The sequence below is a fragment of the Glycine max genome, chromosome 18, assembly GCF_000004515.6.
Source record: "Glycine max cultivar Williams 82 chromosome 18, Glycine_max_v4.0, whole genome shotgun sequence".
Taxonomy (NCBI): domain Eukaryota; kingdom Viridiplantae; phylum Streptophyta; class Magnoliopsida; order Fabales; family Fabaceae; genus Glycine; species Glycine max.
This window is the reverse complement of record NC_038254.2, coordinates 35,231,943-35,304,031: the sequence shown is the minus strand read 5'-3', so window position 1 is coordinate 35,304,031 and position 72,089 is coordinate 35,231,943. Positions and strand designations below refer to the sequence as shown.

At 36.6% G+C, this 72,089-nt stretch overlaps 3 protein-coding genes, 1 non-coding gene and 1 pseudogene across 14 annotated transcripts; 2 read left to right on the top strand and 3 right to left on the bottom strand.

The window, feature by feature from the left end:
- Positions 1-22,351: 22,351 nt before the first annotated feature.
- LOC100781673 (probable glucan endo-1,3-beta-glucosidase A6) lies at positions 22,352-25,198 on the bottom strand. Its single transcript, XM_003552053.5, has 3 exons — positions 24,736-25,198; positions 23,305-24,609; positions 22,352-22,847 (listed from the first exon to the last, which is right to left on the bottom strand). The coding sequence occupies exons 1-3, from the start codon at positions 24,794-24,796 to the stop codon at positions 22,810-22,812; spliced, it is 1,404 nt and encodes a 467-aa protein (XP_003552101.2). The 5' UTR covers positions 24,797-25,198; the 3' UTR covers positions 22,352-22,809.
- A 3,378-nt stretch (positions 25,199-28,576) lies between these two features.
- Positions 28,577-40,450, bottom strand: LOC113000196 (uncharacterized; annotated as a pseudogene).
- Positions 36,801-36,907, top strand: LOC113000301 (small nucleolar RNA R71). Its single transcript, XR_003265591.1, has one exon. It is a non-coding gene; the product is annotated as a small nucleolar RNA R71 (small nucleolar RNA).
- A 6,169-nt stretch (positions 40,451-46,619) lies between the features above and the next one.
- On the top strand, positions 46,620-51,261 carry LOC100781128 (peptidyl-prolyl cis-trans isomerase FKBP62). Of its 2 annotated transcripts, none has more exons than XM_003552052.4 (13): positions 46,620-46,958; positions 47,061-47,147; positions 48,235-48,495; positions 48,589-48,663; positions 48,746-48,826; positions 48,943-49,137; positions 49,247-49,339; positions 49,433-49,608; positions 50,121-50,243; positions 50,323-50,469; positions 50,548-50,675; positions 50,811-50,929; positions 51,067-51,261. In XM_003552052.4, exons 1-12 carry the CDS (start codon positions 46,802-46,804, stop codon positions 50,920-50,922), a joined length of 1,635 nt encoding a protein of 544 aa, XP_003552100.1. In that variant the 5' UTR covers positions 46,620-46,801; the 3' UTR covers positions 50,923-50,929; positions 51,067-51,261. The 2 variants fall into 2 exon arrangements, with proteins under 2 accessions (XP_003552100.1, XP_014626421.1); XM_014770935.2 differs by having other exon boundaries at positions 46,672-46,958; positions 50,811-50,954.
- A 9,603-nt stretch (positions 51,262-60,864) lies between these two features.
- Positions 60,865-71,773, bottom strand: LOC102663267 (uncharacterized). Of its 10 annotated transcripts, XR_005889637.1 has the most exons (10): positions 70,545-71,773; positions 70,101-70,382; positions 69,841-69,908; positions 69,634-69,701; positions 62,808-62,914; positions 62,594-62,654; positions 62,016-62,355; positions 61,798-61,847; positions 61,513-61,703; positions 60,865-61,150 (listed from the first exon to the last, which is right to left on the bottom strand). XR_005889637.1 is itself a non-coding variant. In XM_014770348.3 (7 exons), exons 4-6 carry the CDS (start codon positions 69,699-69,701, stop codon positions 64,392-64,394), a joined length of 1,692 nt encoding a protein of 563 aa, XP_014625834.1. In that variant the 5' UTR covers positions 69,841-69,908; positions 70,101-70,380; positions 70,545-71,773; the 3' UTR covers positions 63,109-64,023; positions 64,126-64,391. The 10 variants fall into 10 exon arrangements, 2 of the variants coding, with proteins under 2 accessions (XP_014625834.1, XP_006602470.1); XR_005889636.1 differs by having other exon boundaries at positions 61,798-62,355; XR_005889638.1 differs by lacking the exon at positions 69,841-69,908 and having other exon boundaries at positions 61,798-62,355.
- Positions 71,774-72,089: the final 316 nt, after the last annotated feature.

The window sequence follows — 72,089 nt, the reverse complement described above, 5'->3', positions numbered from 1 at the left end:
GCCCTAATTCTGTGTAAGACAAGCTTTAAATAGGCTCTAAATCCACGACGTTGCACTTAGCGCCACCCTCGCGCTTAGCGCGAGTAAGTGGATTTGAGCATAGCGCCAGTCATGCGCTGAGCCTGGCTGAAGATAACTGCCGCACTTAGCGCGCGACCTTGATATTGATGCTCTGCCAGATTCTTCTATTGCGCTAAGCACGTTGAATCTGCGCTTAGCGATGGATGCACACTTAGCCCAACTGATGAGCTAAGCTCAACTGTCCCTTTTAGCACTTCATGACTTAGCCTCTTTTTAACCTGAAATTGCACAGATTTCATCATTAAATCCAATAGAAATATTCTAGAGACTGCTTTAACAATAAAACAAGATTTATTTACAAAATTACTACAAAATAACCATAAATTGGGGAACTTCACAAGTTTTGGAAAATGTTTTCTATACAAAATTTAGTCGTATAAGACGACTAACAGCTAGCCATAACAAGGAGGCCTTTTCTACAATTAGACAGAGAATGCAAAGAAATTGATGCTTACACAGGAAGGGGGATCCCTCCTCCTCTTCTTGGCACCTCACAATCACTCAAACACTCTTTAATCTTGCTCAAAGATGAACCCTAGGCTCCTTGTTGTGCTGCCTCTCCTCTGCTATCTTCAGTGCTCACTCTCCAAAGTCTGTGTGTAAAATTCTGTGCAAAAGCGTAATAATATTGTTACCCTAATTTTGACAATTCAGGCTTTAAATAGGCTCCAAAATCGTGTCGTCGCGCTTAGCGCCACTTTCACGCTTAGTGCGAGTAAGTGGATTTGGGCTTGGTGCCAATGCTGCACTGAGCCTGGCAAGAGATAGACGACTCGCTTAGCGAGCTGATCTCGCTCTTAGCGCTCTACTTCGATTCAGGTGCTCTTCCAAATTCCATCTTCACGCTAAGCGCGCTGAAGCCGTGCTTAGCGATGGATATGCGCTAAGCCCACTGAGTTCGCTTAGCACGACAGTCACTTTGGCACTTCAAGAAATTAGCTCCTTTTTACCTGAAATTGTATAGATTTTAACATTAATTCCAATAAAAGAGACCCTAATGACAGAGATCAAAACACATCAAAGTTTATTTACAATTCCTACAAAAGAACTATAAATTGGGGAAACTATACATATTTTGCAAAAGTTTTCTATACAAAAGTTAGTCATATATAACGAGGTAAGTTTGAGGTAAGGCCGACAAGTTGAAGGCCATCCTTGAAATGCCCAAGCCACACACCGAGAAGCAAGTCTGAGGTTTCTTGGGATGCCTGAATTATATAGCGAGGTTCATATCGCAGCTAACCGCTACTTATGAGCCTCTCTTCAAGCTTTTGCACAACAACTAGTCTGTCTAATGGAATGACGATTGCCAAGTGGCGTTCGGAAGGATCAAGTGATGCCTTATCAATCCTCCTGTGCTTGTGCCACCAGTGCCTGGATGACCCCTCATTCTATACATGACTGTGTTGGATGAGTCGATGGGGTGTATGCTGGGGTACCATGATGAGTCCGAGAGGAGGAAACAGGTTGTCTATTACTTAAGCAAGAAGTTCACAGCATGTGAAATGAACTACTCTTTGCTTGAAAGGACATGTTGTGCCTTGGTGTGGGCGGCACATCGTCTAATGCAGTACATGCTGAGCTACACCACTTTGTTGGTATCCAAGATGGACCCAGTCAAGTACATTTTCGAAAATCCCGCTCTCAATAGACGGATCGCTCGATGGCAGGTTCTGCTATCAGAGTTTGACATTGTTTATGTCACTCAAAAGGCGATAAAAGGAAGCGCCTTGGCAAATTATCTAGCTCAGCAGCCCATCAATGACTATCAACCTATGCAACTAGAATTCCCGGATGAGGACATCATGACCTTGTTCGAGGAGGAGGTGGAGGATGAGGATAGGGACAAATGGATAATATGACTCGATAGCGTATTCAACGCCCTAGGCCATGGAGTTGGAGCAGTTTTGGTTACCCCCGATGATCAATGCATACCCTTCATGGTTAGGTTGGGGTTTGACTGCACGAATAACATGGCTAAATATGAGGCATGCGCCCTTGGGATCCAAGCAGCAATTGACTTCAAGGTCAAATTGCTCAAAGTATATGGAGACTCAGTCTTGGTGATCCATCAATTGAGAGGAGACTGGGAGACTAGGGATCGCAAGTTGATACCCTACCAGGCTTACATCAAAAAACTAATAGGGTACTTCGATGATATCTCCTTTCATCACAATCCTAGAGAGGAGAATCAAAAGGCTGATGCGCTCACCACTCTAGCATCCATGTTTCAGCTAACCCCACATGGAGACTTGTCGTACATAAAATTCAGATGTCACAGCAAGCCCACACACTGCTGCTTGGTAGAAGAGGAGCAAGATGGTAAACCTTAGTACTTCGACATTAAGCGATACATCGAAGACAAGGAGTACCCACGGGAGGCTTCCGCCAACGACAAGAGAATGTTGCGAAGATTAGCAGCCGGTTTCTACCTGAGTGAAAATATCCTGTACAGGAGGAACCATGATATGGTTTTGCTCCGATGTGTGGATGCCAAGGAGACTGAGCAGGTGCTAGTGGAAGTTCACGAGGGGTCTTTTGGAACATATGCCAACGGGCATGCCATGGCCCAGAAGATTCTGAGGGTAGGGTATTACTGGCTCACCATGGAAAACGATTGTTGTATCCATGTGAGAAAGTGCCACAAGTGCTAGGCATTCGCCGACAATGTCAATGCTCCACCCATGCCTTTGAACGTCTTGGCAGCGCCTTGGTCATTCCCCATGTGGGGAATAGACGTGATTGGGGCTATTGAGCCCAAAGCTTCGAATGGGCATCACTTCATTTTGGTCGCCATTGACTACTTCACCAAATGGTTTGAAGTGGCTTCGTACGCCAGCGTGACAAGGAATGTGGTGCTTAGGTTCATAAAGAAAGAGATAATCTGCCGGTATGATCTGCCTAGGAAGATTATCACCGACAACGCCACCAATCTGAACAATAAAATGATGAAGGAAATGTGTGAGGATTTCAAGATCCAACATCATAACTCTACGCCTTATAGGCCCAAAATGAATGGGGCAGTTGAGGCTGCTAATAAAAACATCAAGAAGATAGTTCAGAAGATGACCGCGTCACATAAGGATTGGAATGAGATGCTCCCTTTCGCGCTGCATGGTTATCGAACCTCGGTGCACACATTAACTAGGGAAACTCCATTCTCTTGGGTTTATGGGATGGAGGTCGTGCTGCCGTTTGAAGTAGAGGTTCTCTCTTTGAGAATTCTAGCCGAGTCAGGATTAGAGGAGTCAGAATGGGCCCAAACTCGCTTTGATCAATTGAACCTTATAGAAGGTAAGAGGTTGGCCGCCATGAGCCATGGACGATTGTATCAAAGTCGGGTCAAGAACGCTTTTGACAAGAAGGTATGCCCATGCAAGTTCAGCGAAGGGGATATCGTCTTGAAGAAAGTATCCCAAGCGCAAAAGGACCACCGCGGGAAGTGGGCTCCAAATTATGAAGGGCCTTTTGTTGTGAAGAAAGCATTTTAGGGAGGAGCATTGTTACTTGCTAGCATGGACGATGAAGAATTGCCTTCCCCCATGAATTCTGATATCGTCAAGCGATATTATGCTTAGTACTTGGGGTTGTTCGAGGGTTCAATACATGATTGTTCTCCAAAGACTCATTGGGATCTTCAAAGTCTTCCAATCCTATGTAAACCATGATCGCAACATTAATAAACATTGGATTGATGATTTGTGTTTTAACTTCCTGTGTTGTGTCTTTTACTTTTTTAGAGTACACACTCTCAATCTTGAATCTGAAGCCATTTGGCTCAATCAATGGGGTGTCGTAAGTGTTTAAGTAAAATTGAACATAATAAAAATTGTTTAATTTTTGCACTTAAACTTCCTAATCATAAGCATGCATGCATTTGCATCATGTCATCCTACGAATCGGAGGATAAATGAAGGTTCATTTTGAGTAGTGATCAATAACACATCAAAATTGGAACAAGGGTGAGGGGAAGGTAATATCGGTATTTTGTGGTGTAGTTTCACATTTACTGCATGATGTCATTCCCTTTATTCAAAAGCTTAAGTTCAGGTACGAGCAGGTGCTAGGCCCATGATCAACAAATCATCATCCTGTGTCTGGCTCAAGACGTTAAAGAAGCGCTACTAGGAGGCAGCCTAGTATCTCTAATTCAGCTCTTTAAAATTCTTGCTTTTGTTTATTTGTCTGTTATTGAACTATATTTGAATTTTGCCTAGTTTTTTTATGACCAAAAGAATTGGAAAATAATAAGCATGACAGGGCATGATTGAAATTTTTTGCAAAGGGCTTTGCAAAAAAAAAAATGGTGGTTCAGCTCGCCTAGGCGAGCATGTCTGAACCAGAAACATAAAATAGGGAGGGGTGAAGCCATTCTTCACCCCCAAAATCTTCCCCGACATTCAAAGAGCACCAAAGCTATGACATTGCACGAATCCAGCAGCCCTAGGACCTCATTTGCACCTTTTTGCTTTCATTTGTTGTGTTTTTGTTCATCCCTACAAGTAAGTACACTCTCCCTTGAACTTTAGGCCCTCCATCGTGATGTTTTAGTGCTCTAATTGTCTATATTTTGCAAAATCCGTGAGACAATGTATGTGCAAATTCATAGTTGTTTGCTTGGGTTGGGGGGTTGTAGGGGATGGCCATAGGCCAATTTTGAGTTCTGAGATGAATGGGCATGTCGCATTGCCCCCGTTCCTCATTTTTTCATTTTTGAACATGCGCCCACCAAGTGTTCGGTGAAATGCCTCAATGGCATTTGCGTGTGGTTTTGTGAAATTTGGCTTGTAGGATGAATTTGTGCATATATGGCTTCCATTTTGAATGTGTGGACAGTTTATAGAAGCTAGAATAAGGTGCCAAAAATATGACTTAGGCTTAGGAATCTAAGTTTTGTTTTCATGAGTGCAAAAATACATTGAATTACATGAATATGAGGGCATGCTTGTGTGGATTTTACTAGCATTTGGACTTGCTGCGTCATGGTGAATGCCTTGCACCTATATGGCATGAAAATGCTTTTCAAAATGTATGAACATATATATATATATATATATGTGTGTGTGTGTGTGTGTGTGTGTGTGTGTGTGTGTGTGAATATATAGCATGAAAATGATTTTCAAAATGTATGTATATATATGTGAATATATAGCAAAAAAAAATGCCTTTCAAGATGTGTATATATGTTGGATAGGTAGCATAAAAAAATGCCTTTCGAAATGTGTATATATCTTGCATAGGTAGCATAGAAAAATGCCTTTCAAAATGTGTATATATGTTGGATAGGTAGCATAAAAATGCCTTTCAAAAATGTGTATATTTGTGAGTAGGTAGCATAAAAGGCCTTTCAAAAGAAATGTGCATATATGTGGATATGTAGCATGAAAATGCTTGTCAAAAACATATGTGGATGTGTCATAAAATGCCTTTCACAAAAAATGTATGTATATGCATGTATATGAATATATATATATATATATATATATATATATATATATATATATATATATATATATATAATAACCCATGCATCAGGGTGTGAATATACTTTTTTTCTAATTACACATTGACATTTGCGTTTGGTAGGAAGAAGTATGCACCATTTTAGTGTGTTTGACCTTTATTGTGATAATTGGTATTTCATGCAAACTGACTTTACAAATGTGTCCTCGCAGGAAATGGCTCCGAAGAAACTCCCGACCAAGAGGTCGAGGAAGGAGGATACAGGCTCTGAAGTGAGGAACACCAGCGATGATTTGAGGCCATTAAAGGCTGGTCATTCCTTAAGGAGAGGCGAGTCCAGCTGAGGGACAAAGAGTACGTTGAGTTTCAAGAGGAAATTGCCTGGAGGCAATGGACTCAGCTTATATCACCCATGGCTAAGTTTGATCCTAAGATAGTCATGGAGTTCTATGCCAACGCCTGGCCTACAGAAGAGGGAGTTAGAGATAAGTACTCCTGGGTGAGGGGCCAATGGATCCCCTTCGATGAGGATGCCATTAACCAGTTCCTGGGGTATCCACTGGTCTTGGAGGAAGGCCAGCATTGTGAGTTTAGCCAAAGGAGGAGTCAGGCCTCCGGTTTCGATGAGGAGGCTATCAGCCGGTTGTTGTTCCAGGGCAGGACTTTGCCCGAAGCGTAGCGGGGAGACGGGTACGGATCATACGCACCAGCATGACCACCCTCACGCAGATTTGGATGACGTTGTTGCTTAGCAACATTCTCCCCAGCGACCATAATTCATACCTTCCCCTGCTGAAGTGTCAGCTGGTCTACGCCATCCTGACTCAGGTGAGTGTCCATGTTGCCCAACTGATCTTAGATGCTATCTATCAGTTTGCAGGGATTACGCCTCTGAGACACCCAATGGACTCGGAGAAGTCCTACAAGGCCTTGGGGTTTTCTACTCTGATCATAGACCTTTGCCAGTTCTATGGAGTGCCGGTCACCCCCAACAAGCTTATCCGACCTCCCATCAGCAGAGCCTTCATAGAAAAGTACTGCATGCCCAGGCAGGCACAGGGTCAAGTGCCGTAGCAGCCAGCTGCAAATGCACCATTGCCGCCTCTACATGAGATACCATCCTTGGGGTCCATCTCCGATCACCTGAGGAGATTAGAGCTCCAAATGCATAGGTACATGCAGCATGTGTCTAGCCAGCAGGCGGCTAATCACAGGGGCCAGGTGCAACTAAACGAGTCCTTCTACCAGTACACCCAACACCAGCACAGCTAGGACCCCAGTCCTTTCCCTTGGCCTATCCCCGAACAGTTCGGGGCCATAGTTGCCTGGCCTGGAGATGAGACCGATTTTGAGACAAGGGCAAGATCCGCAGGAGCCCCTGGGGATGACGAGGGAGCTCAAGTGGATGACGACATGGCTGACATGCTGGATTTCTTCACTTAATGAGGCAAAGTTGCACAGCTAGGATCGCTGAAAATTGTGATTTCATCTTACTTTTTATGTTATTGTTTTCTGTTGTTATTTTGTTATTTCATTGTGATAAAACTGAACTTGATGTTATTGCTTTCAGTATTTGTGATAAAACTGAACTTGATATTATTGCTTTCAGTTATTTTGTTACCTCATTGTGATTAATTTTATCGCTTCTAGCATATTGTCGTATTTGCTTTGTGATGGTTTGCCTGAAACAAAAAAGGGGGGGGTCTTGTGTATTGGTTTATTGTCATTCACACGCCTTTTGTTCCTTTTGATAAAGTGTAATCTCGGATACCAACTTTACCCGGGTTAAAAACCTTTCCTAAAAATTTTGCTTGGAAGAAATTGATTGAAAGAAAAAGCTAAAAGAAAAAAAAAAGCTAAGAGGCAACATGCTTTTGAAAGAAAATAACCGCCAGTTTTCTTTGGAAAATTCACGGGTCAGGACATAAAATGATTTTTGAAAAAAGAAATTTGTGCGCCTGAAGGGTGAATGCAATGAAAGATTTTTCCAGAATGCCTAAATGGACTCAAATGTGTGCGTAACTTGATAAAAGAGCATTTTTTTTAAACACTGGGTTGATTGAATGGGGAAAAACAAACCCTAAGCCTTATTGTTTACATGGCCACAAAGCTTTATGTTTGAGTGCCCACATGGATGTGTGTTATGATCAGTTTTGCATGAATTTCTAATCATCATTATCATATGCATGTCATGGAAATGATTTGGGGCGTTCCCTTATTCCTGAGCCACTTGCTAAACAATTATCCCGACATACATCATGTCCCTCTATTTGTAGGCCTTTTGAGCCAAACATCAACTTTTAGGCTATAACCTAGACCTAGGACGGAAATTTCCAACCATACCTCTAGAAGAGAGAACAGAAGGATCTTCCAAAAGAAGCTTCATTTACCTTGGGTTATAAATATGCGTCAAAACAAGAGAAAAGAAAAGAATAAAATCTCTCAGTCAAAGATTGAAGAAAAGAAAAAGAAAATAGAAAGGAAAGAAAGAAAAGAAAAAGAAAGGTTCTTTGGACCAAACAATGTCTGAACAATATGCATAATTGTCAAAAGCAAAAAGAAAGAAAAGTAACAATGACTTGGTTAAAACCAGAGGGATGCGTGAAGCAATCACCTTCTTGGTTACCAACCGAATCTCTGTGTCCGCGCTTGTTTCATGCCGAACCAAAGCGAAAAGGAAACAAATGGGGAAAATTCTGAACAACCAAAGCCAAATTTCCCACCAAAAATCCAACTTCCTAAAAGCCCTAATGATCCACGATTGTGCATGTTATCTTTGATTTGATGGGAAATTATTTACAAAGTCAAATCATGACATATCTGTGGTTTAGAATTAGGATAAAACACTTTCCTATGTGAGGTTTTATACACTTTGAGTGGTTTCCTCTATTCAATTGGACCCAGTGCTTTCTTCTAATTCTCTTTTAGAAATGAAATGTGAATGTCCCAAATCTCATTTTGTGGTTATGAGAAATTCTATCAGCATGCCTTCATTCCCCAGTAGTCACATTATTTTTCTTCAAAAATATATGTTGTGCTGATCGGTTTGGCGATTTTGTTTCTTTGCTAAGCATGTTCGCATTTTAGTAAAAGAATTTCGATTAAGACTATTACAGTCTTCTTTGCCTTCCAGAGACAATCAAGTCCATTGGCATGCAGAGACAATCATGATCATTTGCTACTTTTTGAAGACTTCAATTTCTTTCAATCGAGACTATTACAATCTTCTTTTCCTTCCAGAGACAATCAAGTCAGTTGGCATGCGGAGACAATCATGGTCATCCACTTTCGTTGTTTTCAAGATTATTACAGTCTTCTTTGTCTTCTAGAGACAATCAAGTCTATTGGCATGCGAAGACAATCATGGTCATCCGCTTTCATTGTTTTCAAGACTATTACAGTCTTCTTTGCCTTCCAGAGACAATCAAGTCCATTGGCATGCGGAGACAATCATGGTCATCCGCTTTTGTTGTTTTCAAGATTATTTAAAAGCGCTTGTTTAATGTCTCAAGCCTAACGAATGAAAAAGGGAAGAAAATCAACCACCTTCGAACAAGGTGATTTTCCTTTTTTGCGCTGATCCTCCAGTATAATCATTCACTCCATAGCTAAGAGCTTGAATGGTGATGTTATCTTTTTTTCTTACTCCATCCAGGATCTTTTGGAATGATTTTCTTCCTTGAAGGGTCTTCCTTCCCCACACTTGGGTGAGGCTATGCCACAATAGTCTTCATCTTGTTGGTGGCTTGCACAAAATTACATGTAGGGGAGGAGGAGGAATTAATTATTGGATCAAACACTTTAAGCACTTCCTTCCTCATCACCTATCGTCCAAATTATTTTCCCTTGTCAGAGATCAATCAAAACCCCTGCTATGTAAAGGAAGGTTCATCCCAAAATAATTGGGATTTTTTCATTTTCCTTCATGTCCAAAATCAAATGCAAAAATGAATTTTCCAACTTCAACGAGCAGATTTTCCACTATTTCTCACGAATAAGTAAAAGTCTTGTTTGCGAGCAAAAGAGAAATGTTAGTGGGTTAGGTGATGTAGCTCTGTGTGGAGCTTGAAGGCCTTGGATCTTCTTCATCAATGGAGTCGTTTGCTTCTTGAAGATCAATGGCAACGGAATGGAGAAGGAAGAAAGAAAGATGATTAGAGACGCCACTTCAAGGAGAAGATGAGTCAAGAAGAAGCTCACCACCATAAGAAGCCATGGATAAGAGCTTAAAGGTAGGAGAAGATGAGTGGCGAGAGGAGAGAAGGAGCACTAAATTTTGTGCCTCAAATGAGGTCTTAACTTTGAAGTGTAATTTTCAAATGATCAAAGTTGAAAAAAATGCACACACATGACCTCTATTTATAGCTTAAGTGTCACACAAAATTGGAGGGAAATTTGAATTTCTATTCAAATTTCACTTGAATTTGAAATTGAATTTGTGGAGCCAAATTTTGGGGCAAAAATTTCACTAATTATGATTAGTGAATTTTAGCTATGGTTCAGCCCACTAATCCAAGATCAAGTACAAGATTCTCCATTAAGTGTGTTTAGGTGTCATGAGGCATGTAAAGCATGAAGGACATGCACAAAATGTGACTATATGATGTGGCAATGGGGTGTAGCAAGCAAATGCTCACCTTCCCCTCTAAAATTTAATTGGATAGGGCTTCTCCCAATTCAATTAAATTTATTTCCCAACACATGCATCAAATATTCACTTAATGCATGTGAAATTACAAAACTACCCCTAATACAAAAACTAGTCTAAGTGCCCTAAATTACAAGGGCTGAAAAATTCTACATTTTTAGGGTACCCTACCTACATTATGGAGCCCTAAATACAAGGCCCAAAAATAATGAAATCCTAATCTAATATGTACAAAGATAAGTGGGCTCATACTAGCCCATAGGCCCAAAATCTACCCTAAGGCTCATGAGAACCCTAGGGCCTTCTCTTGCATCTCTGGCCCAATCTTCTTGAAGTCTTCTATCCAATGCCCTTGGGGGGTAGGATTGCATAATTCCCTCCCCCTTGAAAAGGATTTGACCTTAAATCTAGAGGTTCTTGAAGCTCTAGGCTTCAAACCTCAACACCTGTAAAAAGAATAAAAACATATATATTAGTGGTATTTGGTATGTTGGAGTAGGGTAAGGTCTGAAAACCCCTTTCCTGGGCATCTTCCCATGAGGGAACATGGTTCCTCCAACTCAGTGAGTGGTGCTACAAGTATAGAAAAATATGGGACAAACCTTCTGTAAAAGTTTGTTAAGTCATGGAAGCCCCAAATTTTCCTTATACTTGGTGGAGTTGGCCATTCAGGAATGACCTTTAATCTCTTAGGGTCCGTGAGAACCCCTTGATCTTTATTTAAAAAATTAAGGAAAGTAATGCAATCAAACATACTTTTTTCTATATTTTCATGTTGATTATTCCTACCAAAAAGTACGGCAAACCTAAGGTGTCCCATATGAGCACCTAAGTTTGTATTGAAACTAAAAATAAGAACAAACCTACCTAATGAGTCTCTATGTATGTGAATCATGAAGATGTTGGATGCATGGGTAATTTTACAAAAGAGGGTTTCACCACTCAACACATTCATCATACCACCTATCATAGGGATTCGGTGCCTCATACTACCTATTTTGGGCACTAACAAAGCACAAGGAGTTAAGCTCTTACAAACCAAACCCTCATTCAACAACTCCTTTACTTAAGGAATAACCTCAAGCTCAAGAGGTGTGGTAGTGCTAAGGAATGTTTCCCTTGATAAGAGAAGGTAGAAATATTTTTTAAGAAGAAATGCTCTTTTGATATCACCTTTTGTTGCAAAATGATTTTCCTTCTTAACAATCTTCTTGGAGGAATTCTTTTCCTCTTTTTCCTTCCCCTTAGCCTTTGAAGACAAGGCCTTACTATCCTTCTTTTTCTTTTGTTTTTCTAGTTTTTCTTCATCATCCCTCTTATCTTTCATAGTTATTTGATCTTTGGTCACCTGTGAAGGTGTTTAAGGATGAAACACAAATTTAGTGCTAAGATAGGTAAGGGTAATCTCATTAGTTAGGCCATTGTAAATGATCTTCCTATCAAATTGGCACGGCCTTCCTAAAAGAATATGCCCTGCCTCCATGGGAACTATATCACAATTAACTTCATCCTTATATGTCCCAATGGAGAAAGGTACATTCACTTGTTGGTTAACTATCATTTCCCCTTGCTCATTGAGCCATTGAAGTTTATAAGGTTATGGTGGGGAATGATAGTGAGGTTCAACTTGGAAATTAATCTTGTGCTACAACACTTGCAACAAGATCCACTATCCACAATGAGAGAACAAGTTTTATCTAAAATTTTGCATCTTGTATGAAAGATGTTCTCTCTTTGGGATTGAGATAGATCACAAGATTGACCTCCAAGGAGCCTTCTAACCATTAGGAGGTCACCTTCTTCATGGGGGTAGACTTCCTCACTAGACTTTTCATCCCTTACTTCATCTTCACTTCCACTAGAGGAAGGGGAAGAAATAGTCTCCTCTTGACTACTATAAATATCTTGACCCCTCACGATCATGGTTTTCTTTGAGGGGCATTGAAAGGTAATGTGAGCTCTCCCAAGACATTTGAAGCATTTAATTTTGCTAGTCCTTTCTTGGGAACTAGTCTTAGGGGTGGATTTCTCTATGGTATTACCCTTATCTTCCTTGGGTTTTGAAGGTGCAGCCCCCAAAATTCCTTGGGCTTGGTCCTTCCTTGGATAAGAGTGAAAGCTATAAAATTTTGAAGAAGGCTTTATTTTAAGTTGTTGCTCCACTCTTATACAAAGTCAGACTAGCTCATCTAGGTCCCTATATGGAAGGAGTTCAACCTTATCCCTCACTTCCATATTAAGCCCACTAAGGAACCTAGCTATGCTTGTTCTTTCCGCCTCCCTAAGTCCAGCTCTTAAAAGGAGTAGTTCCATTTGTTGTCTATATTCTTCAACACTCATACTCCCTTGTATAAGCCTTTGGAGCTTGTCCGTAAGCTCCCTTTCATAGTAGGAGGGATTGTGCCTCTTCCTAAGGGCACTCTTAAGATCATTCCAATACTCTACTGGAGGATCCCCATGAATATTTCATTCCCTAACAAGGGAAGTCCACCAATAGAGGGCATACCCTTGGAAGCTAAGGGTAGCCAATGGAACTTTTCTCTCTTCGCTAATATGGTGGCAAGCAAAGAGTTGTTCAACCTTTATTTCCCAATCTAAGTAGGCCTCAACATTATATTTTCCATGGAAATATGGGAGGCTAATGTTAACCTTTTGAGGCCTTCTGTAATTTTCTCTTCTTTGGGAATGATGTTTAGTATGTGAACTATGGTGCCCTCTATATTAGTCGCTAAGTTCTTCACTTAAACTCTTGCAAGAGTCATGACTACTATAGGAGACATGTTTTTCTCTTTTCATTTCTTTCATTATTTTTCTTTTGTCTTCTTCTCTTATTTGTTCTCTCTCATCTTGATTTATTTCTACCCTCTCTTTTCCTTTTTCTTTTCTTTCTAGTTTTTCTTTCCATGACTTGAGGGAACTCAACTCATCTAAGATTCTTGATAGAGGATCCTTATGACTAGTACCCTCATCAATATCAAGGTTTCGCACTAAGATCGAGATCAGTGCACTAAGCACAACAGTTGTCCTCAGCCAGGCTCAGCGCACGACTTGCGCTAAGCTCAAATCCACTTACTCCCGCTAAGCGTGAGGGTGGCGCTAAGCGCAACGTCGTGAATTCAAAGCCTGATGCAATCATCCCTAGGAAGGTACCGGTCACTAGAGCCATGACTAAGAGGCTCCAAGATGATTGGGCTAGAGCTGCTAATGGAAGCTTGCTTGTGGGGCTTCTATGGAGGCTGGATCTTTGAGCTTCAATGAGGTCCTTTAATGGTGATTTTCCACCATGGAGATGCAGCAGAAGACAAAGGAGAAGAGGTGAGAAGAGGCGCCATCCACTAGGGAATAAGCCATGGAAGAAGGAGCTTCACCACCAAGATGAGCCTTGGATAAGAAGCTTGGAAGGATGCTTCAATGGAGGAAAAGAAAGAGGGAGAGAAAGAGAGAGGGGGGAGCACGAAATTGAAGGAATAAAAAAGGGAGAGAAGTTGAACTTTGAGTTGTGTCTCACAAGACTCTCATTCATCAAAGTTACAACAAGTGTTACACATGCTTCTATTTATAGACTAGGTAGCTTCCTTGAGAAGTTTTCTTGAGAAAACTTCCTTGAGAAGCTTCTTTGAGAAAACTTCCTTGAGAAGCTAGAGCTTAGCTACACACACCCCTCTCATAACTAAGCTCACCTCCTTGAGAAGCTTCCTTAAGAAGATTCCTAAAGAAGCTAGAGCTTAGCTACACATACCTCTCTAATAGCTAAGCTCAACTCCTTGAGATGAGAAGCTAGAACTTAGCTACACACCCCCTATAATAGCTAAGCTCACCCCCATGACAAAAAACATGAAAATACAAAAAAAAAAGTCCTTACTACAAAGACAACTCAAAATGCCCCGAAATACAAGGCTAAAACCCTATACTACTAGAATGGCCAAAATACAAGGCCCAAACGAAGGAAAAACCTATTCTAATATTTACAAAGATAAGCGGGCTCATACTTAGCCCATGGGCTCGAAATCTACCCTAAGGCTCATGAGAACCCTAGGGCCTACCCTTGGATCTCTAGCCCAATCTACTTGGAGTCTTCTACCCAATGCCCTTGCGGGATAGGATTGCATCAAGAAGATCATAGGCCTACAAGCTCCAATGGAGCTTACATCATGTGGTATCAGAGCATCTTCATCTATGTGATGTTCTTTTGCTTCCTCTATCTTTTTGTTTGGTGAATTCTCTTTAATTCCTTGTTCTTCATCTTATTTTCCATGTATATCCTCCATTGTCTTGTGGTTTGGTGTTGTTTAGAGTAGATTCAAAAAAATGAACCGATTAAATCTTAGATCTACACTTGTTCTTGCATTTCTATGGTTCAAATTTTGTAGATCTACTCTTGAATCATGTTTTTGTGTTGATTTTAGGTTCTATCATTTTTCATTCATAATATTATTGTGCTGAACCTTAGATCTAAATTTTCTTCCAAAATATTGATTAGAAAAAAAAAAAGCACAAAAATCTAAGTGTAAATCACTTAATCCATGTTGTCTTAGAGTCATGTTTAGTCATAGTAATGTCACATTATGTTCAAAGTTTGTGTTGAATTTTTATTTTGTTGATTGAATTCTAGATATATTTGTTCATGTATTCTTGTTATTTTTAGCCTATCTTTTGAATTTTGAGTCTAATTCATGCATGTTATTTAGTTCATAACATGTGTTGGACAAGTGGCCTCAGATATCTTAAGAAAGGGGGGTTGAATTAAGATATTACAAACTATTTCCCCAATTAAAAATTCTATTTAACTTTCTATTCAAGTTATAAATTCCCTTAATAATGAATTTCTTAAATAATGATTCAAATAGAACAATCTGAATATGAATATAAAACAATAATAAATAAAGGAGTTTAAGGGAAGAGAAAATGCAAACTCAGATTTATACTGGTTCGGCCACTCCCTTGTGCCTACGTCCAGTCCCCAAGCAACCCGCTTGAGAGTTCCACTATCTTGTAAATTCCTTTTACAAGTTCTAAACACACAAGGACAATCCTTCCTTTGTGTTTAGAATTCTTTCACAACAAGAGACCATCGGTCTCTTAATCCCTTTTCAGAATAAAGAAGAAGAAAAGAAGAAATCTCTCTTGAAAGAGATAGATTGAACAATTTGAGCACTCAAATAATTCCTTATTGAATCACAAGTAATTTGGCCAAGGAATTTGTAAGAGGATAAAATGATTTTGCTTTATAAGAGGATAAGACCTTTTTGTTCTGAAAAACTCTTCGCAAATTCGTGTCTCAAGTCACATATATATAGGCCTTTTATAGCCATTCAAGAACCACATAAAAAGATGTGACTGTTGAGAATATTTTCTGAAAATCTGCTCTGGTAATTGATTACAGTATATGTGTAATCGATTACAAGCTTTAAAATTTTGAATTAAAATGTTCAGAAACTGCTGGTAATCGATTACCATATATGTGTAATCGATTACACAGGGCAAATTTTGAATTCAAATTTTAATAGCTGTTGTAAATCAGTTTTGGCCACTGGTAATCGATTACATCCTCTGGTAATCGATTACCAGAGAGTAAATTTCTTGTAAAAGACTTTTTAACTTAATTTTCTTGGCCAAACCTTTTGCTACTTCAATTGGAATTCCCTTCCTATTTAATATACCCTTTCTAAGACTCTATAGACTGTCTTGATCATCCATCTTGGATATCTTTAATTGCTTTGTCTTGAATTGTCTTGAATAAAGCTTTGAGACGCATGTGATCTTTTGGCATCATCAAAACATCGGCTTGATCCTTTGTCTACAACATGTTCTAAATCAATTCCTAGAAATAGTCTTATTGTTGAACTCTTTTTTTTTTTTTTTGTTTTCTAAGTTTCCTACATGATGCCTATGATGAAGTTGAGTTGTGGTGCTGAGTTGTGGTTGGATTTGTGAATCAAATAAGTCTTAAGCTCTCTCGAATTGTGTTATTCAAGATAATTGACCATAAGAAAACACAAATTGTAACTATCCAAGCCTTAAGCAACATAAACACTACTCTTGATTTCTAGGTTGAAATCACTGGTGCTGACAGCTTGAACATACGAACTTGTATAAATTACTGGGAATTGGTCACTACGTGTTTTGAGCTGAAATTCTTATTGAATTTTCTAGACATCTGGACCAAAATTATAAAAAAGAACCAAGAAATTTGGATTAAAGGAAACAATAATAAAAATCACAAAAGTTGGCAGAAAAATCAGTGTCCAGGAAAAAAAAGTGAAAGGGAAGTGTGCTTGTTGTTTTGGCTCAAAATTTGTTCTATAATTGGTGCCTATTTTATACCAATCCTAGGTCTGAAATTTCAATTGAAAATTATTGTGAAAACAAGTGCCAAAACTAGAGGTTCCTTGAGTTTTTTTTTATAGTTTTTTTTTACTCTACTCTAGAGCCATTCTAAGTTTCTCTTTGAGTCCTGCCTTGCTTTTATATGCTTTTCATTGCTTTAATTGTTGAATCATCCTTGAAAATTTTTCTTGTAAAGACTCTTTTGGTTTAGCTTTCATCTCATTTTTTGGTCTTTGGTTATTGCTTGTCTCTTTGTTTCCTTGTTTGTGAGTTGCCATATAGGGATTTGGAAAGGAGGATTGGTGTCATCCCTTGAAGAATTTGAGTCAAGAAGCAAGGGGCCAACCACCTTAAGAGCTATTGGAATAAGAAGCACTCCAAATTGAGTGAAACACAAAAGAGAGAATAGCCACCAAAATTGAGGACTTTTTTTTTTGTAATTTGTAATTGGCAATTTTCTTCGCTTTCAAACTTTGTAACAAAAAGGCCTTTCATTGGAAGTAAGTTGGGAGTCTCCAATAGGTCACCCTACTTCCATTTTTGTGTAATAATTTTAGGCAATTTTTCCTTAGGATAGTGAGTGTTTTGTTGGGAACCTTAAATGAGGTCATTCAAACACTCTTAGGATCCGCCTAGTTTGCATTTCTTGCACTTTAATTTCTTGCTTACTTTCATAGCTTAATTCTTTTACTCTCCATTGTCAAACCGCCTAGATAACTTGCCTTTTACCAATTAGTTTTTACCTTATCTTTCACACCTCTTTTAGTGTTTATTTTGGCTAGTTTCAACCATAGTTTCTTTTACCTTTTTTTCAAATCCCAACAAGAAAGAACCATAACTTAGGAGCCAACATGAGTCTTCATTCTTCATCTAGTGTTAATGGTAAGGGTTCTACTCCTAAGGACCCCTTGTATAAGATATTAGATGAGTTGAGATCCCTTAAGTTGTGGAAAGAAAAACAAGAGAGAAAAGAAAAAGGTAAAAAAAAAGTGGAAGAAATAAGTCAAGATGAAAGAGAGAAAATAAGAGAGGAAGAAAGAAGAAAAATAATGAAAGAAATGAAAAGAAACCACAACATAGGAACCAGTATGAGTCATCATTCATCTAGTGCTAATGGTGAGGGTACTAGTCATAAGGATCCTCTATCAAGAATCTTAGATGAGTTGAGTTCCCTCAAGTTATGGAAAGAAAAAGGAAAAGAGAGGGTAGAAATAAATCAAGATGAGAGAGAACAAATAAGAGAAGAAGACAGAAGAAAAATAATGAAAGAAATGAAAAGAGAAAAACATGTCTCCTATAGTAGTCATGACTCTTGCAAGAGTTTAAGTGAAGAACTTAGCGACTAATATAGAGGGCACCATAGTTCACATACTAAACATCATTCCCAAAGAAGAGAAAATGACAGAAGGCCTCAAAAGGTTAATATTAGCCTCCCATATTTCCATGGAAAAGATAATGTTGAGGCCTACTTAGATTGGGAAATAAAGGTTGAACAACTCTTTGCTTGCCACAATATTAGCGAAGAGAGAAAAGTTCCATTGGCTACCCTTAGCTTTCAAGGGTATGCCCTCTATTGATGGACTTCCCTTGTTAGGGAATGAAGAATTCATGGGGATCCTTCAGTAGAGTATTGGAATGATCTTAAGACTGCCATTAGGAAGAGGCACATTCCTTCTTACTATGAAAGGGAGCTTGCGGACAAGCTCCAAAGGCTTAGACAAGGGAGTATAAGTGTTGAAAAATATAGACAACAAATGGGGCTACTCCTTTTAAGAGCTGGACTTAGGGAGGCGGAAAGAACAAGCATAGCTAGGTTCCTTAGTGGGCTTAAAATGGAAGTGAGGGACAAGGTTGAATTCCTTCCATATAGGAACCTAGATGAGCTAGTCTGACTTTGTATAAGAGTGGAGCAACAACTTAAAAGAAATCCTTCTTCAAAATATTATGGATTTCACTCTTATCCAAGGAAGGACCAAGCCCAAGGAATTTTGGGGGCTGCACTTTCAAAACCCAAGGAAGATAAGGGTAATACCATAGAGAAATCCACCCCTAAGACTAGTTCCCAAGAAAGGACTAGCAAAATTAAATGCTTCAAATGTCTTGGGAGAGGTCACATTGCCTCTTAATGCCCCACAAAGAAAACCATGATTGTGAAGGGTCAAGATATTTATAGTAGTCAAGAGGAGACTATTTCTTCCCCTTACTCTAGTGGAAGTGAAGATGAAGTAAAGGATGAAAAGTCTAGTAAGGAAGTCTACCCCCATGAAGAAGGTGACCTCCTAATGGTTAGAAGGCTCCTTGGAGGTCAATCTTGTGATCTATCTCAATCCCAAAGAGAGAACATCTTTCATACAAGATGCAAAATTTTAGATAAAACTTGTTCTCTCATTGTGGATAGTAGATCTTGTTGCAATTGTTGTAGCACAAGATTAATTTCCAAGTTGAACCTCACTATTATTCCCCACCATAACCTTATAAACTTCAATGGCTCAATGAGCAAGGGGAAATGATAGTTAACCAACAAGTGAATGTACCTTTCTCCATTGGGACATATAAGGATGAAGTTAATTGTGATATAGTTCCCATGGAGGCAGGGCATATTCTTTTAGGAAGGCCATGCCAATTTGATAGGAAGATCATTTATAATGGCCTAACTAATGAGATTACCCTCACCCATCTTAGCACTAAATTTGTGTTGCATCCTCAAACACCTTCACAGGTGGCCAAAGATCAACTAACTATGAAAGATAAGAATGATGAGGAAGAAAAACTAGAAAAACAAAAGAAAAAGAAGGATAATAAGGTCTTGTCTTCAAAGGCCAAGGGGAAGGAAAAAGAGGAAAAGGATTCCTCCAAGAAGATTGTTAAGAAGGAAAATCATTTTGCAACAAAAGGTGATATTAAAATAGCACTCCTTCTTAAACAATCTTTCTACCTTCTCCTGTCAAGGGAAACATCCCTTAGCACTGCCACAATTCCTACATTTGAGACCTTACCCCCAAAGGTCCAAGAACTCTTACATGAATTTGGTGATATATTTCCCAAAGAGATACCCCCTGGGCTACCTCCTTTAAGGGGAATAGAACACCAAATAGATTTAGTCCCAGGAGCAAGCCTTCCTAATAGGCCAGCCTATAGGACTAACCCTCAGGAGACTAAGGAGATAGAGTCTCAGGTTAAAGAATTGTTGGAGAAGGGCTGGGTCCAAGAGAGCCTAAGCCCATGTGATGTGCCAGTGTTGTTGGTGCCCAAAAAGTATGGTACGTGGAGAATGTGTACAGATTGCAAGGCCATCAACAACATCACTGTAAAGTATAGGCACCTCATTCCTAGACTTGATGATTTGCTTGATGAGTTGCATGGTGCCAATATCTTTTCAAAAATTGATCTTAAAAGTGGTTATCACCAAATCAGGATGAAAAAGGGTGATGAGTGGAAAACCGCTTTCAAGACCAAGTTTGGTTTGTATGAATGGCTAGTGATGCCTTTTGGGCTCACTAATGCACCAAGCACCTTTATGAGGCTTATGCATCATGTCTTAAGGGATTTCATAGGTAGATTTGTAGTTGTTTATTTTGATGATATTTTAGTGTACAGTAGAAGCCTAGATGATCACTTAGGACATCTCCGGCAAGTTCTTTCAGTCCTTAGGAAAAATACCCTCTATGCAAATATAGAGAAGTGTACCTTTTGTGTAGATAATATAGTTTTCTTAGATTTTGTAGTTGGTAGAAATGGGGTCCAAGTGGACCCTGAGAAAATCAAGGTCATCCAAGAATGGCCCACCCCAAAAAGTGTGGGAGATATTAGGAGCTTCCATGGGTTAGCAAGCTTCTATAGAAGGTTCGTTCCTAATTTCTTTACAATTGCATCACCTCTCAATGAGCTAGTGAAAAAGAATGTGGCATTTACCTGGGCTGAAAAACAAGAGCAAGCCTTTGCTTAGCTCAAAGAAAATCTTACTAAGGCACATGTTCTAGCTCTTCCTGACTTTTCTAAAACTTTTGAGATAGAATGTGATGCCTTTGGAGTGGGAGTTAGAGTTGTATTGTTATAAGGTGGGCACCTTATTGCTTATTTTAGTGAAAAACTTCATAGTGTCACCCTCAATTACCCCACCTATGATAAAGAGCTTTATGCCTTAATAAGAGCCCTCCAAACTTGGGAACATTACCTTGTTTCCAAGGAATTTGTCATTCATAGCGATCATCAATCACTTAAGTACATTAGAGGGCAAAGCAAGTTAAACAAGAGGCATGCAAAATGGGTAGAGTACCTAGAGCAATTTCCATATGTTATCAAATACAAAAAGGGAAAAAACAAATGTGGTAGATGATGCCCTCTCTAGGAGACACACATTGTTTTTCTCCCTAGGAGCTCCAATTTTAGGATTTGATAATATTAGGGACTTGTATGCTTTAGATGAACATTTCTCTCCCATTTACAAGAGTTGGGGGAAAAAGGACCAAGATGGATTCTATTTGGCTTAGGGGTATTTGTTCAAAGAGGGAAAGCTTTGCATACCCCAAGGATCCATTTGGAAATTACTTGTGAAAGAGAGCCATGAGGGTGGGCTCATGGGCCACTTTGGGATAGACAAGACCCTTGTCTTACTCAAAGAAAAGTTTTATTGACCCCATATGAAGAAAGATGTCCATAAGCATTACACTAGGTGTGTGGCTTGTTTACAAGCCAAGTCTAGGGTGATGCCTCATGGGCTATACACACCCTTACCCATCCCATCTGCACCTTGGGTAGACATTAGTATGGACTTTGTCCTTGGGCTTCCTAGAACCCAAAGAGGTGTAGACTCTATCTTTGTGGTGGTGGATAGGTTTAGCAAGATGGCACACTTTATACCCTGCCACAAGGTGGATGATGCTTTCCACATCTCAAAACTCTTTTTCAGGGAAGTTGTGAGATTCCATGGTTTGCCTAGGACCATTGTGTCAAATAGAGATGCTAAGTTCCTTAGCCATTTCTGGAAAACCTTATGGGCTAAGCTAGGAACTAAACTTCTTTTCTCTACCACATGTCATCCATAAACTGATGGGCAAACAGAGGTAGTGAATAGGTCTTTATCCACCCTTTTAAGGGCTCTTCTGAATGGCAACCATAAGTCTTGGGATGAGTATCTTCCTCATGTAGAATTTGCCTACAACAGGGGGGTTCATAGAACCACCAAGCAATCCCTTTTTGAGGTTGTTTATGGGTTCAATCCCCTAACACCGTTAGACCTCATTCCCCTTCCACTTGACACTTCTTTTATACATAAATAAGGGGAATCTAGGTCAGAGTTTGTAAAGAAGTTGCTTGAGAGGATTAAGAACCAAATAGATAACCAAACAAAGGTGTATTCAACTAATAGGCCAAACTGGTAGCCCATATCAATTATCTGTTGACAGTCTAATGAACTCACTTAAATATATCACTTTATATTGAATTCATTTAAATGTAAATAACTAATATAAATGTTATAATATAATATGTAGCCCATATTAATTAATTAGGAATTATAAAATTTTTAACAAATGGACCTACCTCCTAGGGCTGTCTTAGAGCCGTTACTGATCAACGTATATACACTTAAATTCCTAGAAAGAGGAAACATTTCAAAACAATTTCCATAAAAATGATCGTGCAAAAGATTATTATTCGCATAAAATGGTTATCGTTCTAGCAAATCGAAAAGAGTCCAAGTTGTACAAATAGAAACATTGCACTTCACTTATTCTAGTAGCATGAGGTCAAATAATGGCGATGTAGTTGTGGAAATGATAGTGCAAAAAACTATTACATTTAGTTTGCCTTACCAATCTAAAAGAACGAAAGTTGAGCAAATTGTAATGCACCTTATCACTTCTAGCAGTATGATATAGATAACATCAAAATAAGGGTGATCCGGGGTCAGTGAATTGACCGTGCAAAGAATTAGTGTTACATATAATGGCTATCCTACATGCCAATTGAAAAGAAGATAAGTTGTGCAAATAATAAGCAGAAAACATTGCACCTCATCACTTATTCTACCAACATGGTGTTAAATAATGGCGATCCGGTGGTTGGAGTATTCAAAATCATTCACCAATGTATGTTCCTTCTTAGTGGGTTCGGATGCTCTATCTATAGGAGGAACATACGTTCATGAAATGAAAGAAACACTATCCCCTACAGTAAAAACGATCCCCCTAATTCAAAATTCCCAATGTCGACATAGTGAAATTAAATAATCATTATATGATCGCGTAACGAAAGCTCTATTTTGCTTGGTTTGTTTGATTCCTCCTTCTTCAAAGTGTCACGCTAGGGAACTTGCAGGATCCATAACCTGCAAAATTCAAATTAAATTAAACTAACAGGAAGTAATTCCGCCAAAACCCAATTTAAAATAATACAGAATCACTTTCACTTCTTCAAGCAGTTAGCAAACCAAACACTTCACTTTAATAATTGCACATTGAAACAATTTCCAAACAACAAAACTTCCAATCATCCAATCAAAAGTTGATAGTAATAATTTTTTTAGGCTTTTGTAATAACTAATTTAAAAATTACACATAACAGAGTAAACATTATGTAATTTCTGATTAATGGAAAGAATAAAACTTTTTAACATTGATTGAATGAAGATTCATATTAAACTCAATCTCTAATAACTCTAAGCATAATTTTACCCATAAATTGCTAAAAAAAATAAGAAATCACAATAAGAAAATTAAACAAATATTATAATTTAATCGAAAAACTAACCATTTATTTTCTTTTGAAAAGGAAAAATCACTTACTTGGATCCTTTGCGGTTTGAGTTGCAAGCCCATTGAAGTAACAAGTTCCGCCAACCTTCCTAAACTGCGCCCAATAAGCACTAAACGCATAGCTCGCGTGCCAGAAAACCGAATCGGGTTTAAAACACTTCCCCTTCGATTGGATCGGGTCGCACGTGCCATTCCCCTGCGAGCACGCGTACGCAAGCGCCGCCGTCAGCGCCGTCGCGTTATCCCGGCGCGCCGCCACGCACCATATCCTCCCCTTAAACTTTTCATTATTCTCCGGCACCGGAAGCGGCCGGAACTCCGCCTCCGGCGTTTCCCCGGACAAATCCACGTCGTAAACCCTCGACCCGTTCGGGTGCAACAACCCGAAATGCCGCTCCGTACTCGGACCCGGTTTCTGATTCTCATTGAAGAGGGCGAATAAAAAAGACGGAAGAGCCGAACCCGGTCGAGCCGGTGTCCCCACCCGCGGTTTTTTAGTGACTTTCTTTATGAAGTTTCGGTTGTAAGTGGCAGCGTTGTAAGTATTTGCTCCAATCTGGTCCAAGTCGCCTCCATTGGGCCAACCCGTTTCCGCGATAAAGATCCGAACACCCGGAAAACCTAATCTCTTCATCGCAAAATAAACCGCGTCCACCATTTGGTCAAACAGGTTAGTGTAAACCAAACCCGAAACCGGATCCTTAACGGTTACAGTTTTGGATTCAAATAAAGCGTAATCAAGGTTTATATTCAAGGGGTCAGCGGACCAAGTGAAGAAAGGGTACACGTCTAAGAAGAAAAACGATTTGGTCCGGTTGAGGAATTTTAACATGGGTTTCATGACGGGGGCAGTTAGGTCTTTGCGAAACGCACCGTTTGAGGGAGGGAACGAGGTTTGAAGCACGTCCATAGCGGATGAGGTTCCGACTTTGATTTTGCGGATCCCGTGGGATTTCAGTGAGCGTTTGATGCGGCGCATGGCGGGGACCAGGTGGGGCCACGTGGCGGTGGCCGCGGTGGTGCTGGTGACTTCGTTGCCGACGAGGAGGTAGCGGATGAGGGTGCGGGGGTGGTAGGGTACGACGTTGTCGGAGACCCACTGGTCGGACAGGGTTTGGTTCGTGGAGATGTTCAAGATGAGGTCGTTGGGGACCATGATGGAAACTTGCAGGCGCGTGTCTTGAAGCGCGTGGAGGATGGATGGGTTCGCGTCGTAGAGCTTCACGCGCTTCGCATGGACGGAGGTTATGAGGGAGACAGATTCTCGCGGCGGTGGAAGGTTGTCTCCGAGCTGGCCGTAGCAGATTCCGGGTTGGGGTGAGAACGTTGTTGCGCCTGTAAAAGATAAATATATTTAGTGTCCGATCGTGCTTAACAAAAGATTGTTTTGAACAAGATTATCTTCTTAGAAAGAAGAAACATGTAAACAACAAAAGAAAAGAAAAAATAAAGGTGGCTTACTTGATATTGGGAATAGTAAAATGGATGATAGGAACAGTGGAATGAGAAGAAGCATAGCCATTTTGTTTAGGCTATTTTTGTTTGAGTGTAATTAGTAACTTCTTTGATGAGGCAAGAGAAGTTTTTTTTTTTCTGGGAAGGTTCTTGAGCGCTAAACCATGGACATTTGGCTGTTGTGTTGGCTAGTGTGTTTCTTCTACACCTGGCGCGACGCGTGTGTTTAATGAAAGCTAGAATAACAACAAAGGAACAATGTTGGTGAGGGAAAAAGCCAAGGGTTTTTTTGGGGGGGGAAGGTGAAATAGAAGCTGTATTGCACAGAGGGGGAACGAATGGAATGGATGCTTAAAAAATGAGAGAGGGTGTGTGGGAAGACGAGCTTTCGGGGGTTTAAGAAAGAGGGGAAACGATCATTAATGAGTTGAAGAGAATTGCAACGACCATTTGCAAATGGGGAATATTTTATCCTTTTCTCACTGGCTAGCTATTGTTCTCTGCGAAAGTGATGTTAGTTAAATTAATTAATAATAAAACTATGATAGTAGTATATAATTACTACAGAGAATCGAGTAAAAAGAGTGGGGGCCAGGTTGTTGTTTTGTTTTGGATAGTGAGAATGATTGTAATTTTTCTCTTAATTGTATTTGGGTTGAACAGTGAGGTGAGCGTTCGGTTTGATGAGTTTCTATGAAGGAGAGGAAAAGTGGGTGATAGTGAGTCTGAAAAAGGTATCACCGTACAGAAAGAGAAGTTAGCCGTTTGAGTGATACTACGTACAGCTATTCGGTGCATAGTTTTCGAGGGCCTCTGTGACGGAAAGAGGATTTTGCTAATCACTGTTAAATACTCCATCTATAAATAAAAAATTATAGTACTAAGTATACTATTAAAAAATAAAAATCACATTAATAATATAAAATATTTAAAATTAGAATAAAAATGAAGTAATACTGCTATTGATGCGCAGCAGACAGTAATTATAAACATTTGCAAAGAAAAACAAGCAAAAAGTTATGGATGTGCAAAAATAAGTACTGTAAAAAAGCTATTGATGCGCAGCAGACAGAGTATGCTTTAGCCTTTATTATGGTCGACGACAGACATACACACCGACACTGCTAATCTGAAAGGGAGAGCTTGGAGCAACTGAACAACTCTATACAGAGAAGTATAGGAAACAGGTTCTCTTTAACTTTTTTTCCATAATTTCTCTTTTGTTTATAATATTTTATTTCTTTCCAACATCCAAATAACTGAAATAAGGTATCAAAGAGAGAATATTTATATTTTTAATTAAGATTAAATAATTGTAAGATTTAATAACATTTTAAATTTGTTAACTATAATGAATGTATAGTTTGATCATTCAACAAAATTTTAAGTAAATTTAACCTTTGAATTTTTTAATTATTACTGTATAATTGTACTTTCATCCCTTTTATTTAAAATTATCAAATTATTATAATTTAGTAAATTTAACATTTTCATTTCAAGAAAGAAGGTAGCCTTCGACACATCGGACGAGTACAAAATTCGATAAAAACAAATATATGAAATTATTAATGGAACAAGTCCAAGGATCACTTAGAAATATTTTGAGTGCTCGATTAACTCAACAATTCACCATATTCAATGAAATTATCAAACTTCAACTATTTTAAGATATTGTCAGATCATAAAGTTTTCATTTATCAATACAAAATGACGACATCACAAAAAAAAATGTCAACAGTAAAGCTAACTAATTAATCTTTGCCTATGATGGGTTCAAAATGACTAGCAAGATCCTTCAAATGAACCTCTAGCACCTCGGCTTCATCTTGCTGGTTATCACCATCAAGCAACTTCGTGGCCTTTTCCTTAGTAATTGAAGAATTGATCCTTTTCCTTTCTTGTGTTCAAAGCTTTGAACTGATATCCTTTCTCTTCAAAGCACTCCTCATCTTGCCAACATAACCATCCAAAGAATTCATTGCTTTGGCCTTCCTAAGGAACTTCTTCTATTCAGCCTTGTACTTCTCAACTTCTTGAATCAATCTTCCAATCTCTTCCATTGACATATTTCCTTTGTTTTTTATTATGGTAATCTTGTTCTTAATGCAAGCAGTTTTTTTCTCGATAGAAACAAATAAGATATTATTCTTGTCACTACGATGTACCTTGAAGAAAAGAGACATAGTTCAAAAGCACTCAAGTGTCAAAGTGTAATATGTCTCGCTTTCTAGGTGTAATATGGGTTATATAATAACGTCGTATTTGGATCAGGTCATTTGACATCTGAGTCAATGGGTCTTAGGTCAGTCGACCCAATAAGAATCGAGAGGATACACGATCCCTCAACCTAAAGGTGATAATTGCATGCACATCTAGGACATATGGACAAAAATATAATATTTTTTTTAAAATTGAACATCAAATTCACTTGGCCACATTTACCCGAGATGTGTATGGTGATAATTTTTGTGTGTATGAAATCCTAATTCTTTTTGCAATGTTAAGTCCACTTTGTTGATGCAATCCTTCTCAATTGTACCTTCAGAAAAATCATTGTACTTACAAAATGGATTATCAATTCTTGAAGAAAGCATAAAGGTTCCCTCTCTGATATTATCAACTTGATCGTTGAAAACAAAGGCTCAAGATTCTCCCTATGTTTCTTAACCTTTTCCGGTGAAAACACAATTGAGATTAACTATAAGCTAACCAACAACGTGTTAAAAAAAATAAGTTTTTCTCAGCCTTCCATTTTGCAATTGAAGAAAACAAATTTAAACATGCAATGATAAAATAAACTCAGCAAAATCATGTTTTGCTGCAAAAAATAAAAACAAAAAAAAAGTTCAATCTACATGTGTTGAAGCAAAGAAACTACATATGGTTCATAAAAGATATTCGTGAACTCAAATGTCTTGTGATATTTGTACACATAGATATAAAGGAACTCAAATGTCTTGTGATATTTGTACACATAGATATAAAGGAACATAGAGTTGTTAAGTTTCATGCTTCAATATTTAATTAGATACAAAATAGTATACTATCATTAAAGTTTAAGTTCGAACTATCCTTACAATTCGACTTCAAAGAAATGAAATGAAAGGAAAAAAACATAGAACAAAATAAATATCTAAATGAAAGGAAATGAAGAGACTGAGAAAACAAAGGAGTGAGGAAGGAGAAACAAACTCAATGTTTGGAGGCACAGTTAGTTGCTTTGTTTGCCATGGATCCACAAAGATATTGAATTTATAAGAGAAAGTGGTGAGATAAGTGAATGGGAGAAGTGGCAAGGACTATGAATTGAACTAAAATCTATAACTATTATAATGACAATTATCTTATTTAGTGTACACATTTATTATTCTAAATTTACCTCCAATTGTTTTTTCCATTACTATTTATCCAGAAAAAAAAAAAATATTACCACTCAAAACGTGGACAACATACTTAACCGTTCTACTATCATATGAACCTTAATTGCTTTCTAAATGGTGAGGCACAAAGTGCCTCATTTGCCCCTTGTATTAAATAAGAATAACACTCTTTGATTAAAACTAAATGGGTTTTCCACCAACACTGCATAATTTTTTGTGTCGTTTCATGTGTGAGTTACCAATCCTTCCTAAATTTCTAAGTACCGCGTGAGGATCACTACTCTCAATGACAATGTTTTTTCATAATAATATTTGAGATTAATCTTTTATGTACAATATGTGTATGTAATATTTTTATATGGTGAGAAAATGCATTAGAAAACAAATGCATTAGAAGAAAAATTTTCATAATTACAAAGACTATGCGGCCAAAATCCAGCAATGAAGAAAAACAAAGAAAAGGCAACCTAAACATTGGCATCATCGTCTTGTTCCTTAGCATCCTGCTCCTCGCCAGCCTCCCCTTTAGCAACAATATCTTCCTTGTCAAGCAAAACATTGTCCTTCACGTCCTTGAAGAGTTAAAAAGGACCTAAGTCAATGTCCTAGGTGAAGAACCCGGCCTGCCTAATGGCCTTGTAAAAGCCATTTTTGTGTTACTCCACGACCTCCTTTCTGTAAAAGCTCCTTCTTGGCCTCCCTCTTCCTAGTCGCTCGCAACTCGAACTCCTCCAACCTGGACTCTAACTCTTTTAGCTTGGCCTCGAGGTCCCCCACCATCTTGGCAAGCTCGTTCTTCTCTGCCACAATGCCCTCCACCTTGCCAACCAAGTCCTTCTTCTTCTTCTTCTTCAAGTCTTTGCAGCATTCGAATAGTTCATCACTGTCCAAGCTGGCCAAAACACTGCCAACCTTGGAAAGCAGTTGGTGGTTCGACTTCACAGCTTCAGCGAAGGAAACAGTGGCATTAGCTACCTTAGGGCACTCCACTCTCCAAACCGTGCGAGCAGTAGCCCTCCATTTGGCGACCTCTGCCTCCAACGACGCCACTTTTCTTAGCGCCTCTTAGTGTCGTTGATCGAGGCCGTACCCGAATCAAATAAACATGAAAATGCAGTAACTAGGAAGTGATCCTAGGTCGTTTCCCAACGAGCAGTGACAAACCAAATGTTCATAATATACTTGCAGTAACAGTAACGATTGGGGGGGGTTTGTTTGTTTTGTGATTAAAGAGCAGAACAAGTAAACTGAAATACGAAACTACTAATATTAAAAACGGGTTGTTTCCTCTGATTCAGAAGCCATTCTCTTATCCTGGGTTGGAGAATTCGTCCCTAACAGTCAACCACTTAATCCAACCCTATTTCAATTTACTAAGCGAAAATCAACTTAGGGTTTTCAATACGTGATTAGGCACCACATACACCAGTTCGCCCTTCGTCCATTAAGCATGAACGCAAGTTAGGCTCAGAGGCAATTAATCGAACACGAAGCGTGCACTGATTAATATTCACGAATTTGGGATACTGGTGAAGGGAGAACTGCCAGGAAACCACATTACAAGCGAAACCTCAAAGAGAGTTGGGCTTCGTCCTCAAAAGGAAACAACACCAGAAAATCTAGCCTTCCATGGATTCAAACAGAAAACGCAATTGAAACATGAAGCAGAAACGTAAATGAACAGAAACGTAAACGAAAGTAGAAGAAGAAGCAAGAACGAAATTGTAATTAGAAGCAGAAAACGTAAAATTGCATTACGAACTCAGAAACGTCAAAACAGAAAAACGAAAACCCTAAAACAAAGCTCTGAATAATGAATAGCATAACAGAATGGAATGCCCTCACGAATCCCAAGGTAGCTATTTAAAAAGAGTCACTCAAAGTCACTGGGCCCTATTACAATACTCTGGCCCAAAACGAAATAAACACTGAACAACATAAAATAAAATTGCGAAATTTCCTAATTAGAAATTAACTAAGGTAAGCGCTGCTTTATTTGCCCTCTTCAAGTCCACAACCAAAATCCGGATTAAGCCCAATGTTTCATTAATTCCTGAAATTAGATTAAAAACATCAAATTAGCTAATTGAGCCCAAATAATAAAACTGCCTAATTAATTGACAATTAAGACCAATCAATAATTAAAATTGTGCAAAAAGGGTTTAGAAAATAGAAGAAAATGATGGCACATCAAAACCCCCCATACTTAACCTTTTGCACTCCTGGGCAAAATGAAACAAAGAACAAAATCCAAGGATATCAAAGGGAGACAAACAAAAACATTCACATATTTCTCAATGAACATCAAGGAATGAAAGGAATGGGTAACATCTAACATAAGGAGATCCAAAAAGTCAAGACATTCATGAAAATCATCCAAGCAACCCAATCATGGCAAAATAGTTAATCAGCTCAAGAATGAAAAGTGATAAAGCCTCACAAGATATACACTCTATCTCTCAAGTGTCTAGGCTACTATTTACCCTCAAAGCACCCATGAAAGCAAACACCACATAAACTTGGCAAGATTCTAAAATTGACAATCAACCCATAAACACAAGCACATGAGGATCAAAAGGTCTTTTAAGGTTGTAATGGGGCCAAGGACAAGGTATGGAGAAATATGGAATAAGTGGCTAAATCCCAAAGGAATAGAGGAGCAAAGGGGAATAAGTGCATATTAAGAAAAAAATAAGAAAATAAAAAGAAGTAAAGATAAAAATTAAACATGAAGAGTAGAACCAAGAGTTTCATCATTCTTGTGCCATTTAAGATCTTATTCACTCAACTTTATTGCTTTTCTTTTTCTTTTTTTTTCGAATTTTTTTTTTTTGAACTCTTTAGCCTTTGAGAAACAACATTTCATTCAGCATGTCCAACATTTAACCAATATACAATGTACATCAAGTATGGCCCAAAATACATCATGAAGCATGGCCAACAAAACAAGTTGTCCAATGAAACAAAAACCCCCCACACTTATTCCCAAAACAATTCCAAAGCTCCAAAATTCCTTAAGGATATGGTAATATCATGGTTTTTCACTTAAGGCTTGTAGTGAGCTTCAAAACAAGGAAAGGGAAACAAGGCTCAAAAGGACTATCAAAGGAATTAATTCAAGGTAAGTCCATTTGGCTAGAAGCTTATAAGAACAAAATTGCCTTAATCATTTCCAAATATGCATGTGAATTAGGACGCATCAACAAGAATCAAGCCAAGGCTATTGTGCAAGCAATCAATGGGGCAAAACATACCAAATGATTATAATGATGGATGGCTCAAATTCTCACAAAGGTAAAATCATCACTTTCAAATTGAGCTTTCAAAACTATCATGACATGTAGAGAAGAATCAAGGATTTCAAGTCACAAAATGTCAAGAACTTTTATTTTCAAAACAATTACCCATTTTTTGAACATATCCTATAATTCAAAGAAAAACATGCAAAGTCGTACGTGCACACGAAATTGACCCAAAATATTAAACTGAAAATCCGACGAAACTAACAACATTAACAAATTAACACAACTAACAAATTAACAAAACCAACAAAACTAGCAAAACCAAAGAACACTCCCCCCCCCCCCCCCATACCATACTTAAACAACACATTGTCCTCAATGTAGCACAATTAAAAGATTAAAAACAATTAAATCATCAAAGAGAATCGGACAAGTGTAATAAAAGCAAAGAAGGAGATAGGAAAAGAAAAACTCCCTAAGTCATGGTGGAGGAAGAGTAGGGTGGAGTAAGGAAGTCTCTTCCACCACTACGTCCACTAAAGAAGGGTTCGTGAGGAATGGCTTAAGTCGATGTCCGTTGACCTTGAAGCTCTTGTTTGTGGAGTCGCTTTTGATCTCAACTGTACCATAAGGAAAAACATTAGTAACAACAAAAGGACCAATCCACTTAGACCTCAACTTACCACTCATGAGTCCAAGCCTAGAATTATACAATAACACTTTTTGCCCAACCACAAAGTCTTTTTTAACTATCATGCTATCATGGAACTTCTTGGTCTTTTCTTTGTAGAACTTGGCATTCTCGTAGGCATCTAGGCGGATTTCATCTAACTCACTCAGTTGCAACTTCCTTTCCTCGCCAGCTTGATCCATAGAGAAGTTGCAAGTCTTCACTGCCCAGTATGCTTTGTGCTCAATTTCCACTGGAAGATGACATGCCTTTCCAAAGACAACCCGATAAGGAGACATTCCTATGGGTGCTTTGTAGGCAGTCCGATGTGCCCAGAGAGCATCATCAAGCCTGGTACTCCAATCTTTCCTGCTTGGCTGCACAATCTTCTCTAGAATTCTCTTGATTTCCCTGTTAGAAATTTCTGCCTGTCCATTAGTCTGGGGGTGGTATGGTGTGGATACCCTGTGTACCACCCCGTACTTTTTAAGCAGGGCATGCATTGTCCTGTTGCAAAAATGGGTTCCTTGATCACTAACAATTGCTTTAGGTACTCCAAACCTGCAAAACATATTAGACCTGAAAAAGTCTGCAACAACTTTAGCATCATTAGTTCTAGTGGGCTTGGCTTCCACCCATTTTGAAACATAGTCAACTGCAAGGAGAATGTAAACATAACCAAAAGAGACAGGAAAAGGACCCATGAAATCTATACCCCAGACATCAAACACCTCACAGAATAGCATAGGTTGCTGAGGCATTTGTTGTCGCCATGTAAGTGTATTTCCTGCTCTCTGACACTGCTCACAAGTGCTGCAGATCTTCCACGCATCTTTAAAGATGGTGGGCCAATAAAAACCACAATCAAGCACCTTGCGAGCTGTCCTTTAGACACCCAGATGACCTCCCGGTGCGGAAGAATGACAGAACTGCAAGACTGAGTCAGTCTCATGATCTGGAATGCACCGTCTAATGACCTGATCACTGCACAATTTCCACAAGTAGGGGTCATCCCAAATAAAATGCTTAGCATCACTTTTAATCTTATCTTTTTGGGCCTTAGATGCTAAGGGAGGAAAAACAGAGGCAACTAAATAATTGACAATGTTAGCAAACCAGGGAGTAGAAAGAGAGTCAGAAATACTATACAATATATACAAATGATCATCCGGGAAATCATCCTGAATAGGTGAATCTGTATCAGAGACACGTTCGATCCGACTCAAATGATCAGCAACTAGATTTTGTGCTCCGCTCCTATCACGGATCTCCAAGTCAAACTCTTGGAGCATGAGCATCCATCGGATCAACCTAGGCTTAGAATCAGCCTTCTTCAACAAGTACTTTAGAGCTGCATGGTCAGTATAAACAATAATGCGAGTACCAAGCAAATAAGATCGAAATTTTTCAAGAGCAAAAACTATGGCTAGAAGCTCTTTCTCAGTAGTAGTATAATTTGCTTGGGCAGCATCTAAAGTCCTAGAAGCATAATATATCACCCTGGGCAATTTATCAATTTTCTGAGCAAGGACAGCCCCTAATGCATAATTTGATGCATCACACATAAGCTCAAAAGGGGCTGTCCAATCGGGTGCCTGGATGATGGGGGTGGTAGTCAACGCTCTTTTGAGGCAATCAAAAGCCTCTTTGCATCTGTCATTAAAGTCAAACTCCACCTCCTTTTGCAACAAGTTGGACAGTGGAAGGGCTACTTTGCTAAAATCCCTTATAAAGCGCCTGTAGAATCCTGCATGACCAAGAAAAGATCGCACCTCTCGCACACAAGAGGGGTAAGGCAATTGTGAAATAACAGAAATTTTTGCAGGATCTACTTCAATACCCTTATTGGAAATAATGTGGCCTAAAACTATACCTTGCTCAACCATAAAATGACATTTTTCAAAATTTAGAACAAGGTTAGTTTCAATGCATCTATTCAAAACGTTTTCCAAACTATTCAAACAACCATCAAAGGAGGATCCATATACAGTGAAATCATCCATAAACACCTCTATGCAATTTTCTAAAAAATCACTGAAAATACTAATCATGCACCGCTAGAAGGTACCAGGGGCATTGCACAGGCCGAAAGGCATCCTCCTATAAGCAAAAGTGCCGAAGGGGCAGGTGAATGTGGTCTTTTCCTGATCCTCAGGAGCAATAGTAATTTGCATATAACCAGAAAAACCATCAAGGAAACAGTAGTGGGATTTACCTGCCAGGCGTTCAAGCATCTGGTCAATGAATGGCAGGGGAAAATGGTCCTTTTTGGTAACCTGGTTCAGCCTCCTATAGTCAATGCAGACTCTCCAACTGTTCTGCACCCGAGTAGCAATCAGCTCCTCCTTCTCATTTCTGATCACTGTGAGGCCAGCCTTTTTCGGGACTACCTGGACGGGACTCACCCATTGGCTGTCGGAGATAGGATAAATGATTCCAGCTTGCAAAAGCTTGGTTATCTCCTTCTTCACTACATCAAGAATCACCGGGTTGAGTCTTCTCTGTGGCTGTCTTACTGGTTTAGCTCCATCTTCTAAATTTATTCGATGCATACATGTGGATGGGCTAATACCAGGAATGTCTGCCAGGGTCCAGCCTATAGCCTTCTTATGCTTCTTGAGAACTGACAACAACTTCTCCTCTTGCTCATCAGCAAGGGAGGCAGATATAATCACTGGAAAACTCTTGCTATCATCCAAGTAAGCGTATTTTAAATTTGATGGCAGAGGCTTCAATTCTGGTGTGGTCGGCTGGACATTGGTAGAAGGAGATGGTTTCTCAGCCTTTACCTCATAAAGAAAGTCAGAGGTATGTGTACTTCCTGAAACATGGTTAGTCCTATCTGACTCTATAAAATCAATCTCAAAAGGTAAAACACCACCACCAGGCATGCAATCAATATCACTCTCAGATTCACTCTCAGCATCAAATTCAGACATATGATCAAGTACAATTTCAGACTCAATGCATGAAGAGTGAGAGGCATGCAGATTAGAATAAAGATCAGTCATGTATTCATCAACAACATGGTCAATTATTTCAGCACGAAATACAGAAAGATCTTCAGATGGGTATTTCATAGCATCCAGAATATTAAAATGAACAGTTATATCACCAAACTCCATGGACAGTGTGCCTGCATAAACATCTATCTTAGTTCTAGCAGTTTTCATAAAGGGTCTGCCTAGAATGATGGGAACTGATCCTTGAGAAAATCCATCTTCCATATTCAAGATATAAAAATCAACAGGGAAAATCAGTTCACCAACTCTAACTAAGACATCTTCTATGAAACCAACAGGATAGGCAACACTTCTGTTAGCTAAATGAATTACCACATCAGTTGACTGCAAGGGACCTAGAGATAGAGAATTAAAAATAGACAGAGGCATAACACTAACAGAAGCTCCTAAATCTAGCATGGCATTGTCAAACTTACTATTCCCTATGATACAAGGTATGCTGAATGTACCTGGATCTTTGCATTTTTCAGGAATTTGAGGAACAGATTTACCAATCAATGCGGAGACATTTCTGCCCATGCTAATCCGTTCACTTCCTTTAAGCTTCCGCTTATTAGTGCACAGCTCCTTCAAGAATTTGGCATATCTTGGAATTTGCTTTATTGCATCCAACAGAGGTGTGTTTACCTCTACCTTTCTAAACGTTTCCAAGATCTCTTTCTCTGCCTCTTCCATTTTTTTGTTGGAAACTGCTCTTGGAGGGAATGGAAGAGGGGGAATGTGCTGCTTCTGCAAATCAGAATTACTTGTGGAAGAAGATTCACCTGCACAGAAATTGTTAGTGTTAGGTAAATTTTTGTCATCACCTTTTTCTGGAATAGAGTGAAGTTTGGCAGGTTCATTTGCAGATGAGGAAGGTGCTACGGGTTGAGGTCCTTGACATTGTTTTCCCGACCTCAATGAAATGGCACTGACATTTTTGAGATTTTGGACAGCTTGAGAAGGCAGCTTGTCAGAATTCTGGGACTGTTGTTGATTCAATTGGGTAGCCAATTGTCCCATCTGATTGGTTAAGCTCTGAATGGAGGCTCTGGTCTCTTGCTGAAACTGCATGTTTTGCATAGTCATTTGCCTCACAAGTTCTTTGAGGGAAGGTTGTGGAGGGGCCTCAACTGTTGGCTGTTTCTGGGGTTGTTGCTGTTGTTGGATTGGTGGAGGAATGTATGGTCTGCTTGGGCCAGCAGCATTTTGGAAGGAAGGAGCAGGCTGCTGTTGTTGCTGAGGGCTGGACCATCTGAGGTTAGGGTGATTCCTCCATCCAGGGTTGTATCTGTTGCTGGAAAGGTCATAATTGTTCTGCTGTGGTTGATTTTGCTGCTGAGGTTGAGGAGGTCTATTGTAAATATTTGCAGCATAAGCTTCAGGCTGCTCAATTGCTCCAGGTTGCTGCATGGAAGGGCAAAGGTCTGTATGGTGGTCAACAGAGGAGCACAAACCACAAACCCTTGCGACAGGTACATATTTCTGATTCAAGGCCAGCTGGGTTACCAAGTTAACCAATGCATCCAGTTTGCCTTCAAGCTTCTTAGTTTCAGATGATGCAGATGGGTTTGTAGCTACCTCATGCACTCCTCTAATAACTATGGCATCATTTCTGGCGCTAAACTGCTGGGAGTTGGAGGCCATCTTCTCAATTAAATTCCTGGCTTCAGCAGGAGTCATGTCTCCAAGGGCTCCACCACTGGCAGCATCTATCATACTTCTCTCCATATTACTGAGTCCTTCATAAAAATATTGGAGAAGAAGCTGTTCTGAAATCTGATGGTGAGGGCAACTGGCACATAGTTTCTTAAATCGCTCCCAGTACTCATACAGGCTCTCTCCACTGAGCTGTCTAATACCTGAGATATCTTTCCTGATGGCTGTGGTCCTGGAAGCAGGGAAAATTTTTTCTAAGAATACTCTCTTAAGGTCATCCCAGCTCGTGATGGACCTTGGAGCAAGGTAATACAACCAGTCCTTTGCCACTCCCTCTAATGAATGAGGAAAAGCCTTCAGAAATATGTGATCCTCTTGGACATCTGGGGGTTTCATGGTGGAGCAGACAATATGAAATTCCTTCAAATGTTTGTGCGGGTCTTCACATGCAAGGCCATGAAACTTTGGAAGCAAATGAATTAGTCCAGTTTTAAGAACATATGGGACATCCTCATCAGGGTATTGGATGCACAAGCTTTCGTAGGTGAAATCAGGTGCAGCCATTTCCCTTAGAGTCCTCTCACGAGGTGGAGGTTGTGCCATGTTCTTAGAATGTGCAAAATCAGAATGCTCAGAATCATAATGCTCAAAATTATAATGCTCAAGATCAGGATGTTCAAAATCACCAATAACAGAATGCACAGATTCACCAGTTATGGAATGCTCAGAATGATCAAAAGGTATAAAATGATGCCTAACTAATCTATGAAATGTCCTATCTATCTCAGGATCAAAGGGTTGTAAGTCAGATGGATTGCCTCTAGTCATACACTACATTCAGCATGCACACAACTAGTTGCCTTGTCATGTAAATAAAGGTGTAGGTTTGAACTACAGCTACCCTCAAATGATATCCAAATGACTTGAAATTTTGTGAGCAACCCTATAAAATGATGAGAAGATAGCACAAAAAATTTCAGACAAAAATTCAAAGTCTAACTATGAAAGCTAAAAATGGTAGGTTAAGAAAAATAAGTGAATAAAACTTGAAAAATAAAAAACTTTTGACAGAATCGCTTTTTTTGGACGATGGAGACCTCAGCCAGCCTATGGCGGGCTGCCATGGCGTAGGAAATTTTTTTCTACCCCAAATGCATATATAATAATTGCGATTCTGATAACCGGAGCAAAAGTTATGGCCGTTTGAAGTTTTGACAAACACAAAATTTGCTAGTTTTTTGGAACTTTCAAATCTGACCAAACTAAAGGCTCTAGCTATTTTTCCCACACAATATGGATTAAAAGAAGTTACCACAAAAAAATTCAGCCAAAAATAACAACCCTAGCTACTAAAACAAAAAATCTCAAATAATTCAGCATGAGTGGTCGCTAAAATCCGTCTCTAATTGATTTCTACTACTACTCTGTTTTCAAGCACAATCTTCACAGCAAAACACCCAAGACTGAAACAGGGGAAACGCTTAATGGTAAAACTGAAACAGAACACACATTAAACAAAATACCAGGACACTAATCAACACTAACACACATACTAACACAATACTAACAATTAAACATAAAACACGAAAGGATTAAACACACAACACTAGCTAGCTATTATGAACCTTTGGACACTGCTCCCCGGCAACGGCGCCAAATTTGATCGAGGCCGTACCCGAATCAAATAAACATGAAAATGCAGTAACTAGGAAGTGATCCTAGGTCGTTTCCCAACGAGCAGTGACAAACCAAATGTTCATAATATACTTGCAGTAACAGTAACGATTGGGGGGGGGGTTTGTTTGTTTTGTGATTAAAGAGCAGAACAAGTAAACTGAAATACGAAACTACTAATATTAAAAACGGGTTGTTTCCTCTGATTCAGAAGCCATTCTCTTATCCTGGGTTGGAGAATTCGTCCCTAACAGTCAACCACTTAATCCAACCCTATTTCAATTTACTAAGCGAAAATCAACTTAGGGTTTTCAATACGTGATTAGGCACCACATACACCAGTTCGCCCTTCGTCCATTAAGCATGAACGCAAGTTAGGCTCAGAGGCAATTAATCGAACACGAAGCGTGCACTGATTAATATTCACGAATTTGGGATACTGGTGAAGGGAGAACTGCCAGGAAACCACATTACAAGCGAAACCTCAAAGAGAGTTGGGCTTCGTCCTCAAAAGGAAACAACACCAGAAAATCTAGCCTTCCATGGATTCAAACAGAAAACGCAATTGAAACATGAAGCAGAAACGTAAATGAACAGAAACGTAAACGAAAGTAGAAGAAGAAGCAAGAACGAAATTGTAATTAGAAGCAGAAAACGTAAAATTGCATTACGAACTCAGAAACGTCAAAACAGAAAAACGAAAACCCTAAAACAAAGCTCTGAATAATGAATAGCATAACAGAATGGAATGCCCTCACAAATCCCAAGGCAGCTATTTAAAAAGAGTCACTCAAAGTCACTGGGTCCTATTACAATACTCTGGCCCAAAACGAAATAAACACTGAACAACATAAAATAAAATTACGAAATTTCCTAATTAGAAATTAACTAAGGTAAGCGCTGCTTTATTTGCCCTCTTCAAGTCCACAACCAAAATCCGGATTAAGCCCAATGTTTCATTAATTCCTGAAATTAGATTAAAAACATCAAATTAGCTAATTGAGCCCAAATAATAAAACTGCCTAATTAATTGACAATTAAGACCAATCAATAATTAAAATGGTGCAAAAAGGGTTTAGAAAATAGAAGAAAATGATGGCACATCAGTCGTAGCCCATTTTCTTCAAGGATTTACAGACTCCATTAAAGAAAAACTTTGGTAGAATTCGTAGCATGCTGGATCCTAGTAGACCAGATGAGATTTTTGTCAATGGCCGACACAAAGCCAATCAATCAGAGTCTTCTGTTCAGGCTTGTATCCCATACCCCATGGGGATCAACATCGCTAGAGGTGTAGATGTGGTCCAAGGAAACAAGGGGGTGAGAAGAGGAGAAAGGTGACGCCGACGTCAACACGATGGAGGGAGGAATCCGGGGAGCCAAAGCAGGAGGAGGCGACAAATGGGGAGCACTCATGGTCGCCACACTAGGACTCAACAAGGGTGCAACAATGATGGACGACGGAGTCATGACAAGACCAACCAAAGTGGCTAGCACATCAACTCCAACAACAAGAGTGGCCTCCTGAACAGGCACAATAGGAAGAGGTAGAGGAACAGTAACAACAAGAGCAGAAGCCTCAATGGCCGATGGAACCAAAGGCACATCTTGTAAACTTGAAGGGCGACCTGAACTGGGCGTCAACCTTGAACTTTTCCTTAGTTCACGAAGGCTAAAATATTCTTACAACCTGACACCCCAACGCCATCATCTCGCTTCCTCTTAGCCAAAATAGAGAAAGGAGCACCAGGGGAGACCTCAGCAACACCAACAACATGGCCAACCTCAATACAGGGGCAACAACAGACGGTGGCACAGTCCCACCAACAGGTTCAGCCTGCTTCATAAGTGGCCTCCAAGGGAAGTCACCTATAATACCTGCAAGACAAGTAACAACAACACAAGCATATGTTAGTTCAGGCCAACACCTACCTTAGACACAAAAGAGGACAAGGTAAGACACTTTGTTGTCCAAGGCTGGTTGAACATCAATGGCAAATCATCAGCCCCGACATCAGTATCGAGGACCTTGAATAAACGGTCCTTGAAACGGTGAAAAACATTCATGTCAAACTTGAACAACTTCTTAGACATGTTGTTTAAGGAGACCCAACCGATCTTGCTTGTTAAGTTCATCTAAAAAAAATACAAGAACACTAGCACACTAGGCCGAATGTTGAAGAAAGGGCACAAGACCTCAAAGGTCCTCACCATGGCCCAACTATTGGGGTGGAGTTGGGAAGGGGACAAGTTCAAGTGTTCAAGGAGAGCACACTAGAATGTGATCAAGGAGAAAATGAGACCCAAAACCCCAAATAGGAACCTGTACATAAAAAAGAAGGGCGAATTGTTCGACCCAACCCTTAAGAAAGGAAAGTCATCACTCTCGCAAGCCTGGATGACTATCTTCTAGAAGTCCTCAAGGCTTGCCAATTTTACTTGGCATTGCAGTGCAACGACGTTCACTACAAAGGTGATGAAGGACCTATACTTCAGAACATCGTCCCTCACTCATTCAAAGCCAACAACGACATGAGGGACGATGGCGACCCAACACTATGGCTACGATACATGTGGGGGGACGACCTAACATCCCCACACTTCTCCTTGATCCCCCAAAAATAGAAGGAGGGAGAATCACAGTGACCGAGATAGGTTCCCCGATCGGGGAAGCAGTGGAAGGCTGCGCCTTCTCGCGGAGGCAAGAAGTACCTCCACCAGTACAACATGAAACCCTCAACCACTCCAAGGAAAAGAATTCATTGTCAGAAGCACAATGGCGGGTGTCCTCTGAGGAGGAGCCGCCAATGGAAATGACCTTCTAGTCCACCAGGGTTGTTGAATTGAACCCCCGGAGTCACTACCACCTATGCCAATGGCGAAGTCAGAAAGGAATGAAGACATTGTTAGAAAAAAATACCTTGAAGATTGAAGAAGATGAATACAAGAGAAAGGAAATCATAAAACTGCGAGTACAAGAACAAAGAAAATTCAGAAAAAGAAGGCAGAAATTCTATGTGACGGTGGTCACGAATCAAATGTCCACTCCATTTAAAGAGAAGGCAGACTCTTTGGTAACTGGCGGGAGCTGAAGTGGTGCCCTAATGTTTTGCACCAGGATGCAGGCCCACTCACCCACACACCATATCTCAGTATGTGCCCACTCCATGAGTGACACATATGCAAGAGTACTTCGCGTTCGCCGCACACACGTGCAGCAATAGACGAAACGTAACGTGTGACACTCTATACTCCGACATACATATACTTAAGAAAAACATATAAAATACGGAATTTAATTGAATCAATTTTATTCAAATCATTTAAACAAATTCACATGGGTAGAATGGTCACATTCACTTCACTGTTACCAAATAAAACTTATTAAAAATATCTCCGACTCAAAACAAGGTCGTCCAAAACTCCAAAGAATGAACTAAAGACTCAGCATGTGAAACAAAATGATAAAAACTACATGTCTAGAACTTTATGCAATTAATACAGAATCCCATGTCCCAATGTCACATCCTATCAGAGCATTGTGTTTCAACGTCCTTTAACATGAGATTCTCCATAGCCATCTACTTAACTATCTGCTCCCATGAACACAAAGTTCGAGATCATTACAGGATCCAAACATAAACAATACACCGGGAATGAGTTATCACATTCCTAACTAATAGAGAGAAACGAGATAACATAGATATACATATCATATAAATCAAATGCAGCTTACTTTAACACAACTCATGTCATTCCACCACTTACACGTAACATCACATCTCAACACTACACGTCTCACACATTTTCACATCATTCAAGTACTCAAGGAACAAAACACAATATCACTCAACCAATCAATATTGATCAATACACAAGCGTTATGCAAAAAATATATTAAGACTCAATCCTATATGCAATGTGGTACCATCTCAGTGAAAAACCTCATCGGGCGCCTAAGAGTACATGACAAGACAGACCACACACTGGTAAGTTAGGTCACTATCACTAGGTAAAATCATAGAGAGACCAGTCAGAGTTACTCTGTTTTGCGAGAACTCTCCAATCATATGGGATTAGCATAGGCTTCAAGGAACATTCAAACCGAGTGTATTTACCCCAAGGCTTACACTCCAAGAGTTTGTTAGGGCCCCTCCCTCCTAATTTAGGTCCAACCCATAAAAAATTTTAGCATGCAGACTTTATCTATTAATTGTACAAAGCACACAACTCTTCAATTATTCTCAAAATAATTTTAACTCGTCGTGCCTCAAAGTGATTAAACTCGTTGGGTTCCCACAGTGGATCCCATCACAATACTCGTTGTGCATTAACTTGTCATCCTTAAAGGGTCTCACAGTTGTGTAATTGTACAATTCATAGCTCACAACTCAATGCACACAACATCTCAATACACATGTGTGATCTCACAATTTAACACATACTCAACTTGTCACTTACACATAGTTCATCACAATTCCATAATCCCAAGACAACCCATTATCTCACCTTATGCATTATATACATGTGACACAATAATAATATTAATATGTTATGTTCATATGATTAAACCCCTTAGACAATTTCTCATAATCATATCAAAATCAAAGAAATCAAAATCATAGGTAAAAAACATAAAAACACCAAGAGCACTCAATTTTATCAACCAATTCGCATCAGGGCATCAATTGGCCCATCAAACACAACAATTTCATAATGATAATCATAAAGGAAGAATCACAATACAGTAAACATCCCAAAATAAACCCCAATTTGATCCTCTAAGGATTCTTACATATGTTCATTCTAACCCCAATTGCGATAAACTTATCCCTTACCTCTAAGCGGGCAAGCGTGTGTAGTCTGGTAGTGATAGCGGCGTCTCTAGAAGTTCCCTAATATTCCTCAAGCTTTTCCTTTGGTTTCTCTTCCAGGGTTTTCAAACGTTAGAGAAAAGGAGAATGGATTGGAGCCTCCATTTTATTGTCTCCATGCGAGGGACATTTCTCTCACCAAAGACATTATTTCACAAATCCCAACGGTGAGGATGTGTGAAAATGAATTTTGAACTTGGTGTTCAAATTTCACGATGATCGAATGGTTAATGAGTCCAGAATCATAGTTTTACTGGGACAAATTTGAGTGTATGCAGGAAAAAAGAAAGTTTCGGGAGAGGGGGAAGGGAAAACGAATTTGAGAGAAGAGAGAGCGTAAAGACGTATCGTAAATGTAAGACTGACCTAATATATCTCTTTATAATTAGGGTACTCTCAGCATATTATATACTCTATTTTATTTATTTTATTATTTTATAAAGAAGAATTCTATTTTACTTTTTATCAAATGAATAAATAAAATATCTTTTTTATTTTCTAAGAACGTATATTTATTTTATTTACCTTAAAATAATTATTTTAATTAAGAAAACTATTTCTCCTTATTTATTTAATTACAAAAATCTCATTATTTTCCTAAAACTCTATTTTTAAATATTTTTTTAATTTATTTTATGAAAAATGGAATGTTACATAACGTTTGTCTTCAATGCATTTTCCAACGATCAGAAAAAAGACAGAGTTGTCAAATAGAGAGGCTTCCCTCAACTAGAAAGTCAGGCCTTGCCTGTAAAACCAAAAGCATGTCCACCTCTGACAATTTGACAGAAGTAGCCCCGACAACACCAGTCCAGCCTGAGGGGCTTGAAAAGCTTGACAAACTAATAATTTTCACACTTGTCGGGGCTACTACTCTCGACATTGGACAACACTTGTCCATGCTCGGGGGCTCGACAAACTTGTCACCCTCCTACTTGTCAAGGTTACTACCCTCGACATCAGACAATCTCCTTTGACACGGGGTAATCTCCTTTGACACTGGATAATCTCTTTCGCCTGCAAACCAACTCAGAGCTTGGGGGGCTTATGTACTATCTAGGGTCCACAAAGTACACATGGCAAGCTACGTGTCACTCCATTACACATGTCAGCCCTTCATGTCAGTCCTGACACAGGAGCACGAACATCCAACCCTTAACAGCCAGGCTCTTAATCGACAGGTTATCTCTAACCTCTTATTATTTGAATATATCGTCGCCTCTTTATCTCTTGGCAGGTATTCAATTATGTACAAAACTACACATTACTTGTAAGTAACAATTATCTATTAGCTTTTATCTTTAGGCTATACATTATCTCTAACCTTATCTATAAGCCACCTTTATTTACAGGCTATTATCTACAAACTGTAACAACCCTTATCAACAAGGACCCACAACTCCCTCTCCACACTATAAGTATTAGGTTTTCTTGTACTTTTTTGATATACATTCTCACATACTTACTTGAGCGTCGAAGTCCTCTGTTTTGCAGGTCCCCCTTATTGTCATCCTAACAAAGGTATTCTTAGTCCGACGTGCGAAGTCTAGGAGCTTACCTTAGCCACGTCCACCCTGACGTGTGTCATCTCTAGATTTTGGTAAGTACAAAAATAGAAAACCTAATTGAACCATTTTTAAAAATCATAGGACATCTTGTAGAAAAAATAAGATATAATTAAATCGTTAAATAATAAGAAAACTAAATTGAACCTACAAAATAAATTAAAGGACAAAAAATAAATTAAACCTAATTATTTGTTCACCAAAGTCTATTGGGAGGCTCTTCCTTATGAAAGTCAATCTTATCTTAATTCAAAAGTTTATCCTTGTAAGTGCCTTTGGGAACATCCTATTCTTCCAAGCATTTTTTTTATTTACAAGTCTTCTAAGCATTCTTGTGAACTATAAGCTTTTCCCCCTTTCAAAAGTGAATGAAAATGGTAGAAGAAAATATATTTGCATTTGAAGCACTTTGTCATCTTTATGGTGTATCATTCTAGGTAAGTACATTAGGTGCTCGACCTATGCTTCTTGCACCCCATTATTTTTGTCCTGCGCTACATTTAAATTTAAGAAAACATGAAAATTCTCAAAATATCCTATCATTACCTTCCTGCACCCTTTCCCCCCTTCAAGTTGGCAATGTTTGCTTCAATGGAGAAGAGCACCACCACAATCCGCCATGACAAATGACAGAGGAAAAATGTATTTTACAGTGCCACAACAAAATCAGAGGGGTGGAGAGGCCTTAAGAGCATCAAATCTCCAACCACATTTTCTTGAACCATAGAAGCCGATTAGGCATCATAGTTTGGAATCTAATAAAACCTCATCCAAGTTGAGGCTCTTGCATCCATGTTGGTGTTTATAGAGGGGTGGTAGAAGATCGACCAAAGGTTGTGCGGAGGCAGAGAAGTGATCTTCTTTGTTGGGAAGTAAGGGGGAAGGGAATTTTGAAATATTTATAGCATGTTTGGAACCATGACCAAAATTTCATATATGCACGTCTTGCCTGACTCTCCCCCTATTAGTGCGTGTTTGGTTTGGTGTTGGGGAATTGATTTTGAGTTCAAAATTGATTTTGAATATATTTTTACATGGTTGGTTTTATGTTGGAGAATAATTTAAAATTGATTTTGGATTGAAACAACTATGGGTAGCTTCTGTATTTGATCCAAAACTTTTATATTGAATTTTACTCCTAATTTGATTTTATAATAAAACATTCAAACATAAATCACATCACTTCAAAATTATTTTTAACTAAAATTAATTTAATTCAAAATCAATTTTGCTAATGCCCTGCATCCCATACCAAATTGACGTGATTTTATCCTACAAAGATGTCTTTCCAAACACGCATTAGAATTACAGGAGTGCAGGTCGAAATTCGAGAGGTGCAGAAAGCAACTTCAAAGGTACTTTATCCATACTATTTTTACAGTTTTAATTAAAGGCCCAATTTTAGTTAGATTCGTGTTTCATCGAGTCTCTTTAGATTTTATGACGAGTTAGGGTTTAATAAAAATAAAAATGCAGCCAATCAAATTTTAAGGCCGGACGAGGTCTAGGAATAACTTTTTTTTAAGGCTCAAATATGTCTGTCGGCAAAATTCAATTTTTATAAAGATAAAAAATATATTTTTAGCATTTTTTTTTATTCCAAGACTAGATTAACTTTGCATACCCGTATTGATAACATTACAATTTGAGACAAAAGAAAATTAATAAAAATTATACTTCATAATTTTTTTCCAGAATTTGAGCTCATTTATTATAAATTTATATACTAATATAAATGTTTTCGATTTCTATATATATATATATATATATATATATATATATATATATATATATAATTCTCCCTCAAGAAATTCTGACCGTTGATCCCATCACGCACACACTCTTTTCTCACGCTTTTTCATCATGTGTAAGAAAGCAAAGCATAAGCATTTGTCCCTGGCCAACAGAACTCTCTAGAACCTCTCTCACACAATAGCAAAGAAGGGAAGACTAAAACTAAAACCCCACTCTCTTTTTCCGAGTCTTCCAGTGAAAGAAAGGCAGCGATGGAAGAAGACTTCGACATCCCCGGCGGCGAGGAAATGGATCTCGGCGAAGACGAGGTCGGCGAGGAGAGGGAGATCGGCTCTGGCGGCCTCAAGAAGAAGCTCCTCAAGGAAGGTCAAGGCTGGGAAACCCCCGAAGTCGGTGACGAAGTCCAAGGTTCAATCGAAACGACACCAATTCCTCTATCGTTTTCACCTTTCTTCTTCTTCTTCTTCTTCTTCTTCTTTTCGTAATTTTTTCTGTTGTTTGAATTGGTAGTTCATTACACGGGGACTTTGCTCGACGGGACTAAGTTCGATTCGAGCCGCGACAGGGATTCTCCCTTCAGCTTCACGCTCGGACAAGGTTTGCGATCTCGTTTCTCTTTTGTTCGAACTGAAAAAAAATGATCACGTGGATGGAATAATTGGAAGGGTAACCGTGAATTAAATTTCATGTGTTTTTTAAATTCGCTCGCTGAACGTTGGGAAATGATGGCGGGATACTTGTGTTGTGTGTGCTTGGTGTTGGAACATTTTGACTTCTTTAAGCCAATTGTTTGTTTGTTTTGTGTTGCTTTTAAGAGTAGTTGGATTTTAGAGGAAACGAATCCGTTATGTTTATGATCGCTTTAGCTGTCTGATTAAAGGCCTGTTTGGATTGAGAAAACATTTTCTATTTTCCATTTTCACAAATAATTGAAGAAAATGTTTTACCTTGTTTTCACTTTATTTCCTCTTTTTTTTATATTGGTGCAGGAAATGCTGAAAACACTTTCTTTTTGCTTTCATCATTTCCTGTACAAAGCATTGAAAGCAGGAAATTAAGTGAAAACTGTGGTATTTTTGTAATTGTTTTTTAAAATGGAAAATGAAAGTAGAAAGTGTTTTCTCAAACCAAATTGACATTTGGCCATAATTATATATCTAGATTTCGATGAGTCATGCAATTCCAAATCTTTGAACCTATGAAGCATATCATATATGCTTTTTTTTTTGTTCTGTTACGGAAGGATGTATTCTGTGTTGTTGGCGGCCATTGTGTTATTGTTAGAAGCTCAAGGTACTTTGATTGATATTCTTGCAGTGACACTGATATTTTTCTGTTACACTATTACACCAATATTTATGCCAAACAAGTATGTGATAAAAATTGAAGTAGGGAATTTACCATTGTGGAGTGCTAAGCAAGAAAAACATATGGATGTTTAGCTTTTCATGTCTTGATTAGTATTTTGTAGACCTTCTTTGTGGTGTGTCTCAAGCTTTCTTAAATTGTTTTAAGCATACATTGGCAACTTGCATTGCAACTTCAACTGAAGTTCATGCGTGGTATTCATGTTAATGGTTGAAATAAATTGTATGCTAAACTAGTTGAAGGGAAAATGGGTGTGGAAGTAATCTTCAGGCTATTTTGAGTATAACTCAAAGTGATACCTTTGTTGGAAGTGCAGGGCAAGTAATTAAAGGATGGGATGAAGGTATTAAAACCATGAAGAAAGGTGAAAATGCTATTTTCACCATCCCTCCCGAGCTAGCTTATGGTGAATCTGGTTCCCCTCCTACTATTCCTCCTAATGCTACACTCCAATTTGATGTTGAGCTGCTGTCATGGACTAGTGTAAAGGACATATGCAAGGATGGCGGTATATTTAAGAAGATAATTACTGAGGGGGAGAAATGGGAGAACCCTAAGGATCCTGATGAAGTATTGGGTATATATATGTCTCATTTAATTCTGTTTATGTGATGTCTGTGTTAATTATCCAAGTCTTAACTATTTGTTGTACTTGTTGCGGGTAATGCAGTTAAGTATGAAGTTCATCTAGAAAATGGAAAGCTTTTAGCAAAGTCTGATGGGGAGGAGTTCACAGTCAGAGAGGGTCAGTGCCTACAAACTTTGTTAGCAGATATTTATTGTTTTCTTTTGCTGAGTATCTGAAGTAAATGTTTTATCCATGACAGGTCATTATTGTCCTGCATTGTCAAAGGCTGTTAAAACCATGAAGAAGGGAGAGAAAGTGCTTTTGACAGTTAAGCCACAATGTAAGTTCTCTAAGCGCCACATAATGTTTTGGTGATTAGCTATTACTAACACTCATGATATTTTCTTTCTCGTTTCTCTAATTTGAATCTATGTTCATTTCTTTGTCGGGTCATAGATGGATTTGGTGAGAAGGGGAAGCCAGAACAAGGGGATGAAGGTGCAGTTCCACCAAATGCAACATTGCAGATTACTCTTGAATTAGTTTCATGGAAAACTGTTTCAGAAGTAACTGATGACAAGAAGGTCATAAAGAAGATCCTCAAGGAAGGGGAAGGATATGAGCGTCCAAATGAGGGGGCCATTGTTAAAGGTAATTACTGATTATTTTGAATGATGACTATTGTCTATTGCTATATTTATGTATTTGATAATTAATACATTATTTCTGACTATATCTTTGTCATTTTGTGTTTTCTCAGTGAAACTAATTGGTAAGCTACAAGATGGTACCGCTTTTTTGAAAAAGGGCCATGATGAAGAAGAGAAGCTGTTTGAATTCAAAACAGATGAGGGTAACTTGAAATCTGCTAGTGTCCTCATTCCTCTGCATCCACTATTTATGTTTTTTTGGTCAAATAAATTCATTGTTTTGAGGTGATGAACAGAACAAGTTGTTGATGGACTTGATAGAGCTGTATTGACTATGAAGAAGGGTGAGGTTGCGTTGTTGACCATTGCACCTGATTATGCTTTCGGTACATCAGAGTCCCAACAGGAGTTGGCTGTAGTTCCTCCTAACTCAACCGTGTATTTTGAAGTTGAGCTAGTGTCATTTGAGAAAGTAAGTCAATAACAGTGTTGAATTGACGTTGTGCTTTGATTTTATTTTTTATGTTTTAATTTTGATAAAAGAAAAATACTCTGAATTCATTATTAAAAGGTTGTAACCTTGCACAGCCTTATCTGGAAAGTAATAAACAAAGACTGATCAAGATTGGATAGAAAGCAAATACTCTGCACATTTTAATGTTTTATCAACAACCACAACATTCTAGTTGACTTATTTTCATTTTGTAGCTACCTTTTGTATCCAATACAACCATCTTTGTGTTCAGTTTGAGTATCAGAAGTTCATTTCTGTACCTTCATTTATTTCTATCCATTCATTACAAATCATAAATAACCAAACCATCCTTGCATCTCTATTTGTGTTGGACAAGGGTTTATTGCATACTCTCTGTCCTCACAACACTTTACTTTTTACATTTGTACTCTTGTCCATTTTCATACTCTGGATTATATATATTTTGGCAGTTTTATCCCTACTAATCTTATCCTCTTTTCTCACCTCAGGAGAAGGAGTCCTGGGATCTGAACACTGAAGAGAAACTTGAAGCTGCTGGTAAGAAGAAAGAAGAGGGAAATGTCTTGTTTAAAGCTAGTAAATATGCAAGAGCTTCCAAAAGATATGAAAAGGTAATCTAAAATAGGTCATACATTTGTTCACTTTCTACTTGTTGATGCACCTTCTGATGGTAATGAAAACTTACTGTAGGCCGTGAAGTACATAGAATATGATTCCTCCTTTGGTGAGGAGGAGAAAAAGCAGGCCAAGACCTTGAAGGTTGCCTGCAATCTGAACAATGCTGCTTGCAAGTTGAAGTTAAAAGACTACAAAGAAGCAGAGAAATTGTGTACTAAGGTATTATACTGTCTTCCATCCTTTGGAGGTCAACAACCTTGTTCACAAAAAATAACTACTTTTTATGTGGATCGATAGGTGTTGGACCTTGAGAGTACAAATGTGAAAGCCCTCTATAGAAGGGCCCAAGCACATATGCAGTTGACTAACTTGGATTTGGCTGAACTTGACATTAAGAAAGCTCTTGACATTGACCCTAACAACAGGTATGTGATCTGAATAAACTACTGCTTTTGACCTTTATGGACTATTTGAGATTTGCTGAGATCAGTTGCTTTGATTTTTGGTGATTTATCTTTTATTTTGCCTTGCAATGTAATTTTTCTCTATGCATGAACCAGGGATGTCAAATTGGAGTACAGGACTTTGAAGGAAAAGGTGAAAGAGAATAATAGAAAGGAGGCGCAATTTTATGGAAATATGATCAACAAGATGACAAAGATTGGTTCCTGATAGCAATGTGAGTATTCCATCACGGTTTTATGGTATGTTTCCCTTTGGGGGGGATCAATTGCCAATTTAGTTGTGCTTTTTGGCTTTTGCTGTTGATGTATATTGGGGGCCTTGTGTTATTATACTATTCTTTTTGGCTTGCAGAAACCAGCTACGAAGTACCAACGGTATTGAATCCGGGGTTGACAACTAAATCTAGATGTCATCCAATATGGAACACGAATCTGTTTAGTCCCCGTTTTTCTGGGGTTTGATCTTCCTTGTATGGTTTGTGCACTAGGAAAATTTGATGGACATTCATTTCGTATTTATTATGGAATATTAACATAATTGACTTAATTATATATCCCCATGAACTATAATGATTTGTTCGAGAGCTACTATAAGAAATGGAATTGATTAGGTCAAGGTCTGCGGGGACAACAGACAAGTGTGTTTGGATTAAATAAAAAGAACGTCTTAAAATAAAATTCATTGTGTTATGTATAATCGCCTTTTTAAAAATGATCAGAAGTCATTTTTATTTTTGCACATTAATTAATGATTATAACATGATATTTTGTTTGAACGGTATAAAAAGTTGCTCTTACGTTGAAAATACCACTCTTTTTGCGAGTTCTCAGGGTGGAATCCTCTCCCTGCCAAACTACTATGGATTCACATAGTTTGTTTTTGCATGGGTTTGGTTTAGCCCCCATGCTTTTGTAGTTGGTTCTTTTTGTTAATGATATTTTCTGGCTTGTTTTGATATCAGGTTAGTAGCAATCTTGGTGCCAATCAAATTGGGGTCATGTTTCTTACTGGCTAGCATTGTCTTGCCCTTTTGTTTTTTTTTAAAAAAAGTATGAATATGTATTTTGTGCACGATTTATTTTTATCGAGTCGTATGCACGATTGATTTAGAATAAACTGTAATGAATATTTAATTAATTTTAGGTATATGGTGATTGGACAGTTATTGTTTTTTTGGTTTTTGCCAGGAGAAGTTAACTCTTACAAATTGTCAATTTTTATTTTTAAGAATTTGAGGAAGAATCAGGTTTAATTTTAAATGAATTATTTTTTATTTTTTAAAATCTAATGATTAAACTTCATTATTAATTACAATTATTACGAATAGTAGAAACTAAGAGTTTCTCTTGAAGCTCGTATACAAATTTATTTAAAAGGATCTTAATTTAAAGGTGTTGGAACTAATTAAGCATCTGAAACTTACTCTAAGACAACATACTCAAGAATTTTACGAAAATTTATACAATTTGTGAGGTTAGTATATAGGTAACAGTAACTCGCTGGCTTAAACTTGGGGATGTCTGATCCATTTAAAATGCAAGTTTGTAGGAGTTAGATCATTTAGCCCACAGGATAAATGTGTTTTGTCCTCAGGTTTGTAGAATAACTTGTTTAATTCGCATACATGTTTTTAGTAAAAAAAAATTGATTTTAAAAATTATAAAATGAAAACCCTAATGACTTAAGGCATGTCTGTTTTGACGTTGAATGTGCTCAAACGTCCGTTTAACTCGATCCAACAAGAAACATGTTTTTTCGTTGGGGGTATATTAAGATTTATTCAATAATATAAAAAGTGTTCATATAATTCATAAATTATTTTTTATACACTTAAACTAATTTCTTTATATATTTTTCCAAATGTCCCTAAAATTCGATATCAAGATATTTGGTATTAGTAAAATTTTATGGGCGATTTTTGATTAATATTAATCATTTTTGTATCGCTCTTGATTTTTATTCTTCTACGAGTAATTGAACATACTATCTTAGTGGAAGTCGTTGATCCAACCAGGAAGTAGACTAACTTATTTCCTTCTTTGACGGGAGTGTGTGGGACGTCCTCATGCGTGAGCCTTGGACTTTTTCGGCTCATGTGTTTGTTATGGTAGATTTGGGAAGGAATGAAAAATACCGAAAATAAATATTTTGGGTGGTTTGATTGGTATGAAAATGAAAAGGTGAAAGAATAATTTGTGTGGGGTCTTTCAAGAAATTTGCTTTCCTCCAGTGTCATGTAATGAAATGGAAATGAGTAAATACTGACTGAAAACATTATTTTTAAAGCTCTTTTATATGTTTTTTTTAAATTTTTTTTGAAATTAAATACATTTTTTTACATATTCAAATAAATATTAGTCTCATGTGACCTTTTATTATTATCTTGTTTTAATTAATATTAAACACTATTTTTAAAATGTAGATAATCTCAAGCAATATTTACAATAACATAGCATGGTTCATTTGTTTTTATCTAAACGATAATTTTATATCTTCAAAATCACTTATACCTTTTTATTGGTCAATATATTACTATTTAAAATTCTGAAAAATATTAATAACTTCACATGGGAATGCTACTGGTTCATACCAATATTTGTGATATTATTTATCAAGTTGTTGCATGAGGTCTCCAATTTGTATCTCGTTCCATAACTCAACATTATTGTATCCTAGTTTTTTTTTTACCCGCGCACCGGATAAATAAAAGATTTGAATGTTTTTATTTAACGTAAAAATAGGCATAGATGTTTACTAAATAGAACAATTTTTACTTGATTTTTTTTTATATCTAATTAATGTTGCAATTTTATCTTAAATGTATTTAATGAAATTGAATAATTGAATAATATTTGATTAGAAAATATTTAAAATATGCAAAACCACAATAAAATTTATATAACAAGTGTAGTATTTAATTTGTACATAAACATACATAATAAAATCATATTATTTATTTAACTTATATTATTTACTCAATATGATTACTTTAAGTGTTAAAATAGACATAAACAATTGTCAAAAAGTAATAAATTTTACTTATTTTATTTATCATATCTAGTTAACATTGTAATTTTATCTTAGATATGATTGTCTTTATTTAATGAAATGAACTATTGAGGATTGTTTAATAAAAATACCTCTGAAATATGTAAAATCAAAATATAATTAATATATAAGTATGATACTTAACTTGCCTTATTTACCTAATGCGATTTGTCTAAATGTGAAAATAGTCATAGACAATTCCAAAAGAGTGTGACATTTTTTTTTTTGTTTAATTTTATTTTTTCTATCTAATTAACACCACAATTTAATCTTTAATGTTATTGTCTTTATTTAATGAAAATGAAAAATTAAGTAACATTCACTAAAAAATATAATTAAAATATGTAAAATCGCAACATGATTAATACATAATAAGATTGAAGTGTAATATTTAATCTGGATTATTCATCCTATACCATTTGTTTAAGTGTAAAAGTAGGAATAAACCAATTATCAAAGAGTAAGGCAAAAAAAAAAAAAAAAAAACCTCTAATATAACAACACAAGATAAACAACGTGTGAGTATGTTTATTTGGATTTTTTTAGTATTGAATGTGATTTGTTCAATCATAAAAATAAACATAAACTTCTTGAGAACAGCGTGACAAATAATATTAATAATTTTATTAAATAATTAAATTAAATATTATTTGTATTAATAATTAAGAATATTATCCTAATTTCTATATATAAGAAACAAATACTTAATTAATCAAGACCAATGAAAGTAGTTAAATTTATTCATTTAATCAATATTATCATAAATTTAAATTTTATTTCAAAAATATTGATAGAATTAATTGGTTTAAGTAATATTTAGATATAATGATATTACTCATAATTTAAGGAATAATTTTTTCAACAATGTGAGTTATATTGCTAATAAATGCATTCACTTTCATAAAAAATGATGATATCTCCCTAATAGACTTCACATTAAATTAGGGGCATTGAAGAAAATCATAAATCAATATACTTGTAAGCGGTCTCATATAATTTTTAAATTAGAAAAAACACTACTATTTGTTTCTTTTTCTTATATATAGGAACAAATATAATAATATATAATTTTTAATATTTTTAAAATAAATATTAATTATATATTTAAAAAATGATTAACATTTATTTCAAAATTAACTTTTCTTATGAAATTTAACTCATAAGAATTTTGAGAAAAAAAAATTCATTGATTATTTATTTATTTCTTGTTCATGATTACATGTGCATATTTATATACTTGAAAGCAAAATCTAATGAAACAAATCTAATACATGATATTATAAAATTGTCACATTTTTATGAACATATATAAAATTTTGGATTGATAAAAAGAGTGTATTTAAATATGTTTGTCTTATAGTTATACTTATAATTACTAATTTTTTATATATAAAAAAAATTACTTTTTAAGCTTGTGAAATTTAGCTAATAAATTCTTCATGAAATACCCTCTTGACTTCCATAAATCTATGATTGTAGAAAATAATGATTACTCAGATTGTAGAAAATAATGATTACTCAAATTGATCAACCAAAACATAGTTACCTGTATAATGCACAATTATAAATATGAATTAGTACAATATAAATAAATAGAATGTATAATATAATAGATTAAAAATATATTTTTTAGTGAAATTTTAAAAAACATAAAAATATTTTGATATAAAAGAAATTTAAACATTATCCATATAAAAGTTGTATATATTTAATTTAAATTTTTATTTAAATAAAAGTATCTTGACTTAATTCATTTAAAATAAAATAGAAAATTATGTTTCTTTTTCCTCTGTCGTATTTCATGGATCAATGCATTTTTTATTTCTTGATTACGTTTTCATCTAGCAGCTAGCAGCTAGCAGCGAACAAACTTTCGATTAGCCTCAGGCCCGCATCGTCGTCTTCACCTTGCAGATGTCGTTCTTCGTGATCTGAGCATGGGTTTATGTGCCATCGCGTCGCGTCCATGAGCGTTTCAAGGAACGTGAAAGAGTAAGGACATGGGAACGACGATGTGGCAGGAGGATCTGTTGTTGCAATTGGCGGCAAGTACATGATGGTGGGTGAGAGAAGATGGAATCGTGCCAAGAAGAAGGAAACTGAGGCATTGAATAAGAGGGAGAAACGAGATTTTTGGAAAAAAAATATTAAAATAAGTATAATTACCAAACTATCCTCAAAACAAATGAATTAAATAAAAAAAGATTGATTTTTTTTTGTCTTGAATATTTTGGTGTAGGTTATTAACTAACTCCAACGAAAAGAAGGATGATTACTTTAGCAAATCTTATATATCCTATATATGTATATATATTTAATTTAATTTATTGAAATACTTATTTTTAATATAAATTAAATGATGGCCATTTATTTTACTAATATGAATTGAGATGATTCAATTTTGAATAACTAATATGTGTAATTTTGAATAACTAATATTAGAAGATTCAATTTCATTAATTTTTGTAATAATGGCTCATCAATTTCATTATTTAAGCAAACCCATAATTGAGTAATTTTGCAATTACCTTTTTTTTTAAAATTTCTATAAGTTATAATTTATTTATCAATATGATGCTAAATTTGTTTGAATCATAAAATAACCACCTTAGCTAAATAATAACGAAAACAAATAAACAAAATTAATAGAGTCTGACAGCATTATAGGAAAACATATATGCTATTGTAATTAAACGAAAATGCATTAAACTAAAGCAAAACATTAACATGAAAACACCACACTTGTCTCAAATGATGTAAAGAACTATATAAAAAAATTGAATAAAAGTAAGGGACAAATATCTATCACTATTAGAATAAAAACTTTTTACGACATTGGTTTTACGATGGTTATATAAAAATTGATGTAGTAATTGATGCGGTAACATTTTTGTAAATAATTGTAATCTTTTAAAGGCGGTTTTCTCAAAAATAACTTTAAAAAGGCTTTACTACATCGGTTTTTAAAAACCACCTTCGAAAGCATGTGTTTTTCCACTCTCTCATGATGAGGTGGCATGTTTTAATTGGACTAGCTAGCTTACCCTAAATCTTAGCTTTTCTTCTACGCTCCCTCATTCTTCCATTCTCATTGCCGCCGTCATAGAAAGAGAGAGGGAGAGAGAAGAAACACTAGCCATGGCCTCGGTGTCGTCTCTGTGGCCGCCAACCCCCTCGGCTTCGTCACCGCCTCCTCCTCCCTTGATAACTTCGTTCGCGTCTTCAATGTCAATTCCAACGCCACCATTGCCACCCTCAAGGCTCCTCCCTTTGAAGTTGAAGTTTGGAAAATGCACTTCGATCCCAAGGTATGTCTAATAGGATAGGGCCTTTTGCTCTCTTTACCTTTTGCAATTCTTTCAAACAATACCTGCCTTATTATTTGTAACACTTCACAATGATTGTGCTAATCCAAAAACCTAAATAGAAAAACCTATTTTTGGCATTGCATAGAGAGTTTTTGGCATCCATCGTGTTCTCTTTCCCTCCCTTTAGAGAGAAATAACAGTGCAAGAAGTGAGAGTGGTTTTGTGGGAGTGGTGTCTTCCATGGCATCAAACTAGAGACTAGTAGTTGATTGGTGGGCTGAAGATTTGACTCTGCTTAGAATTTTAAATTTTGGTTAGCAATAAGAACAACATATTGATTACATTCAATACTTCAATTAGATTAAAATTTAAATTTAAATAGTTGGCTGGTGGATCTTTAAGTAGAAATTTACGTTCAATACTTCAATTAGATTAAAATTTAAATTAAGAACAACATATTGATGGATGCCACTGTTGTTTTTTATATTGTTACATGAAAAAGTTACTGATATTGATTCATTTGATTGATATCTTTATTCTGGTGCAACAGCTTGTCAAGTTTCTCCTGAAGCAAGCAAATGTTGACAAGAGAACATGTGATCTTTTTGGAAATCGAGATCTAATGAATATTGCCCATAACGTGGCTCGTAGTTTGAAGGTATGCATACAAATATTATGATTATTATACCATATCCCTGTTACAGAGCAACTAGATTTATATATTTTCTCATTGTAGTCACTTATTGTTCACTAATTTTCTTCAAGCAAATTCACATTGCCTTTTTACATTTTCGCTACACTTGTTGTTCCTCTAATTATCTTCATAGGAAAATCTTAGGTGTGAGTGTCCTTCTAATTTGCAAATTTTTCCATAACTACTGTTTTTACTAATTTGATTTCCTGTGCTATTTGCATTTAATATATGAATTTCATATTTTCTATTTGCATCTCCTAATAGCTATTGGATCTATTTTCCTCACAAATATAGGTTTCATACAAGAATTCTGCTACTGCTCTTGTAAAGGAGGTTAGAGGTTTCTAGCCCAATCTTCTTATTACCGTTCTTTTCAATAAGTGGAGAAAATGCAAAAGAGGTGATTTTATAACATATCTTGTGCTTAATGGATTTCTGTGTTCTAGTGTTTTACTTTTGTGCTATAACCAAATAATTTTCTACCTGTAGCAATGGAGTCATCATACCCTCCTAAAGAACCAAAGTGCATACTTTTTCCTTCTCAGATGTTATCTTCAGAAGTTAAGCTTGTACTATCAACCATGGAGTTGCTCTAATATTCATTTTTTCCTTTGGTTGGTGGTTATGGAGAGAATAGTAAGAATGCCCTTAATTGATGTTTCTGTTTGTACAAAAGATATACCTGTAGTTCTGCACTATCAACCATGTATTGTGTGCCCCACTCTTTCTCTTAGGTATTTGTAGCTCTGCACCAGCTTCAAATATTCACTCTAGGTAGATATTTGCTTGAGAAACCTCTTATTTATCCTCCTGGTGATCTCCCAGCAAATTCTCGTGCCCAAACTTCTGGACTTGATGTGTCAGGCCCAAAACCAAGAACTGAAGTCAGCCTTGGTAAATGTTCATAACTGGAGTTTTTTGTATTCTCTCTTGACTGTTTTTACATATTGAAATTATTACTTAGACATGATAGTTCAAATGGCAAAAGGAAGATAGGAGAGAAGAACCTGGGGTTTTTGGTGTGTATTGGGAGGGGCAAGGACTTAGAAAGCATTAATCTGGTTCACACACTACTGCACCTGAAGTTAATATTTCTTATTCATTATTATTATTATTATTATACTGTTAAGCTGTCTTAGAAAAATTTTACATTCTAAGACGATTCTCAAGAAAAATAACTGTCTTAGAATGTGCAGTTTTTTTAAGACGGTTTCTCAAGAACCGTCGTAGAAAATTTTGACTTTCTACGATGTTGGTTACAAAGACGGTTCAAAATCGTCGTGAAAAATGTTTTAGAATCGATGTATAAAGATCTTTTTGTAATAGTGTATCTTTTTCCAATGATTTTGAAATAAATTTTTTCACATAATAAATCCACCCAAATTTCTGAATATCTCATGTTTTAAGTTTATCTTTCTTAACAAAATCATACCATCCTAAACCAATATATAGTTCATGAGTCCTCCTGAGGCCGTTGCTAAACTAGCACTTATACTCCCATCTTACTTCATGTTGAAATAAAAAACTTGAAATTCAATATATTTACTTCCCATATTTTATTTTATTATATAATTTCTTTTTTAATAGTAGTTACATAAAATATTAGATTTCAAAATTAACAATGCATTAAATTAGTTTTTCTTTCCTTTTAAATTTTTTTCTTATTAATAGTAATTATATAATTGTTTAGTTAACACAAATTATATTAAATTATTAATTAGAAATAAGGATTTTAATTAGGGTCAAGGGCTACAATATTTTGAAATATAATCATATTTAATATATTTATGTCTTCATTGTTTATTTATTTAAAATTTCAGTCAAATGCATTAAATTATGTATGGTGGTTTTTCTAATAATTATTGTCTTCATCTTCCTATCAATTTCTTTGATTTAATATGTTAACCTTTTATTTGCATATATATATATTTATGTCGAGTAACTTTTTAATAATTTCATTTTTTTTTAAAATTAGTCATCATGAATAAAAAAAATTACTCATTTTGTACATATGTGTGGGCAGTAATTTCTCCATTTATGTTTTACGTGCATCATTCATTATGAAATTTCTTTCCTTATTAGCTTTGTATTAATCACTAATAGTAATTTTTGCATTTCTGACACGTATTTTTTTTAATTTCAAATTTGTTAAATCTTTATTAAAAAAATTAAGTAGATTCAAATTATTAATAAGGTAATTTTTTTCTTTTCTTTCCTTTGAAAAAAGGTAATCATTTTCTTATTAATAGTAATAGGTAATTGAATGAACTTAATGGTATCAAGTTTCATTTAAAATATTTTTGTTAATTAGCTATTTTTCTTCACCGACAAAAAGTTTAGTGGTATTTTTTTATTAATAGTAATAGGTATTATTATTAACAAAAAAAATTAATGAAAATTAATAGTTATAGGTATTGAATAGTTAATAACTTTAATTTTTCTTGATATTTATTTTAAATGTAAGTCAACATTTTAATGAAACCAAAAATATAAAATAATACATTTTAGTAAAATTGATATGAACCAAATAAAAATTCATTTACTAATAGTACTATTAGAAAAAAGCTATTTTACGTCGATTAATAGACACTTACTACGATGGTTATTAACCGTCATTGTAACCAACGTCAAGAAAGTTTTCACTTTCTACGGCAGTTTCATAAAAACCGTCCTAGAAAAAAGGTATCATTCTAAGATGATTTTTAGTTACAAACCGTCTTAGAAGGATAGACTTTCTAAGACGATTTTTTAGAAAACTATCTTAGAATGTTTTTTTTTTTTAAAAAAAGTTTGAATATATTTGAGAATTCTAAGACGGTGTTTTAAGAAAATTGTCATTTTAAGACGATTTTTCAAAGAACCGTCTTAGAATGTCTTTTTTCAAAAAAAAAATTAAAAATTGAGAATTTTAAGATGGTAACCATCTTAGAAGGTCAATAATCTAAGACAGTTTTAAGGTAAATAATAGTCTTAGAATGTGTATTTAAAAAGAAATTAAAAATTAAAGATTCTAAGATGATTTTTCTAAAGAATCGTCTTAGAATATATATTTTTTTAAATTAATAATTTTTTTTATAAAAAAATTCATTCATTTCCCTCTCTCAACTCTTTTTCATGCATTCCAAAGGCATCTTGGTATTTGTGTATAAATACAACTTTTGAAACAAAAGTCCAACCTTAGGGGGAACTTATCTGTAAATAGTAGTGTTTTTTTTTACATACCTCAAGATAAGAAGGCACCTTTGAAATAATTAGAATAAAAACTATTGTATATATTTAACCTACCTCTTGCTTGAGCTTCTGCTTTTCCTTGGATATGACATTAAATTCCTGTTGAAGTGAATCATACAAGTGTTCAAGTTGCTTGTTCTTCCACCTTCCACACCTATTTTGGAACCAAATTATTAATGTGACTGCTTGAACACATAAGTAGTCATGTTGACATTTATAAACCAGAATAAACTATAAAACCACATAAATAGGTAAAAAAAAAGAGGCTATTAAAGACTAGAGGATTGTTTGAAATTAAGAAGTGATCAACACCTAATTGTCAAAACTTGAGTTCTGAATTCACAAGGAATGCATCCTAAGCCCAATTATTGGTCATATTTCATTCAGATATAATATTGGAAATGATAAAACCGAAGAAACACCAAAAACAATAATGGAACACCTAATAATCATGATTATTCAGTAGCAGCTAATGATCACAAAAAGTAGAAACTAAACAACAAAATTTAATTCTACCTTGAAATGCTTTTGCAGGATTTCCTCTAGGTTCTTTATCCAACCAAAGGTTGTCATGACTCCTACAACTAAAAGTTCCTTCTTTGTAGGATGCTTCCCATCATTTCTTGAAACATGTTTTGGAACAAAACCTTCCCTGTCTAGTTGTAGCTAGTTTCATCTCAAGGATAAACAACTTCTTATGTTGTTCCCTGAAAATAAGCGAACAACAGCCTAAGGTAAAAAAATATTCACAGTCAAATTCTAATCCAGCAACCAAAATGACAACAACCATAAAAAAGTTACCTGCAGGCTGTAACTTTCAATGCATCATCAACAGAAACAACAGATTGACCCTGAAATCAGATGAACTATATTGCCTTATTGATATCCTAAGAGGACAACTAAAATTTAAAAATAAACACACCAACAAACAAGGCGAGGTACAATTCACACTTCACAATAACAAAACATAATACATTCCACGACATGATTTATGCAATGTAGAACATTACCATACTAACTTTGATAAAGGAAAACTAGCAGGATATCTGACCAGTTCTTTTTTCAAGCTCTTCAATAAAATATGCCCTACTTTCTACATCCTGCCATAGCTTGCGCATCACACATTGATCTTAGAACCGTTTTCATTTCAATGGAGGAATTTGAAAGCTGAGATTAATAATCACTTTTGGATACATGTAAAGGAATTCAATGCCAATTGCAACCTCATTTGATTAACAAACTGCTTCCTTGCTTTCAATTGGTCACTTGTTAATTGCTTCTTCTTCTCCTGGTTCCTATAGTTCATTTTTTCCATGGGTGAACTTCTCTCTGCCAGTGCTTGTTGCTTCGCTTCCATTCCTTAATTAACAAATATAGAGGGTTTAGTAAATAGTTTCAATTTTCTTAAAATGGACTATGCATTTTTAATGGTCTCTAAAAGTAGTCCACAAACGTATAGGAGAATTTAAATGCATACCAATGATAAAAAAATAAAAATAAAAATTATACCAACAAAAGGTAATAGTGAAAAGATGCTACCTATACCCAGAATAAAATCTCCAAGAAAAAACAAAATACAGTTTTCAAACGGTTAAACCTGAATATATCTGCATGTGACAAGCAATATTGAACAAGAACATCTTCTGATGGCCAATTACCTGCAAAAGACATCATGAGTTTATAAGCATACACTGAAAATAAAAATTCCAGAATTAATATTCAGAAATAATGAATGAACTGAAATGAATGTGATTGATTAATTATTAGTTTGGATTTGCACTTATTTTTATAGCCTGGATAATTGTGTTTACCTTGATGTTTCCAATGAACATAGTGACAAGAAGAAGGCGTGGTCAGCACAATGATGTTGAAAACTACTTCTAGCCATTCGGTTGTACTCTCTAAGTTTCCAAAAGTGCTTATCAGATCAACAAAGATAGGATTTAGACTTAAGAGTAACCATGAAGCAAGAATAAATATCAAAGTTTAAATAATACTAATGTTAAGAAAATATCATGCTGTAGAAATGCATTGCCTTTCAAGTTTTTTTCCTGATTGGCTTGCTATATCCTTCCTTAATTATTTCTTTCTTGCTTTGCTCTTTTTCTCTCTTTAATTTTATGGAGAATTATATAATAGTTAATAATTGTAAGTGAAAAATTTGTTAGGATCAAAATTTAGATATTATGCATTAGGTCATGAGTTTTAATTTATAGCATGCATAAGGTAACCCCAATGTGATTATAGTAAAAAAAAAATTTATAGCATGCATCAGGTCATGAGTTTTTCTAATTTCTATTTATTAAATTTAAATTAAAAAAGATAGGTGAATTGAGGAAAGTTTTCGTAATATTAAATAACTGTCATACCCAAGGTTATCAATATCGAGAGTCTACGCAGACTCGTGAGAGCTCTACGAGTCGACTCGTAAACTCGACTCGTAGACTCGTAAGAGTCTACTTCGAAAAAAAAATGGATAAGTAAATATATTCAAAATGCACCAATTTGCAAACAAATGACAATAAGCTCATAGTTCATAGTTCATACTTCATATTAGTCTATTACAAAACATAAGTGTTCAAAATTAAAGCATTTAAATAATTAAAAAAAGCACAAATGTCTTCAAAGAAGCATGTCCAATCCTCTAATAGGATCATCTCCATGAATATCATCACTTTCATCACCATCTCCATCATCATCAAGGTCTTCCTCAGACTGTTTATCATCATCATTAGGTTCCAAGAAAATTAAATTATCTAGATCAAAAGCATCTACAATTGGATCATTTGAACTTCCTCCAACATCTCCCACTAATTCAACATTGTCACCATGACCTTAAGCTTGAGGTTGCTCATCCTCATCATTATATCCCTCTTCAGTTATCCATTCATTGTCAGATTCAATCTCATCAAATGGAAGAGCAATACTTTTTCTATTTTGTTTACTTTTTAACTTCAAGTTATACATGACATAAACCAAGTCATTCATTTTCTTTTGTTGTAATCGATTTCTTCTCTTTGTATGAACCTATAATTAAAAATCAAATTTTAATTACTATCTAAACGAGTAAACCAAATAAGTAAAATTATCAAACAAATAAAATAAAGTCATAAGGTTCAATTGAATTACCATTTCAAATGAGCTCCAATTACGCTCACACCCAGAAGAGCTACAAGTCAAGCTCAAAACACGAATAGCAAATCTCCTCAGTTCTGGAGTTCCATCACCAAACATCTCCCACCATTCTCCAGGTTGCATGATTTTTCTACTGTCCTTTGCCTCTTCCATAGAGAAAAGCCCTCTAGCAAAATGAAACTCAACAAGTTGCAAATTAATTTTTTTCCTTTCTGCAACATCCTTGACCAATCTTCTCATACACATGTGCAACCCTTCTTTCACCTGAGGGTCATCATGTCTGAAAGTAGGTTCATAGTGCAGGTGAGGATTAAGATAATATGCAGCTGCATGCAAAGGCCTGTGAAGCTGATGATCCCACCTCTCATCAATAATTTTCCAGGCTCATAGCTACATAGTAAATAGATATCAAATATGCTATATTAGAAATAGTTAAAACTTAAAATAATACACAAACAAATTTTAAATCTAAGAAAGTTTAGAAATTATACCTTTTCTTGGTGTTATTAAAGTTGCATTTTATCTTCTCTTTTGCATTTTCCATCTCCTCATATATGAAACCCATGGCGGGTTTTACATCTGAATCCACCAATCGAAGGACCACCATAAGAGGGGCAGCAACTTTGAGGCACATGGTTACGTACTTCCAAAATCGACTATCCAAAGCCATATTCTGTACTTTTCTTCCCTCTTGTGAAGTTCCAAACTTGCTTGTTTTCCACTCTTCAGAGCTAAACATGCTCATTAATGATGCTTTAAATTCATGAAGGCAAGCTAAAGTTAAATAAGCTGTGGCAAATCTAGTCATACCAGGCCTAATCAAGTCTCTTCCATTTGTGAACTTCTTCATGATGCTAATCAACATTGTTCTACCATAAATGTAGGTGGTGATCCTTCTTCCCTTCGTTATAGTAGTCTGATGAACCTTCAAATGTTTCTCAAAATCTTCAAATATTAAATCAATGCAATGAGCAACACATGGGGTCCAATACAAATTCTCTCGTTTATGCATCAACAATTCTCCAGCTGCTTTGTAATTTGCAACATTATCAGTTATCACCTGCACTACATTCTCCTCTCCAACAAAATCCACTACATCATCCAACATCTTCAACACTTTGTCAGTTGTTTTTGAGATGTCTGAGGTATCCAATGAATAAAGAAATATAGTCCCTTTTGGACTGTTCACCAAAAAATTACAAATTGAACGTCTTTTTTTATCGGTCCACCCATCAGACATAATTGAGCAACCAGTTTTCTTCCACTCATCCCTAAATTCTTGAAGCATTACATCAGTTTTGGCCACTGCTCTTTTCAAAAGCTTCTCTCTGATATCATGATATGATGGAGGTTTATAGCTAACCCCATATCTCCCAACCATGTCACAAAATTTTGCAAAAGTTGGATTTTTAATAACATTGAATGGAATGGCACTTGTGTACCAAAATTCAGCACATTGATCATCAACTTTATCTTTGTCACCTTTTTTATATAACTGATTTAAAGTTGCTTGAACTCCCTCACCACCACTAGCCTGAACAAATTTTGCTTTTCCTCTTCCTTTGAATGCAAGCATCCCTTTCCATTGTATTCCACTTTGACTACTATTTGACTCCACTCCCACTCCCTCAGTACCTTCTTCATGAATACTGTTCAACTTTCTTCTCTTCTCTGATGCATTAGCAACCTTTGCAATAACATTCATCATAAGCATCTTAACTTCTTCAGGCACTGAAGCACAAGGTTCAGAATCCCATCTAGTCCCAGCAAGATGACGCTTAAATCTAAAAATTCCCCCATTGTTGATCTTTGAGCAGTAGTTGCACTTAACTTTTTTACCATTCCCTAAAACATTTGTCCCATGCTTCCACCCAATATCAGTCCTATTTCCTGGAGCATTTTTGCTTCTGCTTGCTGCACCTATGGATGTGCCTGTATTGGCATTTGATGAATCTGATCCATTCCCACTCCCAGTCCCAGACATACTAAAATGGAACAAAATTAGCAGCAAGTAGCAACAACAATTAGCAAGTAGCAATAGAATTAGCAGCAAGTAGCAAGTAAGTAACAACCAATTAGCAATTACTGCTCAAAGGAATAGAATCAGCCACATAATCCAAACATAATATGAGTACTCATTGCCTGCTTGCTTAGGTTATTTTTATAATTGTTTCCTTATTTAAGTTGCTATATATCAAATGTGGGAAGGGAAACAATAAACTATTCAAGTAAAGATTTATGAAAAAACCTAATTAATTAATTTTTTTACAGTAGCTTAGATATAAATTTGTTGCAGACTTGCAGTAATATATGCAAATAAGCTCAAAATATATGAAGTAGGAGATCCAAATTTGGATTCAGCAACTTATAGAGGTCTTGGTTTAGCTTGTGGCTGACCTCGATCCTCTTTCCTAACAGAAGCAAATACAGAAATACTAATTTGGATTCATTCAAATTCAAGTGATTTAATTTAGAAATTCTATGAAATTTCAGAAATCCAAGTGATTCATTCGATACCAGCCTCAGCCTATGCCTAACACCATGAAATTTCAGAAATTCTTACGTGGGTTGTGCTTGTCGTGGACCTCGGGCTCGTGGGAGTTGGGACTCGCGGCTTCCAAATGAACAAGGTTGTCTGGTTGTCTGCTACCGTCGTGGACCACCGCACACCGCCGCGTCGCACATCATCTGCTGTCACGTGTTGTGGCTTCCAACAGAACAAGGTTGTCCTTTAACTCTAAGGCTCTGAGAAACTCCTCCAACTCTCCTATGGGGTGAGGGTGACTGTGTGACAGTGTGAGGTTTTGAGGGAGAAAGAAAAAATGCACGAGCAAGCACGAAGGGAAGCAAATCCCTAAACCAGTTAAAAACGACGCCGTTTCGTGGGATTTTTTTTTTCAACTAAACTCGCGCAACTCGGACCAGACTCGCGAGTCCACTCCGAGTCCACCGAGTCTGCTCCGAGTTTGCTCAAAAATGAGTTTACTACCGAGTTGACTCTAGAGTTTGACAACCATGGTCATACCCTAATTTCGTTTGGGAACTATCGTTTGTTGATCTTTTGATCCTCGCTAGCCGAATTGAGTTGTTCGACACTAGTTACCGCGCAAGACGAAGGATCATTCGATGTTTCGGTAAAGAATACGAAAAATACCCAAAAGGGAGGGCAAAAAGGTCATTTTAAGCCTTTTTTTGAATCCTGGCTCACCTGGGCCCCCAAATAGCTTAGGGGTGAAGTAACTAGCTCACATGGGCGAGCTGAGTTCGCCTGAGCGAGCAAGGTTACTTCAGGTTGAAGCAACAACTTGCCTGGGGGAGCTACCATGACCCCTAATGCCATCTTTTGCTATAAATAGGTGTAAGGGAGGCTGAGTGAAGGGTTCCAAGGTCCAGCATTGAGAGAAATTGAGAGGAAGAAGAAAGAAGAGAAAAACGAGGTCGAGGTGCTATCGAATTGCGACCGTAATCAACTTTTACATTGTTCTTCGTTCGTCATCCGGTTAGTTTTTGTTTTAAGGATTTGAATGCGATCTATGCATCCTTAGGGGTCCCCTTCTTGTTTTATGCATCTTCATCTCCTTCTTCTATCATCAGTAATCTCATTTTCTTCTTGTAAAGTAAGTTTTAACCGTTCATTAGTGCCGCTAGTTATCTTTAAAAAAAGATTAAAGGTTAATAAGCAAAACCAAAATAAAACCAACTCATAAACTTCTTCATTTCATCAAATATCGCTTGAGATCATTTCAAGGTCTAATGCCTCAACGTTTCTCTCTGCTTTTCATTAAACATCACTTGGGATCATTTCAAGATCCAATGCCTTAACGATTCTCTCCGCTTTTCAAAGTTTAAAACATCATTTCTAGGTCCAACGCCTTAAACGACTTTTGTTCGCAATTAAAATCAATCTTTCAAAAAACATAAAATCAATGTAACACACAAACGTTCAGACTTAAAGAACTACGTAGGTCTACATTTCTCATCGCACCTGAGGATACGTAGGAGCAAGGGCAACACCCCTTATCGACCCTAAAAAAATAAAAAAATATAAAAAGGGAAAATATACAATTTTGAATTCATGTTTTGCATACTCAATTAAAGGTTGCCATCCCTTGTGACAGGCGCGTGAGGTGCTAATACCTTCCCTATGTGTAAACAACTCCCGAACCCTTATTTTCAAAATCCAAAAACCTCTTTTTGGTTTTTCTAATGTTTTTCTCGAATAAACGTTGGTGGCGACTCCATGCGTTTTCTTCATGAGAAGACACACTTTTTTTATTTCGCCTCGCCCTCCCGTCGAAGAGTAGGTTGTGACAATAACCAAAAGGAACACATACCCACATTCCAATAGAAGTAGCACCAGGAATCACTTCACTACCAAAGTCATTTGCACCAGGAAACTTCTTATGGAGTTGGTCTAACATCACATTTTTGCTAACAACATATATACCCATGCTAGCAATATAAGGCAATTCCTTTTCTCTATCATCATTAAGAACCAAAATTGTAGTATCAACCTAGTGGCATTTTTAAGCAATTGTTCAGGTAATAGTTTCAAGATAAAAATCAATACCAGCAAAAATTCCTTTGACTCACTTTATCAGAAAAGAGGAATATGAAGATATGGAAAACTTTAAATCTTTACGCTCAATCTTTTTCTGGAATAAAGATTTTTTTATATAGGATTTCTGTTTTCTATGTAATGTTTCTCTAAAAACAAACATGAAGTCATGTTCTAAAATATTTCCACTCTGTCCCTTGCAACTAAAATACAAGCATAAAGAGTTCTTATGAAATGATATTTAAAACGAATAACAACTAGAGTAGGCACTAATGCTGATACTTTCTTATTACCATTGGAGGTTCAAATGGCCTACTACTAGTATGCACTTAACCTCTTTTTTGTTAATCTGTAGCATCTTAGAATGAATATCTAAAAGTCTTGAGGTAAATTCGTCCACATTCTTAGTTCTGCATTGAAATGAAGAGATAAATAATAGATCTAATTAAAGGCATAAACTAAATTGCGTTGAATGAAATATTAGATGCTTCATACAAGTTATTTTTCTAGACACACTAATCCAACATTTCAATGAATAAAAAAACTCAAAAAAACAGTAAAAAAGAGGCATCACAGTACATCTATGTTCAACAAAGATTGTGCCTTATTGTGCTTACATATATGCCAAATAACCTAGTATTGTTGAAGAGACTATTGAATGCAGAAAAAGAATGAATCTGTTGATGTTCATTCAAGACACGAAGAATTGGATTCCATTGCACATAAGCACAAGTTAAAGAATCAAAGATGATATACTATGAACAAAAAATCGTGAAATTGACTTCATATAACCAAGAAAAGAGTAAACTTTTCTCAAATGGGAAAAGTTTATAAATACAAAATATAATGGCAAAGGTAAATCAAATCATTGATGCCTAGCAAAAAAGAAAATCAAATCATTGACCAAAGTCAGGTATATGTTAGAAGATATAGGTAAAACTTACACAGCCTTGAGTGCATCCCTTTTTCCAGGCCCTCTAGCTGAGAACGACCCACCTCTTCCCATAAGCATCTGCACACTCAGAAATATTACTTCTATTCAATTGTTTCTTTCCTCCTTTTCTTGTGCATGAATGCCAACAAAAGAAAAATATACAAATTCATAGACATGATATCTCTTGAAATCAGAATGACTCACACAAATCGAGTACCTATAGAACAGTCAAAACAATAGCTTCTTTCTCTTTTTTTAAGCCACTAGGCACTTCAAAAGCAATAGCTGTATGTACAACATTCAGATAATCAAATCGATTGTTAGAATTTTTTTTGAAAGGTGAAAAGCAAACTCTTATTAATATGAGTTCAGTTCCAACACAGGACATGTAAACAACTACTGATTGTTAGAAATTTAGTTTTGAACAATTAATAACAATAGCTTTCATGCATTATAAAAAAGGATAGCAAATCTTACAGCAACAAATTCCTCTAAAAGGGAGCTATTTAATGTGTTCAGTGCTGATTCAAAAGCCAAAAGTGGATTAGCCAATGCTCCAGAATAACTAGCAAAGTGAACTGCCTCTAAAAGTAAGCCCTGGAGATTGTTTGATAGTTCTTGAAGTTTTGCTATCACTTTCCGAAGTTGTACCAATAGGATAGTTTAACAAGATCATTAAGACTGCTACACGAGTTCTTCATTACTTGTAGCCTCATGCCACCTCATCTTCAACTCCATTCAAGTCATGCCAGCAATCCTCTTATCATAAAAAATATAAATAAAAGTCAGATCCATAACCACAATGGTCTAGATAGGACAAAAGAAGGTTTAGGTTTAAGAAAGAAAACAAAGAATAGAAGGGTGATGAACCAGAAGCAGCAAGTGCAAATTAATGAGTTATTTAGAAGAAAGAACACTCACTGGAAGCAAAGAAGAGCAGAGTGTGCAAAACCAAACTCCAAATGACTCGTTTGGTGTGCTGTGGGGATGAGCAAAAGACGTTGTCTCGCTATCTATAGTCATCAATGCCCCACATGACCGGACATCGGAACCTGCCGTGTCGCTGTTAGATTTGACGCCCAGTCACCCCCAAACCCTCAAAGCATCAATCTTTAACACATCAAAGCCACCCAACACGGATTTCCAACATTCCACGTTAGTACTCATTATCTGGCCTTCACACTACCAGCCACATGAGCCAAACATGATTCTTTCAACAATTTTTTTAAAAAAACATCGATGTACCAAAAAAATATGTCAAATGAGGAACAAGATCAAAAACCCCAACGTCATGGATTACATGGCTGTTGCAAGTATGACTGATGGAATGGTTGGTGCAGAGCTAGCCAACATAATTGAGGTTGCTGCCATTAATATGATGCGTGATTCAAGGACTGAGGTAATAGCATATACAATATTGCCAGATAGTTATTGTTCAGGTATTTCCTTATAGGAAATTGATATATTCTTTGCTGCATCTTGTATGACATGACACGTTCAATCTCTTTAACATTTTCCATAATCAAGCATGCAAATAAAAGTATTTATCTGACTATAAAAGCATGCTTCATTGAATAATATATTCATTGTAATTTGTAACTCTTAATGCATGAGAACAATTTCTATGTCTCCAGTCTCCACAATAAGAAGTCCCTTAAAGAATGCGATGCTACAAGACAGTAAGTACCGTGCTCGCCGAATAAAAAAAGAACAAAATGAAAATGTGGAAATTTTAAAACTGGTATATAAATGGGTAAGATAAGAAAACATGAATATGTCATATAAAAACAACACGCAGAAAAGCATGAAATCCAAGCTTCTTTTTTTTTTTTTTTTTTTTTTGTGGAACAGAGAAATAATTCTGATAGTGGTATACCTACCATAAGAACAATGGCCTATAGCAGAGAAGTGAATGCAAAACCTAAGGAAGCTAGCTAGTTCAAAAGAATGAAGTGAAAAAATATGAGCTAGCCTTCTAGAGCTAAGAGCTTGATATATAGCAACCTATGGGTTTAATATATACGCAAGAGAAGACGCACAATGGATGCTGATGGGAACTGCAAAGGTGAGAACTGCTACACTTTATTCATTACTTTTAAATTATAATATACATGGCAATGGCATCTATTTCTTGTGAAGTCAAGCTTGATCTTCCACTCTTATTCACTTTTAAGCAATTATGTTCCCTGACGACACACTCATGGACCATGTTCCAGGTGGAAGGAGATAAAGATGCATAAAAATGGAGGCAGTGATTAAGTTGTGGATTCCAAGGTAGTAAAAGAGGTTCAAAGTCATAGCTATTTTCTGACTTTGCTTTCGCGTGTCCATTCCTTGTAGTTATTAAGTTGGGACAGAGAGAGAAAGCATGTGCATGCGTTAAAAATTAGCCACCACAAGGGCATGCCATAGCAATAACATATAGAGTGGATGAATAATTAGTTTACAGTGTGACATTTTTTTAGT

Coding starts and splice junctions, on each gene's coding strand:
- LOC100781673 (XM_003552053.5), bottom strand. CDS start 24,796: ATGGCTATGCTTCTTCTCATTCCACTGTTCCTATCATCCATTTTACTA. Junction 24,610..24,735: donor TTTACTATTCCCAATATCAA/GTAAGCCACCTT, acceptor TATCTTTTACAG/GCGCAACAACGTTCTCACCC. Junction 22,848..23,304: donor TCAAACCGCAAAGGATCCAA/GTAAGTGATTTT, acceptor TGAATTTTGCAG/GTTATGGATCCTGCAAGTTC.
- LOC100781128 (XM_003552052.4), top strand. CDS start 46,802: ATGGAAGAAGACTTCGACATCCCCGGCGGCGAGGAAATGGATCTCGGC. Junction 49,340..49,432: donor TGAATTCAAAACAGATGAGG/GTAACTTGAAAT, acceptor GGTGATGAACAG/AACAAGTTGTTGATGGACTT. Junction 49,609..50,120: donor AGCTAGTGTCATTTGAGAAA/GTAAGTCAATAA, acceptor TTCTCACCTCAG/GAGAAGGAGTCCTGGGATCT.
- LOC102663267 (XM_006602407.4), bottom strand. CDS start 69,701: ATGCTTATGGGAAGAGGTGGGTCGTTCTCAGCTAGAGGGCCTGGAAAA. Junction 66,117..69,633: donor AGGGATGCACTCAAGGCTGT/GTAAGTTTTACC, acceptor GTTCCATTTTAG/TATGTCTGGGACTGGGAGTG. Junction 64,522..64,622: donor TTTAATAACACCAAGAAAAG/GTATAATTTCTA, acceptor TTTACTATGTAG/CTATGAGCCTGGAAAATTAT.